Source organism: Lissotriton helveticus, chromosome 8 (genome assembly GCF_964261635.1).
Source record: "Lissotriton helveticus chromosome 8, aLisHel1.1, whole genome shotgun sequence".
Classification (NCBI taxonomy): domain Eukaryota; kingdom Metazoa; phylum Chordata; class Amphibia; order Caudata; family Salamandridae; genus Lissotriton; species Lissotriton helveticus.
This window is the reverse complement of record NC_136069.1, coordinates 1,398,917,611-1,398,989,699: the sequence shown is the minus strand read 5'-3', so window position 1 is coordinate 1,398,989,699 and position 72,089 is coordinate 1,398,917,611.

The window sequence follows — 72,089 nt, the reverse complement described above, 5'->3', positions numbered from 1 at the left end:
TATCGTCATCATGAATTAATCATTTAAAATGCTAGGGACAGATTTATGATAGGTGTATGCCTCTTTTGCGCCACTTACAAAACACTGCCCATGGGGAAATGACTTAAAATGTCCTTAAGACACATGAAAGTGTTTTTTTAAAGCCTTTGCAATTTTTTTGGGTCACTTTTAACATGGCTATGTGACTCAAACAGTCAAAATCTAAATTCACCATGCACAGGTGGGAGCATATTTACAAGGAATGTGCTCCATGGGGAAAGGTCTTATAATGTAATATGGGAAAAATGACATCAGAGACAGTGAAATGCCTTATAAAGAAGCATACACCATTATGTCCTTGTCATAAATTTACAAACCATTCTTTTTCCCTAAAAACGATTTTCAAATCAAAATTTGAAAACACTGCACATGTGGAAATGACTTAAAATGTCCTTAATTCAAAATTTGCTATTCCTTATTTTGCGATTGCACTGAAGGATTTGCAAATTTTGCGATTCCTTAAATGCAATGTATCAAACAAAAAATATGTAAAAAATGACATTAAGGATTTGGAAACTACCACCAACTTCTAGTTTGTGGTAATTTGCGAATTCTTTTCAAAAAGCTTTTTTTCCAAAAAACAAAAGGTGCCATATGACGCCAATACATGCCCTTAGGGCATGTATGTGCGCCATATGCCCCCAAATTTCTTTTTCAGGGGTGCAGCAGGGTGTTCTTGAGACACCCCTGCACCCTTGAAAAAATTCCTAATTTGCGATGAGCTAATTGCTAATCGCAAATTGCACCTTCATTCCTATGAGCCTCCTAGCCCATGGAAATGAATGGGTAATTTGCAATTAGCAATTTGCTCATTGCAAATTAGGAATGGTAAAGAATTGCTATTTATTCCTTAAAATTCGCTATTTAGGAAATGCAAAATAGTTTGATGATACATATGGCGGTTCATCTGTAACAAGATAAGAAGCTTAGGGATACATTTATGATGACTGGCGCAATAAAGTGGACATTACTTACTTCATTGGTAGGCCTTTACATGTATTATCTCCTCTGTATTCTTCATCAAGCGTAACTTTAATCTGCAATCCTGAGTAGGCCTCACCTTAAACAAACCTCTGGATAGGCCACACCTTATCGTCATCCTGGATTAATCATTTAAAATGCTAGGGACAGATTTATGATAGGTGTATGCCTCTTTTGCGCCACTGTGCGTCACTTTTATGATGCAGCGGCGGTGCAAAAGATTTGCTATGAGGCGACAAAATTACAAATTGATGCATTTAGGCAGATGTGTCATGGTGTAAAAAAAACGTGCCACATGAAACCGATGCAGCAGTGATGCAAAAGATGCACCATGTTGCAAGACAGGCCTCACTTGGGGCCATATGTATCAAGCTAATTAGCATTCGCAAAGATCAAAATTCTGCAAATTTCGGCCTTTGCGAATGCTAATTAGACAAATGGTATGTATCAAACAAGTTTGATGCAAAATAAGGAATAGCAATATTTGCTATTCCTTATTTTGCGATTGCACTGAAGGATCTGCAAATTTTGCGATTCCTTAAATGCAATGTATCAAACAAAAAATATGTAAAAAATGACATTAAGGATTTGGAAACTACCACCAACTTCTAGTTTGTGGTAATTTGCGAATTCTTTTCAAAAAGCTTTTTTTCCAAAAAACAAAAGGTGCCATATGACGCCAATACATGCCCTTAGGGCATGTATGTGCGCCATATGCCCCCAAATTTCTTTTTCAGGGGTGCAGCAGGGTGTTCTTGAGACACCCCTGCACCCTTGAAAAAATTCCTAATTTGCGATGAGCTAATTGCTAATCGCAAATTGCACCTTCATTCCTATGAGCCTCCTAGCCCATGGAAATGAATGGGTAATTTGCAATTAGCAATTTGCTCATTGCAAATTAGGAATGGTAAAGAATTGCTATTTATTCCTTAAAATTCGCTATTTAGGAAATGCAAAATAGTTTGATGATACATATGGCGGTTCATCTGTAACAAGATAAGAAGCTTAGGGATACATTTATGATGACTGGCGCAATAAAGTGCACATTACTTACTTCATTGGTAGGCATTTACATGTATTATCTCCTCTGTATTCTTCATCAAGTGTAACTTTAATCTGCAATCCTGAGTAGGCCTCACCTTAAACAAACCTCTGGAAAGGCCACACCTTATCATCATCCTGGATTAATCATTTAAAATGCTAGGGACAGATTTATGATAGGTGTATGCCTCTTTTGCGCCACTGTGCGTCACTTTTATGATGCAGCGGCGGTGCAAAAGATTTGCTATGAGGCGACAAAATTACAAATTGATGCATTTAGGCAGATGTGTCATGGTGTAAAAAAAACGTGCCACATGAAACCGATGCAGCAGTGATGCAAAAGATGCACCATGTTGCAAGACAGGCCTCACTTGGGGCCATATGTATCAAGCTAATTAGCATTCGCAAAGATCAAAATTCTGAAAATTTCGGCCTTTGCGAATGCTAATTAGACAAATGGTATGTATCAAACAAGTTTGATGCAAAATAAGGAATAGCAATATTTGCTATTCCTTATTTTGCGATTGCACTGAAGGATTTGCAAATTTTGCGATTCCTTAAATGCAATGTATCAAACAAAAAATATGTAAAAAATGACATTAAGGATTTGGAAACTACCACCAACTTCTAGTTTGTGGTAATTTGCGAATTCTTTTCAAAAAGCTTTTTTTCCAAAAAACAAAAGGTGCCATATGACGCCAATACATGCCCTTAGGGCATGTATGTGCGCCATATGCCCCCAAATTTCTTTTTCAGGGGTGCAGCAGGGTGTTCTTGAGACACCCCTGCACCCTTGAAAAAATTCCTAATTTGCGATGAGCTAATTGCTAATCACAAATTGCACCTTCATTCCTATGAGCCTCCTAGCCCATGGAAATGAATGGGTAATTTGCAATTACCAATTTGCTCATTGCAAATTAGGAATGGTAAAGAATTGCTATTTATTCCTTAAAATTCGCTATTTAGGAAATGCAAAATAGTTTGATGATACATATGGCGGTTCATCTGTAACAAGATAAGAAGCTTAGGGATAGATTTATGATGACTGGCGCATCACCAGGGATGTGCCAGTCATCCTGCGCCGCTGTTCCGCCACCCATGGTGTGCTGCATTTACAATGCGGCGCAGCATGGGGCAAAAATGGCACAGATGCGTGACGTATCTGTGCTGTAAAGGTGGCGCATTGCTGGAGTTGTATTGCAAGTGTGATGCAGCTCCAGCAAGGCTCAGAGGTGCCCCATCTCTACAATGTTGCGTCAAGACCTATGCCTGCTTAAAGCAGGCGCATGGTTTTGACGCAGCTTTCTCCTATCTGATTGTAAATGCGGCACACCATGGGTGGCAGAGCAGCGGTGCACGTTAACTGGTGCATGCCTGGGGATGTGCCATTTAACATAAATCTGCCCCTTTACATTTAAGTATGTGCAGGGGACACAGAGTCGGTGAGGCTTATCCAAGGTTAAGAAGAGATGAGTCCTGTTCACTGAAAAATTAGACATAGGCTTCACCTGCTCAGCATCGCTGGACATGGCTAAATAATAGCTGCAAAATGTTACTCTTGTTAAACAATTTTACTATTATAATCTCTGAGATTTGTCTCTTACTCTGCAACATCTCATTGTTGTTATCTTTCTTTAAAGATAAAGACAACATCAACATGAGCGATAATCTGCAATCAGTTGATTTTGACCTCATCATTGAACTTGTAATTGAAACATCAGTGGATGTTGATCCCTTGGATGATTTAAATCCTGAGGATGAAGAAGAACGTGATGAGGATGCAGATTTGTCCGAATTATATGACATAGGGTGGGAAGCTGACCTGCTTGAGCCTATGGAACTATAAACATTTATTTTAAAAATTTATAATAAAAAAAAAGTAAAAATGTAAACCGTTTAATTTAAAAATAAAGACACCTTCAAAAACAGGTTATGTGTAGTGTCTTCAATAAAATATTAAAATATGCTCATAAAATTAGATCAGATTCACATATAAGATAGCACAGGTAACATGATTATAAATTCCATTTCTTTTCTGCTATTTCTGTATTCTAAAATTGCCATGCACTAAAAAATCTTATATGTAAAAATGTAAAGTAGTGTTTTAAGTTTTTGATTACTGTTATTGATGTACTGTTGGGTAATAGTGGATAATAACATTTTTTAATATATTTTACCAGAGATTCAACTGCAGATCATTTCAACATTTCACCATGCCAACGAAAGAAAGACTGAGAAAGGCTGCAAAACGTCAAAGACAGCAGGTGATTGAAAAAAAGCAGCAGTCCTCTAACAAAAAGATTTGTCAAGTCAACAAGAAAGCACCGGGTAAGAGTACAAAAACATTCATAAGAAATATTTGCAGTAAAAAAAATATTACTACAGAAAATGTTTCAGTCCAGAAAAAGAAAAGCAATTCAAATGGAAAGGAAAGGCCAATCAAAAATGTTACTGCTAGAGCAAGAGATAACTCTGTGCATGATAGTAGAAGGAAACAACAGTTTAGGGACATTCGTAAACGAATGTTCCGCAACAGGATAATTGGCAATTTGTTAAAAAATATTAAGAAAGGTCAACAGAAAGTGGTTTTTTATAAGAGAAAAAAAAAAGTTGAGAAAGTTATTGATCAGGCATTTGAAATTAAACGTAAGTTATTTATTTTGATAATCAATAGAATTAGGAAGCTAAACAAGGCAATTTATGATTTCAAAAGAAATAGTAGATGGAAGAGAATAGTTAATCGTAGTAATTTTTGTGAAGTTTTTTCTGGAGAATGGATGCATAGTTCAAGCTGTGAGGCATTTTTTAATGAGGAGAGTTATTTCCAGGATAATGATTTGGTGCATGCAGTTGACACCAGTGGTCGTGCTTATGAAGTGAAAGATGGTTGTCCAGTTGAAAAAGAAAAACTTGTGACAACAGAGGCAGAAGAGGTGTTAGGTAATGAGGTTTTAGGAAGACGTGCTAAGGGTCCTGTGTACACCTGGAAGTGTAGTAGTATTTGCAGTGTGCGACAGGATTCCATCAATTTGCTTTGTGATTTTGTACGGTCATTTAATAAGAAAAGTTTGAAGCAGAAAATAAGGTTTTTGCAAGAATTAGATCCTTGCAGAGTGAGAGAAGTGACAGGTTTGCATGGTCATTCACTGGCTTGTCTTTCCAGGAGAGTATGCCAGAGTGTTTTTCATCATTTCAGGATGCTAGCAGTGCATCATAATAAAGTGAGGAAATTAGTTAGAATGTTGTATTATGCTAAGAGTCCAGCAATTATGCTTAAAAAATTATGTGCTGCTCTTTTGCATGGTTCTGAAATAGATGTGAAGAATATATGTGAAGAAATTGAGTTTTGTTACTTTGGAAGTAATGAGGAGAATGTTGAAATTGACCAAGAAGAAGCGGGTAATGTGGAAGATAGTGTACAGGTTTCCAGTACAGATAATTTCCAGAGGGAAATTGCCACGTTTCAGGTCAAATCAAGTGAGAGGCCCAATTTCACTTGTGTGTGTTGTCGACGCACTTATTATAAGAATCAGACTAAGTTAGTGGATTTATATGCAAAAAGTGAAAGGGAAAATAATAGTGAATGGAAGGATTTCGCAACATACTTGATGGTAGAAAATTGTTTTGATTTGGGATTGGATCAACGTGTGTGTACTTATTGTTGTTGCAAATTAAATCAAAACCAGATGCCTGCTAGAGCAGTTCATAATAATCTGGAATTGGTTGAGATTCCTTCTGAATTGAAGGATTTAAATACTTATGAATCTATTTTGATTCAAAGTATCCATCCCTTTCAGGCTATTGTAAGAATGGAGCCAAAGACAGGGAAATTGCCTCCATCAGATTTACAGAGAGGATTAAAGGGAAGAGTTGTTTATTTGCCTCTAGATTTGAAGAAAAACATTAACACAATTGGAGTAGAAAAAGTGGACGAGGAACCTCTGGTTATCTTAGTTAATGGGGTTCCGACAAAGAATAAGAAAATATGGCAAGATTTAGTAGATGTTAGGAAAGTTAAAAAGGCAACATTGTATTTGAAAAAAAATAATAAATACTATAAGAATGTATATGTTGCAGAAGAGGAAGTAAGTGAGGAAGAGGATAGCGATTTGTGTGCTGGTCAAATTGAGAAAGTAGAAACTTCTAGTAGTGAAGAAATATATGAACATTATAGTGTTCATCCTTTGCATTCCAAGGAAGTCATGGGGAATGCTATTGAGTTTTTTCAAATGAAACAAGCCAAAGGGAGTCCCATTAGTGTTTGGGAGGAAAGTTTGGAAGCTCGGTGTTTCCCACAGCTTTTTCCAACAGGTCAGGGAGGAAGATATGATGAGCGACCTCATCAAATTCCTGCTTCTGAATACCGGACTTTGCGATTGTATGCAGGAGATGCTAGGTTTCGACAATGCATTCCTTATTTGTTTCATCTCCTGTTTGAAAGCGATCTGTCTGGACTGTCATATGCAGTGAACCACATCTTGAAAAGTGGTATACACATGCAAAACATCTCGGCAAGTGACTTTATGGATAAAGTCAATGTCCAAGACAGTATTTTGGATTCTCACCTGATTAATCTCATGGCGTGTCAGCGTGGTACTAATGAGTACTGGTACCGTCGTCATGGTGATTTAAAATGTATGCTGAGGAACTTAGGTACTCCCACATGGTTCCTCACTCTGAGCTGTGCCGAGTATGGCTGGGAAGACTTACTTGAATTTCTACGAGAGGCAAATGCTAACATAGAAAACATTGAATTCAAGACACCCGGAGAACTGTGCTCTTTGGATCCAGTCAATGTATGTAGGTACTTCAATCATAGATTTGAAGCTATGATGTCTTTCATCATGAATAAGAAGAATCCACCTCTTGGAGAGGTGTTGGATTTCTTCTGGAGAAAGGAGTACCAAGCAAGAGGTGCTCCTCATATACATATGTTGCTGTGGATCAAGGATGCACCTAAATTTGGAACGGATCCAGAAGACTCAGTGATGAGTTTTATACAACAGTATTCTACGTGTGCTGTTCCAAACGCAAAGGAGAAGAAAAGCCTAAGAGAAAAAGTTCTGCGTTTCCAAAGCCATCGATGTGGAAAGTACTGTCGTCGTAAATTCCGAAACAAGGACAAGTTCTACACCAAATGTCGTTTCGGTTTTCCACGACCGGTGATTTCTAAAGGAAGAGTAAACAGTTTGATGTCTTCGCTGAGACATAATGTGATGAAGAAATCACCTAAAAACACATACAATTTGAAGAGGAACGAAGAGTCCAAGTACATCAACGACTACAACCCGGTGATTTTGTCCATGTGGAATGCTAACATGGATATACAGTTTGTGGCTGATAACTGTATGGCTGTGGCTCGGTATGTGACGTCTTACATCACCAAAAAAGAGAAGACAGAATTGAAGGATATGTGGGAGGACATTTCCCATGAAAAGAGCCTCAGCAAGAAGTTGTACAGTTTCAGTCTGAAGATGTTGTCGCATCGAGAAATCGGAGCGTACGAATGTTCTGACCGGTTGTCTTCAGCAAGTCTCTATGCCAAGTCCAGGAGTATCATTTGGGCGAGTCTTGGTCTTGCTGCAACGCGTAATCGAGTTCTCAAACCTGTGCGGGAAATTGAGTATTTGGCGGAAAAGGAGCCAAACAGTACCGACATTTTGAAGACCAACATGTTGGATACATATTATCCAAATCGAAGCAGTCACCTTGAGAATGTTTGTCTGTATGAGGTTCTGCAAAATTACATATTCAAGAGGAACATCAAAGAAGATACTGAGAAAGGAGTGTATGCTGTAATAGGAAGTGAGGGATGTCTGGTCAAGCAAAGAAAATGCCACTTGGTAAACCATCGAAAATTGAGTGGCGAATCTCCTGAAAAAAAGGAGTTTTTCTATTTAGCACTTTTGCAACTTTTCAAGCCTTGGCGTGCAGAAGAGGAACTGCTTGGAGATTTTCTCTGTTACGAAGACTCTTTCAATGCCGCCAAGGAGACCATAGAATGTCCTGCTTTTCCCAAATATGTAGAAATGTTGAATGCGGAAATTGAGCAGGAAGCAATGATTGCAGCCGAGATTGCCAGAGACAGTTCTCAGGACAGTCAGAGTTCTGCTTCATTGAGTCAGGATCCACTAGGAGGACCTGTTATTGAAAATGAAGCTGCCACTGCTATGAATGAAGTGGAAAGAGCCATGGCACATGCTCAGGAGGATGCGGTTAACTTAGAAGAGTTGGAAAGACAACTCAACGTTGAGCAGAGGAAAATATATGACGAAGTTACCATGCAAATTGATCATGGATTAAGTCATGACAAGAAAGAGTGCTCATGTACGTCGTTGAAGCCTGTCCGACTGTACGTGAGTGGAGAAGCGGGAACTGGAAAAAGTTTCCTCATTAAAGCAATTTCATGCTATTTGCAGGAAAGGACAGAGTCATCGCTGTCTTGTGTTGTCACCGCTCCAACTGGACTGGCAGCACATAACATTAAAGGGATTACTTTACATTGTTTACTGATGCTGCCAGTGGAGCATGACAACAAATTACAATATCACAAGCTATCTGGATATGCTTGTTTTGAAGTTTCAAGAATCTTGAGGAAAATGAAACTTCTTATCATTGACGAAGTAAGCATGGTTTCCAATGTCATGCTTGCCTTTGTGCATTTGAGAATGCAAGAAGTTCTCAAAACAGAGTATGATGTGTTATTTGGTGGCAAACACATCATTGTTTTCGGAGATCTTCTGCAGCTGACACCAGTGAAAGGGCAACCTGTGTTCAAAATGCTCACGCATGAAGATACCAGGAAGTGCCTAGGCAGCATTGGCAACGTCAATATATGGTTAAACTTCAATTATGCTGAACTGCATGAAAATATGCGTCAGGCGAATGATGAAGTTTACAAGACTATTCTACAAGATGTTAGAATTGGAAAAGTGACCGAGCATGGGAAAGAAGCTTTACATGCACGATTACTGTCAAATTTATATCCAGAACAAGATGTTGTGCCTGAGAATATTTTTCAGAAAATTACTGGGAAGAAATCTGGAATATGTTTGATGCCAACTCTTGCAGAATGTGCCAAATTCAACAACAAAATGTTGCATTTAGAAAAGCAAGAGATTGTGAAACTGGAAGCTATTGACAGAGTAGAGCATATGGGATCAACAATTATTTTGTCTGAGAATCTGAAAACAAAATTGGATTCATTAGAGAAGAGTATATCTAAAACTGCAGGTTTTGAAAAGACTCTGAATGTGTGCTTGAACTGCCGTATAATTTTAAGAAGGAATTTACATGTTGAAAGAGGTCTGGTAAATGGATCAATGGGTAATGTTGTTGATTTTGTAAAATACAGAAATAGAGATGGAATTGAATTTTTAAAAATTAAATTTGATGGCATTGAGGAAGTACAGCTAATTGGTCGTTGCTCTGCTAGATTTTTGCTTGTAAAAGACTTATATGTTCGCCGTAAGCAGTTTCCTGTTTGCTTGGCATATGCGGTGACAATCCATAAATCGCAAGGTTTAAGTGTAGACAGTGCATTGGTGAATATTGGCAGTTCTGTGTTCAAGGAGGGTATGGCATATGTGGCATTGTCACGAGTTAGAACTTTATCGGGATTGTACTTGATTGAGTGTGATGTCACAAGCATTTGTGCGGATCTAAATTGTGTTAAGGAATACAATAGGTTAAGAAGAGAGTATGCGCCACATTTGCCTCAATATCCTTTGTTTGAGAAACGTGTGGTAGGCCGGAAACGAAGAAATGTAACCAATACTGGGGAGGTTGTAGCAAAAAGACGAAAAGTCGATGAACCTGAAATTATAAGCAGAAACAAAAAGAATTCTGTTGAAGATGTTGTTGGTTTTCAATTTGAAAACAGTTCTGGTGTCAACTGCTATGCTAATGTAGTGGTTAATGTTTTGTTTTCTCTAGAAAATGTAAAAGAAGAGATTGTGGTCAATTCTGATCAAAGATTTTGCAGTTTGTTAAATTCTGTGTTAGAGAAATGTAGCACTGATAGAACAAACATAGAAAGTGTGTCTGAAATTCGAAATCTGTTAGACAGATGTTCAGGCCAAACACAATTCTCTCAAAATATTCAGCAAGATTCTCAGGAGTTTTTAATGTATATGCTTGATGTATTGCATGCTGAAGGTGTAGATGTAGATCAGCTGTTTGGGCTTTCTTATCAATGGCAGCATGACTGCGAGAACTGTATGGTATCAAGTACTACTAGTGTAGACTCAGAAAGATTTATATATAAGCTAGTAAAAGCAGCTGATCACAACATGGAGTGTAGCCAATGTAAATCTGAAATGATGTCCACATTATTTATACGAACATATGGCCAGTATGTCATTTTAATGTTCCAGCGATGTAGGCCTGATGGAACAAAATTGACAACTTTAATAAAAAATTTTGTGGCTTCGCAGTTGTCAATATCAGGAAGGACTTTTGTAACTGCAGCAATTATATATCATGACGGTCCTTCAATAACATCAGGACATTACACAGCTTATTTAAAGTCTAGAAATGGCTGGTCATTCTGCAATGATTCTGTTTTAATTTTCAAAAAAAAATTGCCGTATGACCTTAAAAATTCTTACCTGGTGTTTTTAAAACCAAAATTTTAGGGAAAGAATCTCGGGATGTGCTCTGTGGAATTTCAAGAAGTTCTAATGGCTCCTACACGATTTGGCCTTGAGGATAAGTGTAGTTCAGGGACATAACTTCTAACCATAAGACTGGACGTCATGGAGAAATAAGTGCACTTTGAATGAGTTCAGAAAAACTATTTCTTTTTATAAGCTAATTGAAGCAGCCAATCAAAACATAGAGTAGAGGGAATGTAAGTCTGCAATGCTGTCTACTGTTTTACATTGCTTTGTGATTAAAAGTGATGTAGAGAATTAAATAATTGTAGTAGTCATAGAGGTAGTGTAAGTCTGCTTCATAGTAAGCAGTATCAGTGTCATAGGAAATGTAGAACATGACTGAGCAAGAAGGGGAAGATATTACTATTCCAGGATTGTGAAAATGATCTTCAACATTTTAATTCTGAAAGTTGCAGAAATGCCAAATGACGGGATTGGCTTACAAGAAATCCAAGAGTTATAAATGGCTCTGACAAGATTTGGCTTTGTGGAAACTTGTGGTAGAGAGCAAGAAGTCATTTATTGCATGTAACATGTTTTTAAAAACGATGGAGGTTTTCTTTCAGAAAGTGGCGGGCTGAAAGTAATAACAGCACAACAGAGTGTAAGCTGTTCATAGGACATCCTTTGACGTCATGGAAAGTAAGTTAACTTTAAGGAGTTCTGAATTCTGATTTGTTATGTTGTATGGGTTTTTTAAACACAATCCCGCTGTTATATGATGAATACCTTCAAGTCACTGTTTTTAGTGAATTTTGATACATTCTGAGAACAGCAAAAATAAACCATTTAACATGTATAATTAATTCTGTACTGTTTGCATTTATGATGTATATGTAGAACTGTGTAGGAGGCATGGAGAAGGTGAGGCTTCTGTAAGTGTCAAAGTTGTTGCATGCAGTGCTGCACTTCTGCGTACTCTTTCATATGCTGGACTACATCTGCACAATGAGATACCTAAGCAAAGGAAACACAAGTGATGTGATTGTGAAATGAGCAAAAGAAATTGCACGTATTTCATTTACATCACCTGTGTTTCCTATCATTACGAATCACATTGTGCAGATCAAGTTTAGGTCTGTCCAGGGAAACATAGGAGGTTTGGACTTTGTTCAAGAGTGCAGTGGACATGACTCACTTCATTGGTAGACCTTCACATGTATTATGTCCTCTATTTTCTTCAACAACTCGAAATTTCATCTGCAACCCTGAGTAGGCCTCACCTCAAACAAACCTTTGGATAGGACACATCTTATTGGCATCCAGAAGCAATCATTTAAAATTTTAGTGTCTTGCGACACTTTTCTGAGACAACAGCAATGCAAAAGATGCACCATGTTTTAAGATAGGCCTCACTTCATCTGCATCAAGATACTGTTAGTTTAAAATGTATATCTTTAGGACTGTGTAGGGGGGCTGGAGAAGCAGAAGCTTCTGTAAGTGTCAAAGTTGTTGAAAAATTGTTTGTCCTTCAATCTTTTCCCTTGTCTTTTGTAATTTTTAAATACATGTTTTAATATTTTTCAAATGTTTGTTCTCTCTTTCACAGATTGAAAGTATAAAAACAAAAAGTGAGTAATTTAACGACAATTATAAGGTAAATGTTTTGTACTCTTTTCGTTACATTTCTATCACATTTAACTTCTATTAGTTCCACTGCTTCATTTCTTTAACCCTCAGTTTCCTGCCTTTGCTACTTCCCTCATTCCTTTCTCTATTACCTACTTACTCAACTCCTTCCACTCTTTTTCTCAGTCCCTCTCTTCTCATAGTTCCTCACTCTTGTTCACTCACTCCGTCTCTATTACTCTTAGTATCTTTGACTGATCACTCTATCACTATTTGTTCATAATGCTTTCTCTGTGTAGTTGAAGCACACTAAGGGGCATATTATGAACACAGCCAATAAAATTATTGCTGTTTTTATTGGCAGAAAACTGGTGCAAAAGTGGTTTTAGCTGCAGTTTTCTGCCGCAAAAGCGGCTTTAGCGACACATTTCTGCCAATAAAAGCTGCAAAACTTTTATTGCCTATGTTGATGATATGGCTCTATGTTACTTACATTTCTTTGCTGTTTCAATTAATCTTTTTCTGTTATTTTTTGTTTTCTGTTTTCTATTTTTTCTCTCTGTTATTCCCCATGTTTTAATCTTATTTTGAACATTCACTCACATTCTCCAAGAAACTCTTCTTTGTTAATGTTATACTCTCTTTTTTTTTCTTTCACTTCCTTATCTATTTTGTTTTTCACAATTATACCCTCTTCCGTCTTTTCTTCGGTAAATAGATCTATTAAACAGTATCTCCTCTTTACTCCCTATAGCTGTCTTTCTTTTAACATCACTCTCTGTTTACTTTCCTTATACTTACTCTTTTTGTTGTTTTTTTTGGTTAGCTCCCGGTCCGCGTACCGGGAAGCTAACCGGGAAGCGAACCAAAAAAAATAGAGCTTGCCAGAGTGCTAAACATTCTAGCAATTTTTTTTGAAAGGGGAGGTAGTTCTGAAAAGAACTTTTTTTTAAAAATATTTTTGTTGTTTTATATATTTTTTTTATTTTTTGAACATTTTTTGTTTTTTTGTATTTTTTGAATGATTTTATATTTTTTTGGGTTTTTTTGGGGGGGGAAACAACAAAAAACAGGCATTGAAAAGGGCTCAACAGGAGCAAAAAAAAAATTACTGGGGGCGGTTAGGGCAATTATGATGTTCATAAGCCAGGTTGATAGCATTTATACTCATATTGCCACATGCTATCAACGCACCACAGTGCATACAAATTCTCTTATATGTTTGGCACAGTTTCCCGTGCCTCTGCTGGTGTCAATGAAATTGACGATCTTGATCTGGCCACAGGAGTTGATGTAGGATTTTCCTCCAAATCCCGTATTTCCGCCCGGCTGTAATTAAGTGGATGCTTCCTGGTCATGTGCCTGTGCATAGTATAGTTCCCATAACTATACTTCTTATCCGTCCCCCTTGATAATTTATCTTTGCAGATGAGGCAGGTGACATACCTCGCATTCACTTTTTTTTGGCCAGGAGGGATTGAATAAAACTGCCAGATGAAACTGGGTTTCTTATGGGAAACCCGGGGCAACTCTTCTAAGAACTGTGGTTCTTCTCCCTCCTCTTCCTCCATTTCTTCCTCTTCCTCCTCTGTGTTGGTCATGACCTGGGGAGGTGGTCCTCTCTTCCCATGAGGAGGTGGAGGTGGTGGTGGGGGTGCACCAGCTGAAGCAACTACTGAAGCCATTTCTGAAGTATTGAAGTACTAATAAAGGTCTTCCTCTCACAATGATGAAAGTCAGAGTGAGGAAAGAAGGAGGGGTTTTCATCATTTGAGAAAAACAATAGTTCTCAACCAATGAAAAGTGTTATTTTTAGGTCACCTGACCTAGCCTTACATGATTATGAAACCAAAAGTGAAATGAACCAATGAAAAGTTTTATTAACAAGTCACATGACCTCTCACGCTCATGTTACGCGCTGCGGAACATGCCCCGGTTAGCTTCCGGGTCGCTGCGCTTCGCGCCTCGGTCCGCGCCCCGGAGCACTTCCGGGTGCGCTAACGCGGTACGTCACAAGACGCATTACGCGGCAACGCGATACGTCGCGCTTTCACGACGCGCCGCGGATCGCTTCCGGGGAGCTGCGTTTCGCGCCTCGGTCCGCGCCCCGGGGCACTTCCGGGTGCGCTAACGCGGTACGTCATAAGACGCATTACGCGGCAACGCGATACGTCGCGCTTTCGTGACGCGTCACGATGTTGATTTCTTAACGGTTCGCGGACCGGGTCGCGGCATCAATTTGAGCTAACGGAAAGCTTTCCGGTTCGCGGACCGGGAGCGAAACAAAAAAAATATTTAAAAAAAATTATTAATAAACATATAAAATATATTTTTGGATTTAAAGAAGAATACATTTTACAACTATAGATATTAGCTTTTAAAAAACCAATGAAATTCACTGAAAAAATCATAGGTTATAGACCATATATAGTTAGGAATTAGCATTTACAAAACCTTGAAAATTCACTGAAAAAACCATAGGTTATACACCATATATAGTTAGGAATTAGCATTTAAAAAACCTTAGTTTACTCACACAAAACCATTGAAATTCCATATATAGTTAGTTGTACTAACTATATATCGCGCACCCGCAATCCACTGCTGATCATGTCACATATTACATCATTCATGACATGGTCAGTGACATCACTGATGACATCACTGATGACATCTCAAATGACATCACTGATGACATCTCAAATGACATCACTGATGACATCACTGATGACAACATCCAGTGACTGTATTTTTCTGTAAAGTTAAAATATGTCTTACATATTTAAGAATGAGTGGATGTATAAATGTCTGGATGAAGGATTTAGTAGGTGCATGACTGACTGTATGAGTGAGTGATTAAATGTGTCTCACTGAGTGCATGGGTTAGTGACTAAACTGTCTCAATTTGTGCATCATTATGTCTGTTGTTCTATAAACTGCTGCATGTGTTGATCATTAGCTATATGATTAACTATATGGGTTATTGATTGGTTGCCCAAGTATTTGTATGGGAGACTGAGAGTGTGTATGGGTGGCTGGGAGGTGTATGACTCTGTGCATAGATGTGTGAGCAGTTGATTCACTAGATGTATGGGTTCAAAAGTGCATGTGGAAATAGCTGTATGGGCGGTTGACTGTGTGCATGAGTGTATTGGTGAGTGAATGGATATCTCAGTGCTACATGTCAAAGTAAGTACATATGTAAAACACAGTACATGTGAGAGTTGACATATATAAATAACTGTGCAATAGAGCCAGTGAATGTGTGAGTGGCTGTATGGATCATTGTGAACTTGTATCAGGGATTGTATAAGAGAGTAAATATGTGTTAGTATATGTTTGAATAAGTAAGGTGTGTATAACTGTATAGTTGAGGAAATGGAGGTGTGATTGATTCTTTGCATGACTGACTAGGTGTGTGAGTAACTCCATGGATGAGTGACAGTCTGTGAGTGTCTGTTTACACTGAGTGTATCTAAGGTTATATTAGAGTCTGAAGAGCTTCATCGTATTATCACATGAATGATGTCATCAGTGATGTCATCAGTGATGTCATTTGAGATGTCATCAGTGATGTCATCAGTGATGTCACTGACCATGTCATGAATGATGTAATATGTGACATGATCAGCAGTGGATTGCGGGTGCGCGATATATAGTTAGTACAACTAACTATATATGGAATTTCAATGGTTTTGTGTGAGTAAAATAAGGTTTTTTAAATGCTAATTCCTAACTATATATGGTGTATAACCTATGGTTTTTTCAGTGAATATATATATATATAGATATCTATATATCTATATATATATATATATATATCAAAAAGGTATCCTATGTGGATTCTACCTTGCTGTGTCATGTAGGCCAAGGATGACGAAAGAGATGGCCCTTATACATAGTTATCATGGGGAGAATGGTAATCCTGCTATGATTCTGAGAATCTTCATGCGTAATTAATGAGATTTATTTTTTGGGGAAAACCACACGTCATTTTATGCAACGCTTAACTAGGTAAAAGGTCAATACCAACACCCGGTATGTAGTGTAATGGTACAGTAAATGCAGGTGAAAGGTTGAGAGAATATTCAGGCCTATATTGGGGTGCCCTATGAAACATAACAGTATCACTTGTGAGTGAAATTTAGCTACGGTTTCTTACTGAATAGAATGCCTAGCATGTGATTATCAATCAAGACATTTTCAATATCCATGTGTAGTGCATATGCTGGATGAACATTGTGTGGCATACAGTTAAGAAGAAATGGTTTGATGGTGAAGAATTGTGGAAGTTTGCCTGTTTTCTGCAGACACACTTTAGGCAATAGGAATGATTTAACATCAGGGTGTTTTTTTATTTTACTTGCAAGCACATTGTGACAGAATGAAGATGAAGTGGCAAAAGGATCAGTGAGATGTCTAGGATCAGAAAGTGGGCATAGGGCTTCCATGAGAGAGTTGCACATTAGACAACATGGAGTTGGCAAGATCTGAAAGAGACACAGAAGAGGGTAGGTGAACTGACATATTTGGCACGTGAGCTATATGGAGATGTTGTTTTTCAGAAACTGGTTGGGAAGAATAATAAGTTAATTGAGAGGCGTATCTGGGACACATTGGTATCGGTGCAGGCAGAAAGAAAGCAAGTGTATGCTTGATGCAAAGGTAGAATTATCAAGCTGACTGCTAATCAAGTGTGCTAGTGAGGAATTGTAAAAATTTCCTGCGAGTAGGAGATTTTGTTGGGGCAGATGGTATAGATAGACTAGGTGTGGGATGATGCTGGTTTGCAGGAAATATGTTAGAGTTACAGTTAAGTAAGTTTAATTTAAAAAGCATTGTAAACATGAATCAAAAATGAGTACATACTAAGTAGAGACCAATATATTTATAACCTTATAAGGATGACTTGCTTGTGTATCTTTAAATTCAGATAGGTAAAAAGAGAAACAGGTAGGAGTGCTTAGACTACTACTCTGTCAAAATAAATGACAAAGGTTCGTTTAGACCTGCACAGAACAGATCCTGATGAAATGTTCAGTTAGGTCACTGGGGTAAATCAAATTTGGGGATAAGGTTGAAAGTGACGTATGAGGTTCAATAGTTGATAGTGGTCCTCTGGATGATATTATGGCAGGATCGATAGGTGAGGAAAGTTGCTGTTGGGAATTGTAACAGTTTACCACTCTGTGAATGTCTGCACTACAGATGAAGAACAAAGCACCTGGATAATGAAAACACCAGCAAAAGCCTGAAGAACCAGTGGTTTCAGAGCGGCAGAAAGAGGAACTTGAAGGAAAGGTCTGTAAGTTGGGAATTTTGTTATAATCACAAATATGTTCTTTCTTGTACATATCCATTATGGATCTCTTTCAAAGCCGTGAAGTTGTACTATTAAGTAAATCAACAAACCCAACAACCCAAAATGTAAGCTTGGGCCTATGTGTAAAACGTGCTCTTGGTTCATGAGAACATTCACTCCCTGATTATTGCTAACTGCAGTAGCCAGACATGAGGCAAGCACGTGTAGACTCCTCTTTGGAAAGATACATGACAATCATTCCTATTCATTTATATTCTGGCCAGCAAGAGAACTGCAGAACCGGCATCAAATTGTAACTTAGGCAGAAGTGGCAGAAACAATAGAAGCAATAGAAGCAACAATGACTGCAGAGGTGAAATTTCAAGCAAAAGTTGCAATCCGTTGGAAAAAAAATGGGGGGCTCTTTGTTTTTGTTCTGGATGCCTCTTCATCATCAACACTAGTAGCAGAAAAGAAGGCTTATGAGAAAAATGTAGACTCACTTTGTTAGAAATGGGTAGCGTGGTGCAGAGCGGGCGGGCCAAACTCCAGAGAAGATGTGTAAAGCATCAGCGCAGCAAACACAGGCGACACACAAGGCACACCACAAAAAGAGACCACACCAGTTTAGGCGAAAAACAGCATATGTATTATGCACAACACAGCAAGAGGTAATCGCAGGGGTGAACACGTGCCAACTGGCACCCGGTAGTCATGTAAAGAAGGGGACTATTTACAGGGCAGGGCGAATCGGGCCGCTGACAGAACCATCACAATTACAATGGGTAAATGGAAGGGTGAAGACTAAAGGTAAAGTCTATCATTAAATATATAACAGCCAGGACCTTCTGGCTAGATCATGACCTGGGCGAACTTGTTAAAAGTATTAGGCCTGAACATAAGGCATCCTCCTTAGCATGGAGCATAAACAAGGGGCCCAGAATAACACGTCAGGTCAGCATATAAACACATGGTCCGCAAGCCTGGAAGAAAAACATTAGGCATATAACAGCAGGCATGAAATCTCTAGTACATTGTGCATAACTATATTGGCATAAATCACGTGGTCGTAAACATGAAGTACCATAACATCAGTATTCTGCATCAATCACCTTTGCCGTAGGCCTGGAAGGAAAACCAGCATGGCATAACATTAGGCAAGATCACCAGTATAAATGCACTATGCACAACCACATTGACATAAGGTATGACACATGCGGCCTTTCGTTAGGCATAAGAACACCTTAATGTAAGCGTCCAGGGGAGAACACTAGGCATCAACCTTCAGGGATATAAGCATTAAGCATGAATGATATTTGGGTCTAAGGGCATCCGGCCTAACCTAAAACATCCTATTAGGCCTCACATTGACATAATCAACATCAATAGGGTACACATTAGGGGCATACACACATTTGCATAAATCCTAAGGCTCCTCCCTAGGTATAACAGCACTAGCCTTGCGGCGTAAAAGCCATATCATTAGGCATAGAACCATGACGCATCTCAGCATGCGTGAACCCCGTTAGATTAGGCACAGAACACCTTGTGCAGTGCATCAGTATAAGGCCCTGGGGCCCAGGATCAGCAATGGGAACATTCGGGAAAGCAGTAGGCCTAATTTCAATGGCATAATGCTTAGGGCATCACCAGCATGTCCTGCCCCTGGTCACAGATCAGACTAGGCGCCACTGCGCTGGGAGAGCCCCTCTTCTGGGACTCTCAAGTCACCAGTGCTGTAGCCCAAAGAGTACTGGCCCGTTGGAGCCCCCCCTCTGGGCCTCGGCAGGTACAAAACTGTCCAAGGCGTTGCAGCTGCCCCCTGCTAAGTGGGGCAGCTGGGAAAGCCCACACAGCCACGCCGGTCCTCTAAGAAGAATCCCCGGGGGCGGGCACCGGTAACATGCTCCGTTGCCCCCTCCCTGCCACCGGTTCCCCCAATGTCCCACTCACCGGGCTCTCGGGGCTGCAGGCGTCTCGGCAGCAGGCTTTAGTCCTCTCTTGCTGCTGGTGCAGCAACACGTGGACGGGGTGGGCTCCCGCCAGGCCCAGGCTCTCCTCAGTGGCACACGTGGGGCTCTTACTGACCTTTGGGAGCCCCGCCTGCCATCCGCCGTGCCCCTCCTGTGACCCAGGACATCGTTATAGATGTTGCGAGGCTCCACACTTCCCGCTTCCGCCTCCGCGGGGCGGGACTTCCTGGAGTTGCTCCCGCCAGCACCAATCGCAACGTGGCTCCCGTGACGTCACAGGGAAGCCCGCGCGGCGCTTCCGGGCTAGCGGCGGTGATCCCCGGCTGTGTCTCAATTCCTCAATGAGGGGTAGGCTCCCTCCAAAGCTAAAACACGCATGCGGGGTGGGCACCCTCTCACTTTAAAGCATAAGGCGGGGTAGGCACCCGCTCCTGGTGCGCTCGGTGGCATGGGCCGTTCTTTTTACGGGGGGGGGGGGCAATACCGGGTAGGCTCCCGTGTTTAAATAAAGCGCCTGTATGGGGTAACCTCCATGAAGTCATCATAAAAACCACGGGGTGGGCTCCCGCTGGTTTGAAGGCAACAAAAGGCGGCAATGTGCGGGGTAGGCTCTTGCTATATCTTTAAATACACAGCTCTCCCTGGCCACACACTCCTCACCTCCTTTGAATCATGAAGAATAGCACTGAACAGGCGCTAGGCAGCCCCCACCAAGCGCTGGATAGCAGGCAGTGGAGGTACAGGCAATCCAAACATAGCACTTCTCTTCTCTTCCCCTGGCACTCCACATGTAGTGCTCACGAGGCGCAAGGTCACACCAGCAGCCTCAGGGACCAAAGGTAGCGCTCCTCACCTCCTGGGAGTACAGTCCAGCCCAATATAGCGCTCTTCTTATTCAGGGGCCAGGTAGCAGAGCAGCTGGCACTACTGGGAAAGGTCAGCAGTCAGTGGGCACTCATCAGAGCAGGGCTGTAGGTCCTAGGAACCATCTTCCTCTGTAATGTGGCACTCCTCCTGATACAGCAGCCTTGACTCCGGCAGTGGGGCTCTCACTAGCCCTGTGGACAGCAGAGGGGTTATAGTTGGGCAAGGAGCCAGCACACAGGCCCATGTGGCTGTACCTCCTGGCAGCAGGTCCCCTCACGTTCATGTCCACGCTCTGACTGAGTACATGGTGGCACAGCCCTCCTATTTATATGCCCCTTGCCCCACCTATCAGACAGTGCCAGAAGCTTCTAGAAGCGTCTGGGGAAACCGGTCCTGACTGGCTCAGGGGGAGGTTTAGAGCACTCTGGGTGCCAGATTTCCCTCCAAAAGCTGGGGTTGCTGGGAAACAACAACTAGACTGCTAACCCACCTCAGTCAGGCGGCACAACACTCAGCCATGGCACCCATTTTAATCGTAGCATTTTACCAAGGTGCATTCTTACAATGGGGGAATTACAGGTGCATACACCATTGCGTCACAATTAACATTTGTATTTCACATTCATTACCATGACGTGGATTCCCACAAAAGCCAAAACAAATTCAGGGGAAAAAGGGCCAAGTCCAACACACTTGATATAAGAAATACACACTAATGTAAGCTGAGGAAAAATTTAGTAACTTAGATGTCATAATTTGAAGACACACTTGTAGAAGTTATAAGAGGAATGAAGAGTACAGGAGATGAAGGGTACAATATGGAGCATTCCTAATAAAAATCACTATTTGCAGCCCATGATTAATACTGTTCAGCTCTGAAGCTGAGAGAGTAAAGGATGTAACATTTAATAGGCAGGATCAGAAAAGGAATTAAAGAAAGAAAACAACCAAGAGATGGGGCAAAGCCATCTTATAACAATACATCTTTTTGTTGTTATAAGATGGGCTTTTTGCTTTGCTGTCTGCATGTGTGTGTGTGTGTGTGAAGGTCTACAGAGGGCATGGGCAGTGGGGTAATGGAATTCTTCTTTATGTAGTGATGTCACTTCTGGTGATGTCACAGGGTTCAAAGGCTACACCTCACATCTCAGCTCCCTCAAGAAAATTTGGAAGTTGGCTCCTCTGATTAAATGGGAGACGAATTAAAGGATACCTGAAATGCATCCACCACAGATATTCCTAAGAAATCGATGTAGTAACGTTTTGGCATAGCTGCACGCTTCAGACAAACAAGGACATATTTGCACAGGAGACGTAAAACAGTTCAGGGGTGATGGAATTCCAAAACGAACAAATCAAAGGGCTGGGTAGTTGTAAAGTTTATTACTTACGCCACTTTGAAAAGGCAGTAGTGCTGTAACTGGCAATTTGCCAGGTGTCCATGAACAGTAACAGTACAATAAATGAAGAAAAAAAGTATTGCAACTCAATGGTAGTTCTATATTTGACTCTTACGCTTTTTCTCATTCCCTGACTCTTTACTTACGTTTTCACAGGTTACAACAGATCCAGTTCATTGGCTCTCTTAAAAAAATCCAAATTGTGACAGGCATTCCACCATATGTATACCATCAGAGTTCATACTTTTCTGGTGGTATGTTAAAGGTCCTTGACCAGACCCATACTTTAATAAAAGGAACACTAAATTCCTAAGTCCCTCCCTCAACGTGTCTCCTCCCATGCGCCATAACATCCCAAAGTTTTATTTCCAGAGACAGACACACGTGATCACCCCATGAGAGATGATAGTACCTCTACCTTTTTGATCTTTCACCTTTACTGTTCACTTAATGTACTGATTTGACATTCACTCATGCACCAAAGGCCAGCTGGCCAAAGTGCCCTATAAAATCCTGAACTTAAATGAGAAGGAGAAATGGGGCATATGCCTTCAATTTAGCTTCTAGGGTGGGGCACTATTAGTGCCAGGGACGAGAAGAAGCAAAAACGAGCTGAAAGTAGCATGCAACAATAAGAACCCAATTAGTCCATAGAGAATAAAAGAAATTGTTTGAGAAATCTGTCTACCAGGCCATGACCCAAATTTTATTTGCCTGACTTCTCACCTAATTTTGCCTGGGATGATCGTCTAAATAGAGGGAGGTGGGAAGTCATGCCTCTGACATGTGCCTCGTTCGCTTTTATTTGTTAAATGCATTGTTATCCTGCATGTTCACTATGTTACAGTAAAAAACACGAGCTGTACATTTAAATTATTTAAAAAAAGCATCTGAACAGAGGCAAAATATACATTTTTTAATTTTGAAAGACCTCTAGTCTGTGGACATTTGATTTAGCTAAACTAGGATGTTCGTATGCCTACCTCTTTTGTTCAGATTAAATAAACGTAAACTGGGCCAATGTCTGCGAACAGGTGTAGTCTGCCGACTTTCAAAAATGAGCATGTTGTCGTCAACCACTGACCCCAATATGACAGGAAGTGGGTTTTGTTCACATTATTTCTGCTCAGCGAAATTTCCAGATATTAAATGGTCCACACTTAATTAAATATAGATTTTCAGAACGCAAACTTAAAATTGTGTCGCACTTCATCATACACGGATATCACTATTTGGCTTACTCTGCATTTTCTATAAAATGTGTGCTCGTGACCCTTCGCCAAGTGAAGAGTTTCCTATTATCTAGTCCAAAAGAAAGACCGATAAATCATGCAAAAAATGCAAGCGGCAGATACACAATAACTTGGCCTAAAATGTTCCTGCAATATGAATTTCATTTTTTTGCAGGCTGCCAGTAACTGATTTAAATAAACATTTCAATGAAGATCATTCATTCTCGTGAGATGGATTGCAATATTTGTATTCGATCCTCATTTTCTCAAACTGAATTTGCAAAAGAACTGAACACTAAACGAAAATAGGCTTTGGTGCCAACAAACCTGCAAATGTTTTATTAATATTCACCCATGGTGCAGGAGTATCGTGATTATGCTCATTTGCCTTTACTATGAGACCCCATAAATGGATTCTAGTTGGAAAACCTTAATATATTGATGCATTTCTTGAACAAAAATATGATATTAAAGGGCTATAAGGAGGAGGGGATATAGGAGTATTTGGCGATGGACGGTGGACTCTCTTCTGCCTTACACCATAAATAAAGAAAATAAGTACCTGATTAAAAGAGACAATATTAAGTATGAGGCAGAGAGAATAGACCAGGACAGAAGCAGCCACATGGAGAGGAACAGACCAACGCAAAGTCCTTGGAACAAGACTGAGGAGCAATTTTCATGTTGAGAGCACATTAGAAAGACTGAGATACTTGACCACTGAGTATTAGACATGCAACCACGTGAGAGTAGCATCGAGCAAAGCAACACATTTTCACAGGAGAGTTATTTTCACAGACCTGGATAAAGAATAAAGTAGACATTTGCAAAACACGAAAAATAGTTTTAAATATAATGACCAGTAATATTGTGTATTTGCATATACTGATGTGCTGTGTATTGTGACTGAGAGTAGCAGAGATTAGAAATTCCCCTTTCTCAACAAGCTTCCATCACAGCTAATTTTCATGCTAAGGTGCCTCCATATAATCAGCAATGGACGGAAGCACAATCCACAAAAAGTGCTCTTCAATTTTCTGATTAGGTGTCTCCTTCCCATTGTTGTGAATGAGTTGGTATGTACTCTATGGAGCCGTTTGTCCTACCATCTGGCTGCAGCCCTTTCGCAAAACTATTTAATGACAGCCGAGCACACATGTTTTTGCTTCCTGCTTGTGTCATCCTATACACATCACATTTTTTAGACACTCTTTTCAGTTTCCAAAACTAGTCCGAATTGTATTGCTCATCTACGTGGAAAAGTGTATTACAAATAGCCCAACACACTGTGATGTACAAATGCGGACCCTGCCATGCCGACAAATTTTAGGCCGATTTCCCTGCTCCCGATGTTTTCCAAAGCTTTGGAAAAACATGTAAACGCCCAGTTATCTACATTTGTGGAATCCGATAACTTTCTGCACACTTCACAATCCGGCTTTAAAGCAAGATTCTCAACTGAGACTACACTGCTAGGCGTCACGGAGATGCTACGCCAGCGTCTGGACGCAGGTGATACAGTGGCCCTTATACTACTAGATCTAAGCGCCACGTTTGATCCCGTCTCTCATACCGTATTAATAAAGTCTTTACAGGCATTGGGCATCTCTGGACCGGTGCTTGGCTGGCTGTCTTCTTTTTTATCGGAGCGAACATTCGAGGTCTTTTCCACTTGGGCCACCTCAAAGTCTTACACATCCCTGTATGGGGTACCACAGGGCTCAATCTTGAGCCCACTCTTCTTTAACTTCTATGTGCAATCCCTGGCAGTGATTGCTGAAGAAGCAGGGTTGGCGCTTTTTTCATACGCCAATGACACTCAAATCATCTTTTCTTTATTGGCTGACAAGAGACTAGGTCCTTCTATTCTGCAATTGGGCTTGCGCAATATTGCATCGTGGATGCAATTGAATTTGCTCAAGCTCAATGGGGAAAAGACAGAAGTGCTTATTTTTGGTAAAAATTCTGAACATTGAGGCCCTAAACATTGGCCAGCTGAAATGGGGCCCTTACCTACGCCTTCCTCTCAGGTCCGCAATCTAGGCTTTATTATTGACAACAAATTGTCAATGAAACAACAGGCAGTACAAACTGCCGCCACCTGTTTTACCATACTAAAATGGTTAAAGAAAATCATTTGGATGCTCCCTGCCGATACCCAAAGTACGGTAGTGCAGGCATTCGTAACATCTCGCCTGGACTTGGTAATGTACTTTTTCTGGGTTCAAACAGGGATGTCCTGCCTAAGCTTCAGGTGGTCCAGAATTCTGCAGCCAGATTGCTGTATTGACTTCCTAGAATGTCCAGTACGGCTAATGTCCTGAAAATGGGACAAACAAATGTGAGATTCCTTTTTGCGCCATAATAATTTTGATGATAGTCAATTTAAACAATATATAAAATTGAGGTATACGAACTATGGGAGAAATCATTTTAATCAAATCTAGTCAACCCTGTCTGGAAAGAAAGAAGGGGACCAAGAAGAAAGTAAAGATTTCATTTGAAGCAGAAGGTCTCTAAGATTCAGGGAGGCAATGGAATTAGAGAACAACATTTATAGTTACTTAATTATAGTAGGAATCCATCTGAAGCCAGAGGTAGAGAATAAATGTTTGGTACATAATTTGTCTAAAGGAAGGACTTCAGTTTTATCACAAATAATTGTATAGCTTGAGTCCTGGGAGAAGGTGGACATTTCTTGAGACAAAGGCTGGTAAATTTGTTTCAAGTGCAGAAATAAAAAGATAATATCTTGAACATAAGCTTTTGTCGTTAATTGAGTGTCATAATGAATTCCAGAAATTAATGGGTTTTGTTTGATCTTACCGAGAAATGGATTGAGGGCAAAAATGAATAATAATGGGGATAAGGGACAGCCTTGTTTTATGCCTCTATGAAGAGAAAATTAATATGGAGATATACTGTTAACCAATACCGAAACCATCAGAGAGTTGTAGAGAATTGAGATTAAAGAAAGAAGTGTTGGGCTAAAACCATGCCATTGCAAAGCTTTAAGCATGAAGGGACAATTAAGTCTATCAATAGCCTATTCTGCATCAATAGCAATACCTGCAAAAGGATAGTCTAAGTTTGGAGCTTTACTTAAAATATCAAAGAATATTCTTGAACTATCTGAGCCTATGCGATCTTTGATGAAACCTACTTACTCTTGTCCAATTAAATGGGTCAAGGAAACTGTAATACCTAGAGCTAAGAGTTTATGAATATACTTGTAATCAACATTAACCAATGAAATGTGTCTATAATTCTTTTAATAAAATGGGATATTTACCCGGTTTAGGAATAAAACTGATTGTTGCTTTTAAGAAGCCACCTTTGGAAGAATGAGAAGCAGAAAATGCTGAGAAAAGAGTAAGCAATAATGGTACTAAAAGTGAGAAACAATTAGAGTAAAACTACAGAAAATCCTACAGGACTGGGTATTTTACCTTTTTTAATGAAGATAGAGCTGTATTCATTTAGAAAAGGGAAATGTACTGATCTAAAGTAGAGAAATCCAAGGTAGGGTTAGGGTGTTTGAGAATTGAAGAGAAGAAAGAGTCAATGTCAGTTACATCTGGGTTAATATCAGTAGTGGAAAGTGATTTATAAAATTGTACAAACTCTTCAAAGTTTCAAACTCTACCTACACCAGTCTCAGTTTCACGGAGCCTCTACTCAGATTTAAATTGGACAAATTGGGTTTCTGGGTTCACAACGCCGCTCTTGTGTTGCTCCTGCTATTCTTTGTGCACCTAACCCCACTTTTACAGGGCAATAATACTGACTGCGAATCTGAGTGCACAGAACCTGCCTCCTTATGTGGCTATGTAGCCCTTCTTACATGTGTGCATATAGCCCGAGCTAACCAGTAAGCACAATCCTTCTGTGATCAGTCTGCACAAAACTCCCTTCTCCTCAGCATACACCTAGTCATATTTAACCTGCATGCATGGAGCTCCCCACTGACGTCGTTGAACCTAGTGATTTTTAGGTCTTGCGCCTAGCGTTGCAGTGCGCAGTGAGAGACCTCATGTGGGTTTTTTTAAAACGGACCTAGAAATCCTTTGGCCCACGCTATTGGCCTTTGCGTGAGTCTTTTTTATCAAAGACAGCACGCAATTGGCCAAAGGCGGGAGCATTGCTCCACCCATGGCCTATTGGTGTCGGTTACCCGCACCGCTGCCATGTGGTTTCAATTATCGTGCCCAGACACGGGCGTGATAATTGAAACCACTTGTCTCGCTGTGGCACGCGCACGCGTACCACTTGCCGGCTTGTTTTTTCGGATCCATTTCAAAGGGAAGCAACTAAATGAAAGAAGGAAAGAGAGGTGGGCTGCGCGTTTGTATTACTGCAACCAACTTCTTACACTTATTACATCTACTTTGTATCTTTTGCTTGATGGTATTTTTTGAATGTATTGAGACTTTAAAAAAATATATTTTTATTTGTGACAACCATACAAAATGCAATGACGTGTCGAAATTTGCACACACAGAGCACATTAAGGCAGTTAAAGCTGCATGTTTAGTGGGTGCACATTCAGAGGTTCAGCATATTATATCTTGGAACATTTAAGCGTGGCCACACACACTCCTTGACTCAATACATCCACATCGTACCGGTTGGGGATACTGGATACACACTCCAGATATTTCCAATCTGGGGCGCAGTATATACAACATCGCTCACTGACCCCCAGCAGCTTCACAAGCCGCCCCCACCCACACCATGAGCTTCACAGGAGTTGATGGCATCCATTCCAAAGCAACTCCACTCATCACCACAGCGTCATGTCCAGTGCTGTTGGTCTCCGTATTCTCTGTCCGAATCCGTTATGCCTGATAGGGTCTCCAGATGTCTTTCAGACAGCTTCATATTGGCATTAGGTCATGGTATGTATTGGATTGAGTGTTACAATATGTCCTGTCCAGATGCCATTCCTGTATCATCAGCAGTAGTCCCTACGTCCATTGCAGTGCTTTTTTATGCTTCTCCAGCAACAGTTCCAATGCCACCAGACGTGGTACAGTCTTCAGGATGCCCCTGTTGTAGCCGAGCAGCGCCAGTAGGGGAGAAGGCTCAATAGGTTCACCCGTTATCTCACTCAGCTCTCCAAATATAGCATCCTAATAGAGCCATATGTGGCATGGTGCGGCCTGGGAATGAGCTAAGCCTGCCCTTTCTCAGCATTTAAGGCAGCACAATGTGTCCCTTAACCCATAGTGTAATGGCGGCTGGAGTGTAATACACTCTGTTAAGATATTTAAAAAATGTATCAGCCGGTGCCGGCTGTTCAGGAATATCGTTTTGACAACAGAAGAGCAATAAGTCCATTGCTTATCATTGATAAGTATACCGAACTCTTTTTGCCATTCCAGCCTATCTTTAGTGTCTCCTGGCATCCCTGTGTCTTGGGAGCTTGTGTACAGTTTCACATTGAGGCTTTGGTGAGTTGCAGTCTGCAGCAGATAAGTCAGGGCCGGCAACTATAGAGGTTCCTTCAAACCTTCCCCTAATAACCTAAGCATCATGTGATCGCCCTAAAATACTAAAACAAAGCTATCAAAGTGTGTGTCCTCCTGCACATGCACCCATTCCAAGCTGTGTAGCACTCCATCCCGAAAGGAGTCACCCATGATTCTCAAATAAAACCCTTGTAGTACTCCCACCGCCCTCCTGTCATACCCCAAGGGGAACTACATACAACATTCCATCTGAAGCTCAGCCAGCCTCTTAGCGCAGCGCCTTTTATCAGAAGGGTAGGCACTTCATTCTCGCGCAGGGAGCTCCTCCTGTAATTCTTCCAACAAGCTTTGCCAGTCTGCTGCTATGGGGATCTTGTGCAGCCCTTGAGCCTCTTACTGCCTTAGCGCTACCGATTCGGCCCTACCCCACTTAAGTGTCGCTGAATGCCAGTGTTCCAACCCGAGTAGCGTGGTGGCCTTCCAGTGCATGGCAATCAATCAATGAACCATCAGCATTGCCATGTCTATGAAGCGATTTGTGGTGCTCCCAAGACTCCACTCGCCATGGTACAGAGGTCGACATGACCTGTAATGACAGCCAGCCCCTCCAAGACCTAATGCACCAATATAGGAGGGCAGTTCCATTACATATGTGCCATATCTTTATCTGGTTGGATGTATTGAAATGTGGCATTGTGGGAAACTTTGCACAGGTGAAGAAGTGCTCTTGACACTCATCCCTAATGCGTCAAGTCTCAGCCTAAATACCTTTCCCAGCTCCTGCGGATCACCAATAAGGGGTCCTGTATGGTGTGTGATAGCTGACTCGGCGTTTCATCATACGGAAGTTGGGGAAATGAGTACTGTAGCACTTTTATTATAATACATTAATGCTGAATGGTTTTAGTGTTGCATAAAAAGGGCACGATCCTTTAGAAAAAATATATTTTTTATTACATAAGGTGCGTGAAAGCAAATTGGGCACCCTTTTTCTTAGTAAGTTCTTGTTACTTGTAACATGTTTATAAGAGTGTCACAGCGCAATGATATGGCGCCGATGACTTCAGCAAAGCATTACTGAAAGGGGAAACATCCTTCACAACGCAACTTTTACCACGCAGTGCCTTTACGACGCAACTTTTACAACGCAAACCATTACAACGCATTGCGCTGGGGGGCGCTCTAGGATAGGGAATAAGTTTAATTTACTGTCCAACACCTTCCCTAGTGTCCACGGGGACTGGAGTTGGAATAGTAAGTTAAACTATTCACTATCCAGCGCCCCAAAGCACTATGCGTCGTAATGGTATTCGTTGTAAATACCGCGTTGTAAAGGCATGCGATATAAAAGTATGCGTTGTAACGTCATACATCCTACTGAAAGTATGAGCTATTGCAGTTCCATTAATATTAGCAACGCCAATAGCTCAAACTTTCACTAATGCGAGACCTATTGCATTGCAAATGCTTGTTTATATATGAGCATAAAGGCAATCCCAATCCCTCTCTTGCCTGAATTTACTGACTGATCCTGCACCTACGTGCGCCCATTTACCACAAGTGTCCTCACACCTGTTAATGTAGCCATCTACGTTAGTGGGCACTCTGCTACATCTCACCACTTCACAACATGGACGCTATCAGACAGTATTTATAACACACAATACCCGGCATATATTCCAAACATACACACACGCATGCAGGCACACAAACACACACCCACACATCCAATCAGAAGAATATCCCTAACACAAGCACAGCCAGACACACCATCCTAAAACTGAATTCCAGATGCATATTCTTGAAGCCTGCAGACACCGAAGGTCTAGTAGAGACACATTTCTAAGAATCCCAGCAAGAAACAAACACGCATTTGTTAAACTTCAGTAGAGATATATTGCTAAAACAAGTAAGACCAAACAAACATTGCCAAAACAAACTGTGGACACGCAAAAGCGACATACTTCTTATGCGCACACAGAGCCAGATACATATCCTGAACGCCCCTTCAAACACACATTATCTACACTCAAAAAATAGCAATTATTTCTCCCATGAGAACCCAATCGAACACACAAACAAGGTCACATACACCCTATTTCTTGTTCTCCCTCTCAGTCTCTCTCTCTCTCTCTCTCTCTCACACACACACACAAACAAAAACATATGCACATCACATTTTTTCTGTATCACCCTTCAGGTTTGCCCATTATATGCATGAATAGCTCATTTATTGCATGTGTTTTTCTTTTCCTTTTAGCAAATTGTAGTCATAAGTTTGCAACAGAATAAAACGAACTATAAGGTCCAGAATGCATTACTAAAACCTGGACTGGACCTGCTATTCACACGCACAAATGCAAACACACATATACAAAAACACACGGATTCAGAAACATGTCTAGTGTATAGCCAAACATTTTTACTAACACGTGTGTCAGACACATAAACACATACGCGCACACCTACAAACGTGTTTCTCACACTGAGTCAATCAAGTTACCTGCGCTCACTGCCGGATACATTACTCTCACACATAGTAATTAATTAAACACAGAGAAATATACACACCCCTGCAAACATTCCTAACACACACTTAGGCACATATTTACACAAACAGCAACAAACACCATACTAAGGCATTGGTCCGCCTATTTCCCCTTGAGGGGGTTGGGGCTGGGGTATAATAAATACATTCTATATAGAAATGCAAGTCGATTGACATCAGTTAAATAGAACTGAAACTAAACATGTTCTAGTTCCTTCAGGAAATGACTTGTTAGCAACAACATGAGAATTTTTAATTCTCCTTTCTATGATCAGAAGAACATCACCCCAGTTCACAAGGTCACAAATTAGGAAGTCACTTTTGACAATGGAGCAGTAAAATGAGTTCTGATATAGAAATGTTTTTTACTTTCACTGTGCCTGCCTTTGGAATGTTATGTATTATGTCCTGACACAGTCTGGATTCACTGGCTGAATCAGAGAGGGGTTTTCATGAGAACATGTGATTTGCTCCTGAAAATTGGCTCGTATTTTCCTAGCCTGGCCTGTGTTTTTATGTCAATGTCAGTAAAAAACTCAGCAAAGAAAAGAAATCACTTATACATTTTTTTGGGGATGTCTGAATTATTCCTAAGCTATTTTTAATGAAGCTGAGGGATAATTGCCATGTTACAAAAGAATACTAAGGATTTACGCAAATACCTTTTCACTTGCCAGCTCTTGGTCCACAAGGAATATGAATAATTCAATAAATAGTTGACATTTGTTTCTGATAGAGGTGACAAACAATACCTATGGTAGGTACCCATCCCCCAATTTCCGATCTTCCCTTAACCAAGACAAAAAGGACCTACTAATTAACAGCTTGTCGCTCCCCATATACCCTCTGTTCCTGCGAAGATAGCCATATAGGACAAGACTTTGTCACTAGAGTGCTGGGTGCTGGCTGGCACAGGTCATGGCTGCCAGAAAGAGCACCTCTAAGGCAGCATGAGGTGTTGACTTTGGGGGCACTGTACCAGGCGCTACACTAGCAGTTAATGGACAACACAAGGTCCTGGAGCTAGTGCATACATGGCATATGGAACTGGTATGTATTTACAGCACAAGGAATACAGATATTCCCTGGCAGGAATTATTTATGGCTGACAACCTGGCCTGAAAATAGTGGGAACCGAAGGGAATTTATTCACTCTGGGAACATCGTTTCACATCTTTGGCATGAGATGAATGCAGCTAGTGGTCTATAAATATGGTAACTGTTTCATTATTATTATTATTATTATTATTATCATCATCATCATCATTCATCATCATCATCATCATCATCATTATTATTATTATTAGTAGTAGTAGTAGTTGTAGTAGTAGTATGGCATTAAAAAAAGTTAAATACAATAATGTTCCTTAGGAGGGAGGGCTTTCAAAAAGAAATTGTTTACAGTGAAAGAAGTTCCTGTAATAGTTGCTATAAATCTCTTCTGGAAGGAAATAAAGTGCGACTCTGACTGGGTGGCGCATCTATAAATGCAAGGGCTCTTGTGTACAATACAAAAAACAAGAAAATGGGATTTAGACTTGTCTGTGGGCTTTGTGTCCAGTAGACTAGTTTACTTGTTCACAGTGGGTATGTGTCCTAGTGTGTACACAACAAAAAAGACCTTAATGCACATTGTGAACTTGCGAGTGTGTACTAGCCCTGTCCTGATTTCACTTGGACCCAGATTTACAAAGGTTTTGCACAAGGTTTTCATTACTTTTTGAGTGCAACCCAGGCGCGAATTCTTTATGGGGATTTAATAACCAACACAAATTGGTATTTCCATTGGTTTGTATGATAAAAGTAACAAAAAGCACTGCGAAGGGGGCAGTCCACGTGTGGGACATGAGCGTTCCTGTGCCACCACCTATAGTTTTAAATGCAAAACCCAATCTGTTAGACCTGTCAGCCCTTTGGGTGGTTCCTCCTTATTTTTCTTTCCTTTTTTGCCTTCCATTTTCTTTTTGTTCACTACATTTTTGGTGTTGACCTTAGGTCTCTGGGCTCTCCATTGTTACTAATTAACAATGAAGCGCAGGTGCTCCTCTAAAATGGAGGAAGAGTAGGTGTTCCTTCACAAAATGGTGGCCTGCCAACTGTCCAGATTACCTCACATCCTGAGGCCATAGGGTTGTCATGAAGGGTTCCAGAACCTTCTGGTCCACTCTAGACACTCTGGGCCCAGGCTATATAAGATGGAATGTTGTGCGGCCATTTTGGGGGAGTGTGTGGTGAGGAGATCATAGTTGAAGGAAGAGGTCAGCTGGAGTCCAGGCTGTGAAGTGAGGAGGTTGACACACAGTGAGGGGTTGACTGCCTTCAGAGGCTGCTACTTTCCTTTGTGATCCTAGCCCCAAGCCATTGACCTGACCCCGCCAGGACTCTGTCGAGGGAGATAACGAGACTGCCAAAACCCCCAGTGGAGGACCGGGTTGAGGACTGAGAGAACTTGTCCAGTCCGGTGAGGGTGAGTGGGGCGGAACTCTGGTAATACAGACCCCTGCATTAGACACCACCCTGCGCCCATTTTAAATTGCCTCCCGGCTGCCCTATTGAGTCCCTCCAAGACCTGCAGCGGTAGCGGAGTACTCACCAAATTACTGCCGCTGGCTTCCGGAAACCCTGTGGTGGGAGGGGTGCTGCACTCGAACGTTGGCGACGGCAGCGTCTTCTTGCCCGGTCCTGAGTTAGGGTGACGGAAAACGGGAAGGATTGCAGGCCTGGCTGGATGTCCGGTTCTCCGCTGAGGAGAACCCATGGGCCGGCCTTGATAGAAAGTGTGCCACCTCGGGGAGAAGGTTGCCAGGCAGCGGAAGCCTGAAGGAAGACCCGCCTTAATCAGAAGAGCGCCGAGGAGTGAGGCGGAGTTGTAAGCGGCTGATGGAGGAGTTTCCCTTTGTGTGGGCGTGAGGGGGGAGGATTGCGGCGACAGCGGAGGAAGTCGAACCAGGAGCTCAACCTGTCTCGAGGGAGGATCAGAGCACAGCGGGACTGCCTACATCGATCAGGGCAGTCACTGGTCCAACCCCTTCAATTACCGGCAGTTGCTGGAACAGAAGTAAGCTGGGGCTTGGGCTGGATGGAGACGTGCCTCGCGGAGGTCTCTGCTGGGGCTAAGTGAATAGTCGAAGTCCAGCCGATGAAAGAAGTATGAGTGGTGGGCCGGGGAGACAGGAATAAGAGGAACCTCTCTACCTATAAGATCTGCAAATGGAGAGTTAGCTGCTGCTCCTTCTATGACTGTCTGGGAACGAGGTCATTACAGAATTACCAAGTGAAGGCATATTATTCACAAAGATTTAGGTGCTCACTACCTGGGACAACGCATGATTTTTAAATATCTCTGAATACAGTGGGTGCTCAGACTTTACACAGAGAATGCTTATGAGACTAACAAAAGTACTTGCTTCTTCCATTTTAGATATTACTCGGCTTGTAATGAATGCATTCTATCGCTTGAGAACGTGTGAATGTGATTTTCTTTGAACAGTCACTAGACCTTACACTAAGCATCTAGATTTAAATGAGTCAGTATCTGAAATGGTTTCTTGCATCTATCCTGTTGATTAGTATTACAGCTAGCTAAGATTCACTAGTAATACATGATTGAATGCCATGCCATGTGTTTATAGGGATAGGGACTTTAAATGTAAAATGATGAACTGTAAAAGCTGATGCAACTGAAGTAAAATTTAAAGGAAAGATAAAGCTTCTCTACTTTTATAATGACGGTGTGGTGTCATTTTTAAGTGGTGGTATGCTGGGTTACTGTGCTGAGTGCGACGCAAGTGCAACACAAAAGTCCTGGAGTTAGGCCTTTCCACTTTGGGCCAGGCTACCCTAGTTGGACCGGCGACCCCGGGTCCAACACAATCCACTAACAATAGTAGACAGGGTTTTAACCAAAAATGAAAGCCACTTGAAAGTAGGCGTTAAAAGGAGAAATGCTTTCATTTTTCCTTTCTTTTCCAACTTTACATGTGTGCTGCACTGAACAGCACATATGCAAAGAAGGAAAAGTTGCAAAGTAATTCTAAGCATAATATTTTGTAATGGAAGGATAAAACCTATGCTAGACTCACTCAGACACCTATGAACCATGGCGCAAAGGTTTGTGTGGGGTGTTCAGCAGCACAATTCAGCGTTGGCATTCGGGAGAGAGAGGAGGATAGTGCCATATCTCCAAGTGTATGTCTCAATCCCTCTCTCCCTCTGACGGAACACAGCAACATTGGGTACTGTGCCGCATTGCATGAGTTTTGTAAATCTGGGCCTTGGTCTGTATGTGCATGTGTACTGTCCAGCCTTGAGCACACTGGGTGTCTGAGTGTGTGCAGAGATTGGAGATGTAGAAAAAGAGGGAGAGATACGAGGAGAGATATTTATGTGTGTCTACATGTTTCTTAACAATCATAAAATGTTCACAGATAGTTCTTTCAATTAAATTCATACCTTACAAATTACATTTACTTGCAAGTAATGCTGAATGATCATGCTATGAACTTAAGTGAGGTGTAATATTGTGCTATTGCCCTTGAAAATTGTAAACTGTTTTATACGTTATATTATTGATATGGTGAAAATGCACAGTACATACATGTCATTTTTTTAATGGATGAATTGCAATGGTTTTTATTAACTATGCAAATAAACTTACTTACTTACTTACTTACCTTGAACATTTTGATACATTTCTAACAAGTCCTTTATCAAGTAATTTCGAGGCACATGAAGTCTACATCAGTAGGACCGAACCTCTTGTGGTTTGCACTCTGGAACAGCAGCACTATCTCCCTTTGTGCAGTGTGTAAAAACTATAGAGTGAGCCAGGCCCACATGCTGAAGCTCTGCAGCATGGCAAAGAAATACTATTTTCATCATAAAAACAGGGGCATCAAGCCAGCGCTGGAATTGGAAAAAATGTGTTCCGTGAACCCATAAATTGGGTATCAAGGTGTGGCAGATGAAAGGGGATGGAGTCACAAGGGGTGGAGCTTGAAAAGTAGTCTGAAGTTATGCATTTTTTTTTAAATCTGCTGCGAAGAAATTGGCAATGGGGACAAATGTGACAATACATCAGTTCTAGCTTACTTAATTGGTCAGAAAAGGCTGCTTTTTAAATTGTGTTACAGGGTCCGGACACCTGCTGCAGAGATCTTTGTGCACCCAGCAATTTTGAGGGAATTATATTAGCAGTAAGATAATTCTGTGGTTAATGTAGTTCTGTGAGAGTTCTGTATTTTATCCAGTCACAGTTTTGACTCATAAAGTAGCATAGGCGGTTAATGTGCCTGATGCAAAGCAAATTGTGTAACCTGCAGATCACAGATTGTATTTTATGTAAATAGGTAACTGGGCTACTACGTTTGATACAGAGATCATTTTGTTACTTCCAGTTCATAAGTTGCAATCCTTCTAATATAGCACAGTGATCTATTTACTGGCATCAAGGAACTGCATGGAAACCCTAAGTCATGGGTTTAGAGCCTTATTGTTATTTTTTGTTAATCAGAAGTTATTTTAAGATTGTAGAGAAGGGTTCATTTGGGGGTAATAAAGTCTTGATAGTACAGAAAACTCCATTCATCATGTTATCTTTCATATCCAGACTATGGACCTAACTACGATGGCGTTCGGTCTGCCGCCATCGCAGCAGAAATGAGGCAGGCCGACAAGGAGTTGGTGGTCCCGCCTGCCATAATATGATATGACCGCTGTGTAGGCGGTCCAAAACTGCCTTTTTCTACTGTGGCCTGTGTTGCGGCCAAGGAAAAGGGCTGCAGCACAAGCCGTAGTAGAAAATGGCAGTTTCTGCATATCCATGCACCGTTTGCCAGGCACCATGTGGTGCTTGGCACACAGTGCATGGATGTGTGGATTGGCACTACAAGTGCCCCTCAGTCCACTTAGTAGTGGCCCAAGGAGATGGGGTCCCTTCTTGGGGCCCCCAAATTCCCTTTCCAACAGCCTTTTCATGGTGGTGGGACAGCCATGAAAAGGCTATCGGAAATGGACACTCACTGTAATCCAGAAGGCAGTGCCTTCCAGGCACTGCCTCCATTCAGGATCACGTTTCCGACTGCCGCCCCATTGGGATCAGTAGATCCTGTCGGAGGTGGCGGTCAGGCTCCCGACAGTCAAGGGTCCTACTGCCTACATTGTAATGCAGCTGCCGGCCCGAAGGGCTGTTTGTCGGTAGGACCGCTACCGCCGGCCTGTGGGTGGCAGTCCCACTGGCATCGTAATGATGCACGATGTGTTTCTCCAACAACCTACTCTTAATATATAATTTCTACAAGTCTGGATGATGTGCGATTCTTACACCTTATAACCTTTATAGTCTTATGTAACATTTCTTGTATATTGGTGACTGTGTGTGATGTAAAGCCCTCTTACATCCTAAACTGGGATGAGTAATGCTATAAAATAATTAAATAAAAAAAATAGCTGCCATTTAAATAATTATTTTTATAAACACACTGATACATCTTTCTTTCTTACAGTAATAGCACATCTCTGACCAAGGGTGGATAAACAAAGTAAAGAATCTGCCTCCAATAGTTTCTCTTTAGTACCTGTGAAGATGATAACAAACTGTTTGCCTTTGTTTTCTTCCATTGCATTAATGTCTGGGTGTTAGACTCGACATGGCTTCCCATAAGGATGATATTTCAACAAAAGAAGGGCTGGTGGCCCTTTAAATTAGACTTATATTTTGTGCCAAACTGGAAGTTAAAATAAGGAAGCCCTACTCCACCTGCAGGTTGCGGCTAGAGCCAATGGAAAGCAGACAATGTAAGGGCACTGCTGAAATGTGTCCTGTGTCGGATAATTACACTAGCACAAATTAAACTTCTTTCCCTGCGTCGAGCGAATGCTTGAACCAGGATGCCCTGTGTTCCCCCTCATTTCTACCATTGACTCAAGCATCAATCCAGGAGTCGTAAGGTGAATTCTACAGGTCACCTCTGTGACCACTGCTAACTCCTAAAGTATGTCCATGGGCTTGTGATAGGTTATTCACATGCTTACATTTGACTCTTCTTTCAAATTACGTAGCAGAACTTAAGGTTCCAGACTTCATTTTTTGAGTTGACAATAGTATGAAGCAGGGTCTTATTGGTAAGGCGGGCACTCGGGCAATGGGCGATGGGCCGGTATCTGAGTTGCAGCTGTGGGCCACTTTTTTGGCCAACGTGGTGGCCGATTTATGTCTGTGCTGTTCAGATACCGCCAGTGGCCCAGTAGGAGCCTGAGTAACCTTTCCGGAACCAGATGGGTCCCTATTACCTCCCTTTTACCACTGGGCGTAGGTGTTGTTCCCAGTCTCTCGCTGGGCTCGCCCATTAATGTATGCAGATTGAGCAGGGTCAGGAGTCCTGAGCAGAAGTGGCCTCACTTATATTCAGGTGTGATTCACCATTGTGAAGTAATCCGTGTACAAAGAGTCCGGGCAGCATTTGCATTTTTTTTATCTGACAGAAGATAAGAAAGCCTCCATCAGACAACCCCCCTCCTTTTTATAATACTTAACATGGCACTACAGAAGTCGCCCTGGAAACCGGCCTCCAGAAGGATGTGGAAGTCCCTGGACACATTCCTAGACTCTTCTGAGCCCCCATGAAAACGAGTGAGACTGGTGAGACTTAGCCTGGCACCTCAAGTGAAGCTCCAACCTATCAAGAAACGTAAAAGGACCCTACTGATCACATCCAATGTGTCCCTCGAGGACCTGCAGTGATGGCATCAGGTGTAACAACAGCCCCACTGTATGTGAGACGCAATTTATAAGCAATGTAACTCTCAGGTGCCCGTCCCCTATCTCTTCTTTCACCCCTTGCTTTCCTGCTCCTTCCTATTCTTCTTTCTTTCTTCTTCACTGTTATGACATGAAGGGCTTGCTAAGAACCATATGGTCTAAAACCGAGGGGACTAATCGATGCAAACCCTGTAACAGAAGAGCTAATGTGTTCCTGTATAAAAAATTAATAAAACATGTTGAAATATAAATATAAAACACAGAAGCAGTGTTTAGCAAAAAGACACAATCCGAAATGTGGGCCACCTTTTTTTAGGGTGCCCCAGGCCCATTTTTGATCCAAATCCGAAATGTGTTAAAAAAGCAATTAATTTTGTCAAACTGTTGCAAGATTAGCTTACAAGCGACACGTTTCTGCCTAATCACGACTCGTGTAAATAAATTTGGCAAACAAAATTAACTTTGACAAAGCTGTCGAAAATTAGCAGTAGCAAAGTATGCACCTATTCTAAAGAACATTTGAAAAGGTGGCGAAAAACATCCCTCCAAACGATTACTTCGCTCTCTTGAAGATTAAGTCTTCTTACTCAAGGGGGTGGGGGGTTTTGAAAAAAGCTGAGAGAGCATACCTCGCTGGAGAAGGTTGTGAAATCCGAAATCCTTTTTGATGGTGATGAATGATGACCCAGGGCTAAAAACTACACGTTGATACAAAATACAACCATACAAAAACTGGGCATGGAAAGAACGCAGTTCCACACAATCATACTGTTGACTTCAAGGTCACGGTGACCTGCACTTCTTAAAGTTTATGCCAAAAACTCCTTGAGTTAATCATCGTCTGCTTAGCAGCTCCTGGCTACAGAAAGTAGAGGATTGGCCCAGGCTAGGCGAACACATGACAGATCATTGTGACTCAAGATTCATTCACTTGCGGTCAGGGTAACCCAGCTTTGAATGGCGACCTCGATTACTCCATAGAGTACGAAAACAAAGGTGGGCGAGTTTGGCTAATTTATTCTGTAAGCTTCTGGGGCTGAGCATAATGCTTATAATAACTGTCTAATAGAAAATATTAAGCTGATAGTCGAATCCACTGTGCACTAAATATTTCAATCACTTTAGCGAAAACAAATGCAACTATTGTTAGTCATAAAACTATTTTCTGGCAGTGTGTGCTCTACACGATTGCTTTTGTCAAAAAATTCTCCACCGACCAATATAAAGCAGAGCTGCATTTGAAAGTCATAGGAAACACATGGCAGACATGGATTGGCGAAGTGAGAACCCCTCCCTCCATCTGCTCCCCCCTCCCACTGAGGAAAAGAAGGAAACATTGTTGTCCTTGGAATACACCCATTTTATTGGTGCACCTTTTTAAAAAAGTCTTTTCAATTACTGATTGTGTTAAGAAAACTACTATGGGTTGCAGGACCTATGTTCGTTTTTGATTAGCTTTTTGCTGCTATTGTTCTGCTGGAAATGGCATAATTAAACGCATAACCGCTGTCTAACCGCTGTCTAAATTGAAGATTTATAAGGGTACAGTGTAGTTGATTCATTGACGAATTTCAATGTATTATTCTAAATTGCACACCCTGTTTCAAGAATCTGGAGAAGGTCCATTTTGGAAATGTAAAATGGATTTACGAAGGCGCAGAAAGTGTCAATGTGGCTGATTTTCCACCATCATACATGTAGTGTTAAAGTTCAGTGGTAAAGGGAGAATGTTGTGCTAATGGCACGCAAAATGCATAGTACGGATTTAACTCCTCAGTTCGTGGGTGTTCACAAACATGTTAGATGGCATTTCCACCTTAGAACCACTTGTGAAGTTATTCCCACGTAAAGATGGAGAAACTAGGCAGCATCAGATAAAGTGAGCCCAAAAAGATTTGGTTTAATGCAGGTCGTTGCCAGAGTTTTGGGCTGACTCGGGTCATAAATAGTGGAAGGGACATAACTGAGATAGTTTACCACTTTAGACAGTAGGACACGGTTGGTTGTTACTGGAACTTTAAAGGAATGCCCTGCCTTTGATTGGAAAAGTAGCAGAATTTGCTGCACTTCTAAAGCAAAGAACTTCTAAAGCAAAGAACACAACATAACACAATAATATAATCTGGAGAAACACAACAGGGCACAACATTGCACAACATTCAAACACAATTCAACCACAGTACACACAACACAATGCAATAGTGCAGCACAAATTCACTATAGATAAAACCAACATGGCACAACCCTTACAGAACAAAATGCAAAGTAACACATTTGCACAGACGTTCTAGCCACACATCACTACATTAACATTGTTGTTTTTATAATAGTGGTGAAAGGTGATTGCACCAACAACAGCCTTAGTTACCCTCAAGGTGAGAGTATGTAATAGTGTCAGTCAATAACATTTGTGATCTAGCCTCATGTTTCCAGCCTGGGCTTGGGATGTTGGGGATAGTATTTCTTCCAGAGGATAGTTTTCATGTAGAAAAAAAGAAAAAGTCAAAATTGAATCACTCATACATACTTTCCACTTAGTTGATAGATTCAGTGATCCTGACCTGCCTTGGAACTGAGCAGAGGGCTGGGAAGCTCGTGAACCAAGGAGAAGAAGGGATGACTAAGCAAAACACCATGGTGGCAGCCATTATGAATGAACAGATCACATGAGAAATTATAATATGAACAAAAATAACTGATGGGAGAACCTGTGTCAAAGACATAATCATGATCCAGAATGATAAATGTTGAAACTAGGGGAGATAATATCTGGGCCACATATAGAGGACAGCGCTGTTGAATTGTGGGGAATGAAGTGAAAGTCATTGGAAAATGATAGTTGGCAGACTAACTGGGATAATTGTCCTTAGAATGCTGTTGAGTGGCCTGGCTGGAATGCTCTATACCTTGTCAATGTTCAGGCCATAAGGTCCATTTGCTGTTTGATCATAGACTGTGACTAAAAAATATATGTTGTTCGAATGGGGACTATTTCCAGGAATGGTGGAATTGAGTACTTCCCCCATGATAAGAACTGTAATGGTTAGAATAATACTGGTCGTGCTTGCATGCCTCCCCTTCAAGACTGAAGTTATGCTACAAATAATGAGCGAGTGCCCGCTACCCTGACATGGGCTCCAAAATCAGGACAAAACCGTTATTGGATTTTGAAGTAATTCCCCTTACATAATAGTGCATCTCTTAGTGTTTCTGAATACATGAGACATTATAGCACGCAGCAAAAGTTTTGTTAAAAAGACACTGTGGACACAGAAAATGTGAAACCGTAGAATCTGCAAACAGGATATTACCAGAGATGCATCTATTTATCTCCTACATAAAATCAAATGTAAATTGAAAAATATTCCTAGTGGTATGGCAGCAGACCTACAGAATACATATGCTTCTGATGTTGTTGATCAGAGATTCTTTTCCTGAACTGATGTCACTTGAGGTCCACACTTGGAAGCATGATCATATTGGTGCACTGTAATAAGATAAAATGCGGGAAATCAGGGGCTTGTTTAAAGACCATTAGAACATTGGAATGTGGAGCACTCCATTGCAGACAATGGAGTGCTCGTGCTTCTACGGCTCGGTAAAGGTCTGCAGAGCAACATTCCAATGTTGTATACAACAAAGGCCTTTCGGAGCTCGAGGGGATTTCAATCACGTCGGGCTCCAAGAGGCATTTGTTTAATTTGTTAGAAAATTCTACCCTCTAGTGGCAGAATGTTCTAATAGCCTTATAGCCCTTCATAGCTGGGCTATACCGGCTATTAAAGTCCCGCTCCCTTGTTAAAGGCCCTCGCCTTAGTCTCGGACCTTTAACACTGAAGCGGGCCTTTAATAGCCGGTATAGCCCGCTAGGGAGGGCTATAAGGCTATATTACAAGTCAAACATAATAGAGTGCGTATTCCGTGGCACTATTATAAAAAATACTAATAGACAAGCTTTGAGGTCTATTATGAAGAAAGCTTCCGGCCTGTTCTCTTCCTGGATCACTAGTGAAAACACAATAACTCAAATAAGCCTTGATTTATGACTATCTTAAATAAAATCAATAAATGGCGAACCAGTAAAATACCTATAGACTTCAAGCCCTCTATCTAAGTATACTGTTGCACAATTTGAATGTGTTGCTTAACACCGTTATCAATAGGTTGCTCCCAAAACACTTTGATAGGATGACTATGCAGGAATATTTAAGCAGGGGCCAAAGATTCAGTGGATGTGTAGTGAGCGATCCACAAACTTGCGAGAGCATACTCGTATTATTCATCAGTACAGAAAGTATATACGGGGTTGATTTCATATTTATGTCTAGTATTGCCATTATGGATAACTTGGTACAGCATGGCACAGTGAGAGATTACGGTTAAATTCACTGTTAATCCATTAATCTGGACATGTGTGTGGGGTAGTGCACTGGCACATGTTCCATTATGTAGACTTAGAGCAAAGGTTGTGTAAGATAATGGGTTTACAAATTATCTTGTGGAGTAAGTGGCCCAGTATCTGAGGAAATCGGAGCTCAATTCAGAGTCCTTGACTGGGAGGATATGAAAGTGTTAATTAGGTGAATGCTAAGTTAGTAACAACTGGAGAGAGAAAATGAGACGCCCTTGAGAAGAAAGCCCCTTTGGCAGTGATGGTACGATTTATTCTACGAGCATCAGTGTTAGAAACCTCAGTGGTATAAGTTACAAGTAAAATCTGGATAAGGAATTGGACAAAGATGGAAAAGTATTGGAACAGCTGTGAACGATGGAAGAGTCATATGCAGTGATTTCAACACTACAAAGTAGTGACTTATGGTTTTCTTCAAGAAAATTGGTAAAATGAGTCTTCTATGAGTACCATAAAGCTGTACAACATCCTCTAGCATATATTAGATAGATTAGTTGATTACTATGAGCAATATATAGAGACGAAGTCTTTGCACTCAAAAGGGATCGAAGTATTTTCAAAGGCATGGTAGTGATGGCTTACCAACTAAAATGTACTAAATCTTGAGGTAGACACTGGCCCATTCAATAGGGAAGTTCAGGATTATTCAATTCCAATACTACAAGTGCCACTATCATTTTCTTGTTTTATAATTCAGAATACGAATGAAAATAAGTAACACTATAATACATTTATAGGTAAGAAGCAATGCAGAATGCATCTGTAAGCAAAACTAACCCAAATCCGCAGTTGGGCTTAAAAATGCAAAACATTTAGGGCCTCAATATGATGTCTTTCGGAAAGGCTCCGAATGGCATTCAGTTTGACTGAACCCGTGTCGGAAGCCATGTTTCCGACCGACCCAGAAACATTCTCATACGACTAAGTTCGATACAAGGTAGTCGGACGGTCATTCCAAATCGGTTCCGATCGGCATTCAGAGAGTCCGAGTCGGTCGGAGCTGAATCATAGAGCTCTACGGGGCACGTTTCCGACCGACTGATTAGAATGTTGGATTCTGACAGTCCATCTGACTAGGTCTGTCCGACATGGATTGACTGTTGGAAACCGACTTTGGGGACCCATAGCAGGTCCCCCTTCACCCGAAGGACTACAGTTGGGACCCGTGGGGGTACCCATGGGTCCCCTCTTTCCAACTATGCACAGTGTGGCAGGCACCATGGGGTGCCCGCCACAAGGTGTAAGGTTTTCTGCAATCCCCCCTTTTTAGGTCTCGCCTGTTGATGCGCATGCGCATCGAGCTTGCGAGACTATGGGGGCTTAAACAGTCTTTAACCAACTTGCAAGGAATCGTGGCGATTCCTTGCAGTGCCCGTGAAATTCAAGCTCAATGCGCATTGAGCTTAAAAGTGCGTGCACATGCCCCCAGCCGCCTGCCTTGCATGTATTTTCCCTCAGGCGCACTCCTCCCACACCCCCGCTCCGCCCCCTCCCCTGCCTGCCGTGTCGCATTTCTTCAGTTCCTTTAGCCGCACTCCAGGCCCCTGCTGCTTTCACACCCTCTCCCCGCTCCGCCCCCTTCCCTGCCCGCCGTGTCGCATTTCTCCTACCCCCTCCCCTTCTCTGCCTTCCCTCCGTCTTCCCTCCCACAGGCAACAACAGGCTAGTTCACGACGCGCGTCCACATCACAGCCATCAGTCTCCCTCCCGCGGGCAGCTTGGCCTCAGGTATTCACCCCAGCGCGACTTCTCCTCCCCCCTAATTACATGCCTGCTGTTTACTTCTTTCACGGCCACTCTCTCGCACATCAAAGGCTGCTCACACACACCATATGCCTGCTCCCCTCCCCCACCCCCCACGCCTCGCAACAGACTTCATTGGAATGCGCTCCATGCATTCTCCCCTCCCTTTCAGCCTCTTTCCCAGCTCCAAGCCGGACCCTCCTTTCTCACCTCCTCTTTCTTTATTTACAGGGAGAACTTGTATTTTTCCCCGAGGCAACCAGTTCTGACACTGCCCGTCCCAGCACACACCAACTTAGAGCTTGACTTGTACTGACGCTGTCACCCCAGCAGACATGCAATCTGCATCAAGCATCCATATGCATCAAACATCCACAAGCAACAGACATCCACAAACATCAGACATCCGCAAGCATCACAAGCAGCAGACATCCACACGCGTCAGGCATCCACAAGCGTCAGGCATCCACAAGCGTCAGACATCCACAAGCATCACAAGCAGCAGACATCCACAAGCATCAGACATCCACAAGCATCACAAGCATCAGACATCCACAAGCATCAGACATCCACAAGCATCAGACATCCACAAGCAACAGACATCCACAAGCATCAGACATCCACAAGCAACAGACATCCACAAGCATCAGACATCCACAAGCAACAGACATCCATAAACATCAGACATCCACAAGCATCACAAGCAGCAGACATCCACAAGCGTCAGGCATCCACAAGCGTCAGGCATCCACAAGCGTCAGACATCCACAAGCATCACAAGCAGCAGACATCCACAAGCAACAGACATCCACAAGCAACAGACATCCACAAGCATCAGACATCCACAAGCATCAGACATGCTAAGCATCAGACATCCACAAGCATCAGACATCCACAAGCATCAGACATCCACAAGCATCAGACATCCACAAGCATCAGACATCCACAAGCATCACAAGCAGCAGACATCCACAAGCATCAGACATCCACAAGCATCAGACATCCACAAGCAACAGACATCCACAAGCATCAGACATCCACAAGCATCACAAGCATCAGACATCCACAAGCATCAGACATCCACAAGCATCAGACATCCACAAGGATCACAAGCAGCAGACATCCACAAGCGTCAGACATCCACAAGCATCAGACATGCTTAGCATCAGACATCCACAAGCATCAGACATCCACAAGCATCAGACATCCACAAGCATCAGACATCCACAAGCAACAGACATCCACAAGCAACAGACATCCACAAGCAACAGACATCCACAAGCAACAGACATCCACAAGCAACAGACATCCACAAGCAACAGACATCCACAAGCATCAGACATCCACAAGCATCACAAGCAGCAGACATCCACAAGCATCAGACATCCACAAGCATCACAAGCAGCAGACATCCACAAGCATCAGACATCCACAAGCATCAGACATCCACAAGCATCACAAGCAGCAGACATCCACAAGCATCAGACATCCACAAGCATCACAAGCAGCAGACATCCACAAGCATCAGACATCCACAAGCATCACAAGCAGCAGACATCCACAAGCATCAGACATCCACAAGCATCACAAGCATCAGACATCCACAAGCATCAGACATCCACAAGCATCACAAGCATCAGACATCCACAAGCATCAGACATCCACAAGCATCAGACATCCACAAGGATCACAAGCAGCAGACATCAACAAGCGTCAGACATCCACAAGCATCAGACATGCTTAGCATCAGACATCCACAAGCATCAGACATCCACAAGCATCAGACATCCACAAGCATCAGACATCCACAAGCATCAGACATCCACAAGCATCAGGCATCCACAAGCATCAAAAGCAGCAGACATCCACAAGCATCAGACATCCACAAGCATCACAAGCAGCAGACATCCACAAGCAACAGACATCCACAAGCATCAGACATCCACAAGCAACAGACATCCACAAGCATCAGACATCCACAAGCAACAGACATCCACAAACATCAGACATCCACAAGCATCACAAGCAGCAGACATCCACAAGCGTCAGGCATCCACAAGCAGCAGGCATCCACAAGCGTCAGACATCCACAAGCATCACAAGCAGCAGACATCCACAAGCAACAGACATCCACAAGCAACAGACATCCACAAGCATAAGACATCCACAAGCATCAGACATGCTTAGCATCAGACATCCACAAGCATCAGACATCCACAAGCATCAGACATCCACAAGCATCAGACATCCACAAGCATCACAAGCAGCAGACATCCACAAGCATCAGACATCCACAAGCATCACAAGCAGCAGACATCCACAAGCATCAGACATCCACAAGCATCAGACATCCACAAGCATCAGACCTCCACAAGCAACAGATATCCACAAGCAACAGACATCCACAAGCATCACACATCCACAAGCATCACAAGCATCAGACATCCACAAGCATCAGACATCCACAAGCATCAGACATCCACAAGCATCACAAGCAGCAGACATCCACAAGCATCAGACATCCACAAGCATCACAAGCAGCAGACATCCACAAGCATCAGACATCCACAAGCATCAGACATCCACAAGCAACAGACATCCACAAGCATCAGACATCCACAAGCATCACAAGCATCAGACATCCACAAGCATCAGACATCCACAAGCATCAGACATCCACAAGGATCACAAGCAGCAGACATCCACAAGCGTCAGACATCCACAAGCATCAGACATGCTTAGCATCAGACATCCACAAGCATCAGACATCCACAAGCATCAGACATCCACAAGCAACAGACATCCACAAGCAACAGACATCCACAAGCAACAGACATCCACAAGCAACAGACATCCACAAGCAACAGACATCCACAAGCAACAGACATCCACAAGCAACAGACATCCACAAGCAACAGACATCCACAAGCATCAGACATCCACAAGCATCACAAGCAGCAGACATCCACAAGCATCAGACATCCACAAGCAACACAAGCAGCAGACATCCACAAGCATCAGACATCCACAAGCATCAGACACCCACAAGCATCACAAGCAGCAGACATCCACAAGCATCAGGCATCCACAAGCATCAGGCATCCACTAGCATCAGACATCCACAAGCGTCAGGCATCCACAAGCGTCAGGCATCCACAAGCGTCAGGCATCCACAAGCGTCAGGCATCCACAAGCGTCAGACATCCACAAGCATCACAAGCAGCAGACATCCACAAGCAACAGACATCCACAAGCAACAGACATCCACAAGCAACAGACATCCACAAGCAACAGACATCCACAAGCAACAGACATCCACAAGCATCAGACATCCACAAGCATCACAAGCAGCAGACATCCACAAGCATCAGACATCCACAAGCATCACAAGCAGCAGACATCCACAAGCATCAGACATCCACAAGCAACAGACATCCACAAGCATCAGACATCCACAAGCATCACACGCATCAGACATCCACAAGCATCAGACATCCACAAGCATCACAAGCATCAGACATCCACAAGCATCAGACATCCACAAGCATCAGATATCCACAAGGATCACAAGCAGCAGACATCCACAAGCGTCAGACATCCACAAGCATCAGACATCCACAAGCATCAGACATCCACAAGCATCAGACATCCACAAGCAACAGACATCCACAAGCAACAGACATCCACAAGCAACAGACATCCACAAGCATCAGACATCCACAAGCATCACAAGCAGCAGACATCCACAAGCATCAGACATCCACAAGCAACAGACATCCACAAGCATCAGACATCCACAAGCAACAGACATCCACAAACATCAGACATCCACAAGCATCACAAGCAGCAGACATCCACAAGCGTCAGGCATCCACAAGCAGCAGGCATCCACAAGCGTCAGACATCCACAAGCATCACAAGCAGCAGACATCCACAAGCAACAGACATCCACAAGCAACAGACATCCACAAGCATAAGACATCCACAAGCATCAGACATGCTTAGCATCAGACATCCACAAGCATCAGACATCCACAAGCATCAGACATCCACAAGCATCAGACATCCACAAGCATCACAAGCAGCAGACATCCACAAGCATCAGACATCCACAAGCATCACAAGCAGCAGACATCCACAAGCATCAGACATCCACAAGCATCAGACATCCACAAGCATCAGACATCCACAAGCAACAGATATCCACAAGCAACAGACATCCACAAGCATCACACATCCACAAGCATCACAAGCATCAGACATCCACAAGCATCAGACATCCACAAGCATCACAAGCAGCAGACATCCACAAGCATCAGACATCCACAAGCATCACAAGCAGCAGACATCCACAAGCATCAGACATCCACAAGCATCAGACATCCACAAGCAACAGACATCCACAAGCATCAGACATCCACAAGCATCACAAGCATCAGACATCCACAAGCATCAGACATCCACAAGCATCAGACATCCACAAGGATCACAAGCAGCAGACATCCACAAGCGTCAGACATCCACAAGCATCAGACATGCTTAGCATCAGACATCCACAAGCATCAGACATCCACAAGCATCAGACATCCACAAGCATAAGACATCCACAAGCAACAGACATCCACAAGCAACAGACATCCACAAGCAACAGACATCCACAAGCAACAGACATCCACAAGCAACAGACATCCACAAGCAACAGACATCCACAAGCAACAGACATCCACAAGCATCAGACATCCACAAGCATCACAAGCAGCAGACATCCACAAGCATCAGACATCCACAAGCAACACAAGCAGCAGACATCCACAAGCATCAGACATCCACAAGCATCAGACATCCACAAGCATCACAAGCAGCAGACATCCACAAGCATCAGGCATCCACAAGCATCAGGCATCCACAAGCATCAGACATCCACAAGCGTCAGGCATCCACAAGCGTCAGGCATCCACAAGCGTCAGGCATCCACAAGCGTCAGGCATCCACAAGCGTCAGACATCCACAAGCATCACAAGCAGCAGACATCCACAAGCAACAGACATCCACAAGCAACAGACATCCACAAGCAACAGACATCCACAAGCAACAGACATCCACAAGCAACAGACATCCACAAGCAACAGACATCCACAAGCATCAGACATCCACAAGCATCACAAGCAGCAGACATCCACAGGCATCAGACATCCACAAGCATCACAAGCAGCAGACATCCACAAGCATCAGACATCCACAAGCAACAGACATCCACAAGCATCAGACATCCACAAGCAACAGACATCCACAAACATCAGACATCCACAAGCATCACAAGCAGCAGACATCCACAAGCGTCAGGCATACACAAGCAGCAGGCATCCACAAGCGTCAGACATCCACAAGCATCACAAGCAGCAGACATCCACAAGCAACAGACATCCACAAGCAACAGACATCCACAAGCAACAGACATCCACAAGCAACAGACATCCACAAGCAACAGACATCCACAAGCAACAGACATCCACAAGCAACAGACATCCACAAGCATCAGACATCCACAAGCATCAGACATCCATAAGCATCAGACATCCACAAGCATCAGACATCCACAAGCAACAGACATCCACAAGCATCAGACATCCACAAGCATCAGACATCCACAAGCATCAGACATCCACAAGCATCAGACATCCACAAGCATCAGACATCCACAAGCATCAGACATCCACAAGCATCAGACATTCACAAGCAACAGACATCCACAAGCAACAGACATCCACAAGCATCACACATCCACAAGCATCACAAGCATCAGACATCCACAAGCATCAGACATCCACAAGCATCAGACATCCACAAGCATCACAAGCATCAGACATCCACAAGCATCAGACATCCACAAGCATTACAAGCATCAGACATCCACAAGCATCAGACATCCACAAGCATCAGACATCCACAAGCATCAGACATCCAAAAGCATCAGACATCCACAAGCATCACAAGCATCAGGCATCCACAAGCATCAGGCATCCACAAGCGTCAGGCATCCACAAGCGTCAGACATCCACAAGCATCACAAGCAGCAGACATCCACAAGCAACAGACATCCACAAGCAACAGACATCCACAAGCAACAGACATCCACAAGCAACAGACATCCACAAGCATCAGACATCCACAAGCATCAGACATCCACAAGCATCAGACATCCACAAGCATCAGACATCCACAAGCATCAGACATCCACAAGCATCAGACATCCACAAGCATCAGACATCCACAAGCATCAGGCATCCACAAGCATCAGGCATCCACAAGCATCAGACATCCACAAGCAACAGCCATCCACAAGCATCAGACATCCACAAGCAACAGACATCCACAAGCAACAGACATCCACAAGCAACAGACATCCACAAGCATCAGACATCCACAAGCATCAGACATGCAGCAAACACACTCACTGACGCTCACACACCCTCACACACCGTCACACACCCTCAGCTTCACACACCCTCACTCACCCTCACACACACACACACACACACACAAATACAGCATCCAAAGGAAGAATAGAAATAAACCATCCTAATCCACACTCTAACTCCAACATAGAAATCCAGAGTCCTAATCCACCCTAATAAACTAACAGCCGAATTCACCCTCCAAATACACCCTCAAGATACGCAACAGAAATACATCCTAGAAAACAAAATCCAAAGGAAAAATACGCCATCCTAATCCACCAGCCAAATAAACAATCAAATTAAACTAAACAAAACACAATATAAGTAAAGACTCAAAAAATAGCCTCCTATTCCACCCTATTAAAAAAAATGATTGTGCATTTAACAAATTGATAAATTTTATGCCATTTTCTGAGACATAAACAAATTTTAGGACGAAATTAAAAACAAAGGGGGTCAACGGAGTCGTGCATCAGATACGTTACACACAAAATCTACTTCCCAAATGTGAGCTACAGCATGCAAGGATGTTTATCAGGCTTCAGGTCACAAAACAAAAATGATTCGGACAATATAACACCAACAAAACAACGAAAAAATATCTGGCAGGAAGCGAGGACGAGGATGTACAAACACAAATGTGAAACAGCCTACTTTTTATTGGGGGAATAAATAAGCATTATTCACCTGGGGAATGGGACGGATTAAACACAATTGTCAAGAGTTACACAAAAAGCCATACGCATATAACACGAGCATTTATTCACACGAAATTACATCAAATATACAAAAAAAAAATTTGCTACTCTACAGTAATGTGGACATAAGTCAGAATTCTGATAGCAACATGGAGAAAGCATATATAAGAAGACAATATTGCTTTCAAAATACATCGTAACACAAAGCGGAGACATTGCATTGATTATTAACGAAGAGGAAGTATCACAAACCACAGCACGAAATTTACATACACATCAAAATAAAAAGCTATACAAACATACATTTAATAATAACTGAAATAACAGAACGTAGAGTTGAAACAATATTAAATATTCACGCAGATATACAACATACTACACAATTACACAAAAAAAACACTGCTCTAATTATTAACACAACTACTAACCAAAAGCAAACATTTTAAAAATTAGATCTGAACAATAGGATACAATGCATTACATACATAAAGAGCCGACAATTCAAAATAAACATCCTTTGTTGCAAAACAAAGACACTACTATGCCAATAAAACTAATAGGAAACAACAAATCGAATAATTCATAACACTATACACACACAAAACAAACAACAAAAACAACTTACCTGTCGAACGATGCACGGAACAGACAACGAAGCCAACACTCCTTACACGGGACCCGCTTTCAACAATATGGGGATTTCCAATTAGACGCGAGTAAATTGTTACGCAACGTGAGAGTATTTTGAAATCTCATTGGCTGACACGGACGTCAATCCAAATAGTACGGGATTCCAAAAAAAAACTAGAACGCAATAACTTAAATACATATTTGGAGAAACACACACCCTCACACAATCTTACTCTCAACATCACGCACTCATTCCCTCATACTCCCTCACTCACCCTCACACAACTTCCCACACCCTAACACTCACATACCGTCACACCACTCTAATAACTCTCACACTAACTACACCACACACCTCACCCTCACACAATTTTACCCTCATCCCCTCACCCTCAAGAACACTCAGTCACCCTCACAACCCCTAACTCTCCTACTCACCCACTCACACACCCTCACACTCCCTAATTAACCTTCACAGAACCTCACACTCACACCGTAACACAGCCACACACACACACTCCCTCACTCACCAGCAAAAACACCTCACCCTCGCCCACCCTCACTCACCCTCACCCTCACCCTCACACCCTCACCCTCACACCCTCATCCCCTCACCCTCACACACCATCACCCCCTCACTTACCCTCACCCCTCACAACACTCACACCCTCACACCTCACATGCCCTCAACCGCACACACCCTCACACACCCTCACCCTCACACCCCTTCACTCACCCTTACACCCTCGCCCTCACCCACCCTCAACACCCTCACCCTCACAACACCCTCACCCTCACTCACCCTCACCCTCACCCTCGCTCACCCTCAACGCCTCACCGTCACTCACCCTCACCCTCACTCACCCTCAACCCCTCACCCTCACTCACCCTCAACTCCTCACCCTCACTCACCCTCACCCTCACTCACCCTCAACACCTCATCCTCAACCCCTCACCCTCACTCACACTCACCCTCACCCTCACTCACTCACCCTCACCCTCACTCACCATCAACCGCTCACCCTCACTCACCTTCACCCTCACTCACCCTTACCCTCACTCACCCTCAACACCTCACCCTCACTCACCCTCAACTCCTCACCCTCAACCCCTCACTCACCCTCACTCTCACTCACCCTCACTCACCCTCAACACCTCACCCTCACCCTCACTCACCCTCACCCTCACTCACCCTCACCCTCACTCACCCTCACCCTCACCCTCAACTCCTCACCCTCACCCTCACTCACCCTCACCCTCACTCACCCTCAACACCTCACCGTCCCTCACCCTCACTCACCCTCAACACCTCACCCTCACTCACCCTCAACCCCACAGCCTCACTCACCCTCACCCTCACTCACCCTCAACTCCTCATCCTCAACCCCGCACCCTCACTCACCTTCACCCTCACTCACCCTCACCCTTACTCACCCTCAATAATCCCTCACCCTCAGCCATACTCACCCTCAACACCTCACCCTCACTCACCTTCACCCTCACTCACCCTCACCCTCACTCACCCTCAACACCTCACCCTCACTCACCCTCAACACCTCACCCTCACCCTCATCACCCTCACCCTCACTCACCCTCAACTCCTCACCCTCACTCACCCTCACCCTCATCCTCACCCTCACTCACCCTCACCCTCACTCACCCTCACCCTCACTCACCCTCACCCTCACTCACCCTCAACACCTCACCCTCACTCACCCTCACCCTCACCCTCACTCACCCTCACTCACCCTCAACACCTCACCCTCACCCTCACTCACCCTCAACACCTCACCCTCAACCCCTCACTCTCACTCACTCTCACTCACCCTCACTCACCCTCAACTCCTCACCCTCAACTCCTCACTCACCATCAAACTCACTCACCCTCACTCACCCTCAAACCCTCACTCACCCTCACCCTCACTCACCCTCACCCTCAATAACCCTCAATCCCTCACCCTCACCCTCACTCACCCTCACCATCACTCACCCTCAACGCCTCACCCTCACCCTCACTCACCCTCACCCTCACCCTCACTCACCCTCAACACCTCACCCTCACTCACCCTCAACCCCTCACCCTCACCCTCACTCACCCTCACCCTCACTCACCCTCAACGCCTCACACTCAACACCTCACCCCCACCCTCACTCACCCTCACACTCAACCTCAACTCCTCACCCTCACTCACCCTCAACACCTCACCCTCACTCACCCTCAACACCTCACCCTCAACACCTCACCCTCACCCTCACTCACCCTCACAACACATATTGTGTTACAATAGGTGTCACATTTGCGGAAGATAAAACTATTGGCATTGTAAAAAACAAAGCTATTAATTACGCTATTTTCAAAACAAGCACATACATAAAAAATGTGTCCTTTACAATACCAATAGCTCAAACTTTCCTAATGCGAGACCTATTGCATTGCTGTGCATCTCTCCCCTGCTGCACTCTCCTGCTCTCTAGAGATGTGGCATAACGACCAGAGCTGCCATATAAGTCACGTAAATACAAAACATGTTGCATTCCAAATGCTATAGGTGTCACATTCGCGAAAGTTATAACTATTGGCATTGTAAATGACAAAGCCATCAATTTAGCAATTTTAACAACCAACAAATAAATAATATATGTCATTTATTAGACCAATAACTACAACTTTTCTAATGCGAGACCTATTGCATTCCAACCCAAATCATCCACGCAACCCCACTCATCCACGCAACCCCACTCATCCACGCAACGCCACTCACACACGCAACGCCACTCACACACGCAACGCCACTCACACACGCAACGCCACTCACACACGCAACGCCACTCACACACGCAACGCCACTCACACACGCCACTCATCCACGCAACACCACTCATCCACGCAACGCCACTCATCCACGCAGCGCCACTCATCCACGCAACGCCACTCATCCACGCAACACCACTCATCCACGCAACGCCACTCATCCATTTGCAAAACGAAAAAGGTCAAACTCTTCTATTGCGAGACCTATTGCATTTTCAATGCTTGTTTCAATGGGAGCCTGTGTTGTCAGTCGGAACACAGGCACCCATTGCAATCAATGGGAGTCCGACCGAACGGTGTTCGGAACCATCGTAATCAGTCGATCAGACTCCCCAAACCTGAGTCGGTCGGGTACCATTTTGACAAGGATTCCGTTGGAATGGTTTCTGACCAATATTGTAAGGAGGCCCTAACTGTCCACAGTATGAAATATATAAAACATCTTTAGAATAATTCCAGTTCATCAAAAGCTCATTTTGTCGATGAAGGAACAATGTGCATCAATAATAACCCTGGACGTAGTGGGTGTAGCGAGGCTACGTGGAGGTCCACGGAGTTGCAAACAAACTCAGTGGAACTCCGCTCCGCTATGCCACCCGCCTCTACTCCCCCCATATTCAGAAGTAATTCTACATTCCTTAAAAGCAAATTAAAAACCACTTACCTGTACAGCAGCATCTCTGGGCTGCCCTCCTCCTCTTCCTCGCCATCTGGGTAATCCTTGAATGGAACTCTTAGAATGAGATTAAGAGATAACTTTTAATAATTCAACAATTAACAAGCACTTCCAATCGACCCTTTAAAAGAGATTTGACTTATTAGAAATATCACTGACTAAATGAGGTTAGTGAAAATGAATATGTCCGCCTTAACAATCTCATTTCTAAAATGCCAGCTCTGTGCACCTTGCCAGGATTGACAATTAGGCTTCACACCCAAACAGATGCCTGTAGCTGCTGGCTGCCAGTCCATATTAGAACCCCTATCCCAATAGGTGAATAGTGTTATAAAATGATTGTCCCGTTATCAAAATTGTACAGATGAGCCAGCATGTCACTAATTAACAAAATTTGCAGTGAGGAAGCAAATGGACTGGCTAGTGTTATTAGACATAGTTGGCCCGATTCAAAAGGGTTGGTGTATGAGATTGTATCACTTACTACTGGCTTCCAAAAACTCAAGTGCAGATCCCTGTGAGGATGTCAGTAATTGGGAAGGGGACAGAGAATTTTCAAGGATACGGTCTCCCAAAAGAAAATCAACTGCACAACACAAAGTGTATCAAGCAACCTATAGGATATCATTTGTGTTGTGTAGTTACTCCTGGCATACCCATGAAATTCAGAAGTAAGCCATAAGTACTATTGACTTACTCATGGAATTTACTTCAAATGAATCTCAAAATAAAATTTTGTGAATCAAGACTAGAATACATTGAAACATCCCTCAGAGAGCAGCCTCTCAGTGCGAGAATCTATTCTTGAACAAGGACGCCTCCAATTAGTACCAATAACATTTATTGTAGAATGTGCATGCATTACACTCAGAAAACATAATTTTCAATGGCTTATTTTACCAACAAATTAAAGCAATAGTGATGCAGGCATCCTTTAACTAATGTATATGTTGACAAGTTTTAGAATGGTATTATAAACCATGAAAGATATTCTACTACTTTCAAAACACTGACTTGACTGCATTACAGCCACAATAATCTGAAAGTATAGTGAGGTTCTGCTGAGGTTCTCAAAGAATTTGATCAATGGCTCAATTCCAAAAGGCTGATATGCATGTTACTTTAGAATAAGACAGGAATAGTATACGTTTTGCAAATCTATGCATTACAGCAATCGGTGAATCTACTGACATGAAAATAAATTATAAACAACCTACCACTGAGGCAATTCCTGAGGTCCAGCCTAATTGTACCAAGTAGAAGGACTATTTTTGCAAAACCAAGTCGCTGGCAACTAAACAATTAGAAGGGATTGTCCTCAAAGGATCATACTACTGAATATTTACACCAACAATATTGTGGCATACTAATAACAAGCATAGAATATTGAAGGACAAAATAGCAAAAGGCACGTGCATATAGGGAAGCATAGATTTACTATCCCTAACTCCATATCAACATGCCTGGAAAGATATGCCAAGCCAGGTCTTCCCTGAATTGGAACACAAGCAACCCATGGCCAGTTTTGCCCTAGGTATGGGCTAATCAGCCGGCTACAGCTTGATTCCAGTGAAGGGCATGCACAGGCGTGGGTCCCCTGCAGACTGTGACACTGGAACCAAGCTGGACCCGGCTGATGAGCCTCTAACTTGAAAGAAACCATCCCGGGTTGCTTGTTTTCCAGTTCAGCGAGGACCTGGTTTGGCAATTTGGGCTGGACTGTTTCAACGGGAGCAAGGTCAAGACTGATTTGTATACAGCTTGGTCCAAACTGAGGTGACATGGTGTGCAAAATAACTAGGGATTAGGATACGGTCCACTGGTAGTGGCTGAGATTAAGTAAAGCATTCAATCCATCACTTTTTTGTATACTTTACTGTGTGTTTTACTAAATTGGATGGGTATGCCTACACATGGGTCCTGTGCACACTGTGTCACGGGAACCAAGCTGTATTTGGCTGATGCGCCCATAACTAGGGCAAACCGGTCCTGGGTTGCTTGTGTTCCAGTTCAAGGAGGACCCTGCTTGGCAGTTGGGGCTGGACTATTCCGAATGGTGCAGGGTCAAGACTGATTTGCTTATTGCTGGGTCCAAACTGAGGTGACATTGTGTGCTATGTAACAATGGGTTGAGATGCGGTCAGAGTAATTACCAGTTGCTGAGATTAATTCAAGCATTCCATCTATCCCTTTTTTGTAAACAGAACATTTCCTGCCACATTATGCTCATGATGTGTGTGTATTTCAAAGACCCCCAGGGGTCAAAGTCTTTTTTGTTGGAATTTATTAAGAAGTACAATGTTGTTTCCAAAATGAATTTTTACTGTACGATTCAGTATTATTCCAGCTCTGTGCATTGCTAGTGCTTAATATGGAGCATTTACATTTTGTAAAACTAAACTGACAGGTGGGCTACATTGGATACCTTGGCACCATGTTCAATCACTCAGAGGAAAGACTCTGTGACCTAAACATTATGAAACTCTAAAAGTACAGGTTTTTTGCCCTTATCACTGACTGGCCAAGTGGAAGTGGCCAAAATGGCTACAACCTCACTATTTATATGTGCTTCTGGGATGGCTGTGTACATACTCCAAGAACTACATATCTAAAGTGTTGGAGAGGTTGTTTCCCTGACTATTCTAGGTGAGGATCCTAAGAAGCGTAAAGGGGAAAATCCTGAAAATTACTGTTATGTGGAGGGGCAGTGTGGCATCCAGATGTGTCACCCAAACTCCAGTACTGCATGGACTTCTGGATGAAAATAGGAAATAGTTTTGATAAAATTCTATTATGCACGGACAAAGACCACAAGAAGAATTGATTTAAGCATCAATGTCCCTCCCACATATCAGATCAATTTCATTAGGAATCTGTGGTAGTAGGTGAAGGCTAAATGCAAAGATGCTACATAACTTAGAATCAAAATGAGTATCCAGAAGCTCAAAATGGTGTGTGTGATGTTGAGAAAAGTTGTTCCAACATGTGGAAAACCACTCAAAAGGAATTATATATCCCTGCCTGAAGATATTTATTTTAAGAGGACAGTTACCCATACCCACTTCTAATTATTCTCGGTACAATCAGGAATATTTAGGTGAGTAGCCTTCTTCTTTGGGGGTGCTTCAGGGTGGGGGTTTATTTCTTTTTTTAATATTTTTTGTGTGAACATGGTGCCATTACACCAAGTATATACTTTTTGTGTGTGTGTGTATAGGATAGATCAGCAGAGATGTAGAGACTCCTCCAGAACCTCCTGCTAATGCATCTAACGCAGGCAACCCCTTGTTTTGATCATTTAAAGTCCTGTTTAGGGATGATTAAAAGAAGTGAACTCAGAGAAGTCTGTAAAATTCAAGCTCTCAGTCAGTCAACATGTTACAACTCTCACACAAGCCCAACAAGGCCAGGGGCATTGGTCAGGACTGGTCACTAATGTACTGCCACCTCATCTTGAATCCTTATACTAAAGGGTAGTAGGGAGAGAAAAGAAAAAATATTAATATTCATACCACATCTCAGAGTTGCAATTTCACGCACAAGAAAAGGACACTTTATTTGTACCTGTGTACAATGCAAAACTTAGAAACGAAAATGAATTTCTATAAATGAATTCGATAACTCAGATTAAAATATTTCTTCTCTATGCTTGCCACTCCACGGGGAGAAGGGAAATCGGGTCTAATGGAATTCAAGAAGAAATCTTTCATACTACCAATAAACCATAAACTGTCTGATACATTTGAAGTAGTAGTTACTCAGGATATCAACACCATTACATTTAATGAAAAGAATAAAAGAAACCTGTGGTTAGAAATGGGGCTCTTTAGTTGGCAATGGTTTGCACCATTGTCCAAGTGCACTCGATGCAGCGTGCAGAGATTTTTCCAGCCGCAGCCAGACGATGTGTCAGAAACAGGTGCAAATGCATTGCGCTTCTCTTAGTTGCATTTCTTTTCCCGCTCCCAACAGCAGGAACAACCTCCAAAAGCCCAGAACAGCAGCAGGCACCCCTGAGCCGGTCATAACACCCAGCAAGGAAGTTCAGGGGAGCTGGGGGTAAAGTCTTTGTGTTTCTGAGACTTCAGGACAGGAGGCATGCTCTCCTTCAAGCCCTTGGTGATCTTCCTCAATCAGGGGACACATCACATAGTAAAGTCCTTGTCCTTTCCTTGGCAAAAACAGACACTGCAGGCCAAACTCCGACAGCACACAGCAAAGGGGCAGTATGTTTCCTTCAGTTTCTCCAGCTCTTCTCCTTGGCAAAGGTTCCTCGTAAACTCCAGAAGTAATCTAAAGTTCAGGGGTCTGGGCATCACCACTTTTTATAGCAAACATTTCTTTGTTCTCTGGTAGCAGAGATGCTCTTTGCCTAGCTAAAACCAGGTCTGACCTCTCTGGTGCAGCTGCCCAGCAGGGGGTGAAAACAGCAGTGTCCAAGGCAGGCCAGGCCTATTCATGTGTGAATGAATTCTCCTTCCTCTACTCTGAATGCAGCCCAGGTCTATTCAGCCCAGCCCTGACTCATTCAGGGAAGGCAGGACACACATCAACCCCCGCAGTTGCTGTCTGAGAGAATACACATCCCCAGCCCCTGTCACTCCAAAGCCAGACAGTCAATCCACAAACCAGCAGAGGCACACAGGATGCCTAAGGAAGAAAATTCCCACTTTCTAAAAGTGGTATTTTCAAACACACAATATAAAAATCATCTTTACTAAAAGATACATTTTTATATTCTGAGTTCAGGCCTACTAAACTCCATCTTTCCATCTTGTCCCAATTGGAAGTTATATTTATAAGATGTTATACATAAACTCCCATTCTTTCATTGGGGACAATTAATCAATCAATCAATCATAGCATTAGTAAAGCGCACTACATACCCGTGAGGGTCTCAAGGCGCTGAGGGGGAGAAGTGTGGCTCAATGGTTAGAGCGGCAGACCCTGATGCAGAGGTCTAGCCCTGGACCAGGGTTAAATTCCCCACCTCGGCGGATCTTGAGCCCAAAAATTCCACGGACCTGATAATTCTCGCCTTGGTGCCTATTCCAATCATGGAGTCCCACTCTGCAACTCTGTGCAATAGCTTGCTTAATCTCCACAACGGCCCCCACGATGCCTGGCCTCCACCTTGGGGGTGCTCAGGAGTGGACAACTCACAGGGCAAGCCAGGATGGGTTCCACAGCGGTATTCGTACAGGTGCCTTGAGACCCTTGCGGGTGAGTAGTGCGCTATACAAGTATCAATTTACATTTACATTTACAACGCTGCTACTGTTCGAAGAGCCAGGTCTTGAGGAGTCTTCTGAAAGTTAGGAGGTCTTCGGTCTGCCGCAGGCGGTTGGGGAGGGTGCTCCGTGTCTTGGTGGTGAGGTGGGAGAATGATCGGCCACCAGCGGTCACTCTTCAGATGTGGGGGATGGTGGCGAGGGCACGGTCTGCAGAGTGGAGCTGGCGGGATGGGGTGTAGAGGATGAGTCGGCTGTTGAGGTACGCTGGTCCGGTGTCGTGGAGTGCCTTGTGTGCGTGGGTGAGGAACTTGAAGGTTATCCTCTTGTTGATGGGAAGCCAATGCAGGTCTCTCAGGTGGGGTGTGATGTGGCTGCGGTGCGGGATGTCGAGGATCAGGCGTGCGGGGGATTCTGGATGCATTGGAGCCGTTTCAGGAGTTTGGCCGGGGCTCCTGCCTAGAGTGCCTTTCAGTAGTCCAGTCCACTGCTGACGAGGGCCTGGGTGACCGCCCTTCTAATTGTGGTGGGGATCCATTTGAAGATCCTGCGAAGCAGGCGGAGGGTGTTGAAGCAGGAGGAGGAGACGGCATTGACTTGCTTTGTCATGGAGAGTGTGGAGTCGAGGATGACCCCCAGGTTTCGTGCGTGGTCGGTGGGAGTAGGGGGTGCTCCTAGTGCCATCGGCCACCAGGAGTCGTCCCAGGCTGAGGGGGTGGAACCGAGGATGAGGACCTCCATCTTGTCTGAGTTCAGCTTCAAACGGCTGTTCCTCATCCAGTCGGCGATGGCCTTCATTCCTTCGTGGAGGTTGGTTTTGGCGGTGTGGGGGTCCTTGGTGAGCAAGAGGATCAGCTAGTGACGTGTGCGAGCGGTGCCATGCATACGTTGAACAACATTGGGCTGACGGATGATCCTTGGGGCACGCTGCAGATGATCTCGGTGGCTTTGGAGCGGAAGGGGGGGAGGCGGAAGTTCTGGGTTCTCCCGGTGAGGAAGGAGGTGGTCCAGTCCAGGGCCTTTTCGTGGATTCCGGCGTCGTGTAGGCGTGTTTTTAGCGTGCGGTGGCAGACGGTATCGAAAGCGGCTGACAGGACCAAGGGGATGAGGGCTGTGGTTTCTCCATTGTCGAGCAGGATCCTGATGTCGTCCGTAGGGGTGATGAGGGCAGTTTCGGTGCTGTGGTTGCTACGGAATCCGGATTGGGACGGGTCCAGGATGCTGTTCTCTTCGAGGAAGCTGGGCAGTTGTTTGTTGACGGCCTTTTCGATTACCTTCGCCAGGAACGGGAGCAGGGAGATGGGTTTGAAGTTCTTTAGGTCCTTGGGATCCGCCTTGGGTTTCTTGAGTAAGGCGTTGATCTCTGCGTGTTTCCAGCTCTCCGAGAAGGTCGCTGTCTCGAAGGAGATGTTGATTGTTTTCCAGGGAGGGGGTGCGATAGTGCTGCTGGCTTTGTTGAAGATGTGGTGTGGGAAGGGGTCTTCTCGGGATCAAGAGTGGACGGTGTTCATGATCTTGATGGTGTCGTTGTCGTTGATTTTGGTCCATGCGAGCAGGCGGTTGGTGTGGGTGGTGGCCGTAGGGGCGGGGGTGCCGGTGGTTGCCGGGGTGATGACGGCGTCGAAGCTGTTGTGGATGTCTGCGATCTTGCGATAGATGAAGGTGGACAGCGAGTTGCACATGTCTTGAGATGGTAGGATGTCGTTGGTGTTGGAGCTGGGGTTAGAGACTTCCTTCACGATGCTGAAGAGTTCTTTGCTGTTGTGTGCGTTGTTGTCTATGCTGTCTCTGAAGGTGGTCCTTTTGGCGGATATGATAAGTTGGTGGTGTCGGCAGGTGGCGTTCCTGTGGGCTGTGTAGCTTTCTAGTGTTCTTTCGCGGGTCCAGTTTTTTTCCAGTTTTCGGCAGGTACGCTTGGAGGTCTGGAGGTCTTCGGTGAACCAGCTGGCTCTCTTGCTGGTCTGGGTGTTGGGGGTTTCTTGAGTGGGGCGAGGGTGTTGGTGCAGCCGTTGATCCACTGCCTGAGGTTGCAGGCGGCGGTGTCGGGGTCGGTGGGGTCTGCGGGTGGGCTCTGGGCAAGGGTGGTGGTTAGCTGGTCCTCGGTGATCTTGCCCCAGCTGCGGTGAGGTATCGGCTGGGTGCGCTGGTGGGTGGTGGGTTTCCGGAAGGTGAAGTGGATGCAGTGGTGTTCAGTCCAGTGGAGTTCGGTGGTGGGGACGGAGGAGATATGGGTGCTTGCTGAGAAGATGGGGTCAATCGTGTGGCCAGTGGAGTGAGTGGGTGTTGTGATGAGTTGTCTGAGTCCAAGGTTGCCAAGGTTGTCGATCAGGGGGGGAGGTGTTGGAGTCATTGTTGTTCTTAAGGTGGAAGTTCAGGTCTTTTAGGAGGATGTAGTCCGTGGAGGCGAAGGCGTGTGTGCTGATGAAGTCGGCGATGGTGTCGCTGAACTGAGGTCGGGGTCCGGGGGGTCTGTAGACGAGGGGGCCTCTGAGGGTGGTGTTGGGGTCGGTGTGGATCTTGAAGTGCAGGTGTTCGGCAGTGCTAAGGGTGTCATCGGCATCTGTCGAGATTTTGAGGGTGTTTCTGTGGACGATGGCAATTCCTCCACCTATTCCGTTGGTACGGTCCTTGCGGGTGATCTTGTAGTCTTCTGGGATGGCTATGGTGATGTCGGCGCGCCGAGGTGGGGGTCAGCCAGGTCTCCATCAGGAAGGCGACATCTGGGGCGTTGGTGTCAAGTAGGTCCCAGAGTTTGACGGCATGTTTGCGGGCAGAGCGGGTGTTGAGTAGCATGCATCTGAGGAAGTTTGGTTCTTCGGTGGGTGGGTTGGTGGGCCGGGTGCTGGTGAAGATGCAGCTCCGGCAGGAGAAGGGTACTTGTGTGTGCTTCGGGGTGGCCAGGCAGCATGTGCGTGACCGTCCAGCGCTGAGTGCTTGGAGGGTGCTGGAGTCGTAGCAGTGGCGTGCGTCGTGGTGAGTGCGGGGGCCAGGGGTCCTAGCGCTGGGCGCGGTCCAGGCACTGACGGGCGCCTTTCAATAGTGAAAAACAAAATACACTGTATTTCAATATCAAGACATGTCACACACCTCAGTACATGTCCTACCTTTAACATACACTGCACCCTGCTCATGGGGCTACCTTGGGCCTACTTTAAGGGTGTCCTACATGTAAGAAAAGGGAAAGTTAGGGCCTGGCATGTGGGTTCACTTGCCAGGTTGACATGGCAGTACCAAACTGCGCACGGACACTGCAATGGCAGATCTGAGGACCTTTTGCAAGGCTGCTTGTGTGGGTGGCACAATCAGTGCTGCAAGCCCACTAGCAGCATTTGAATTACAGGCCCTGTGCACACACAGTGCACTGTACTAGGGACTTACCAGTAAATCGAATATGCCAATCATGGAATCCCCAATCCATAAACACAATTTACAGTTAGAGCATATGCAATTTAGCACTGATCAGCAGTGGTAAAGTGCTCAAAGTCATACAACCAACAAAATCAGGGTCCAAAACAGGAGGCCTGAAAGCAAAAAGTCTGGGACTAAACCCACTGGAAAAGCCAGGTCTAACACCTATCAATACGAGATAAAGGAGCAATACATAAATTGGCCTCTAAAAATAATGTTCTAATAAAAGTAACAGTCAATGGTGGAGTGGTGTTGATTATGGACGCAACATTTTAACAGGACAAATTGAAACAATATCTCAACAAGGAAACAATGTAGTTGAAATTAGAACGTGATACCACCCATTTGAAAAAGATCCCTGATAAAGCAAAATACATAGAACTGATGCCCAAAAATGCCAAATTTATTGTACAAAAAAATCCTAGAGTTTGGCACATTTATCCATTGACAAGCATACATAGGAATTTGTTGGACCCTGCAATATGCCCCATAATATCAGCAGTTAGATACCGACCCACTGGCAAATGCACAGATCACTATTTTCAACCCACTGCCAAAGCTGTGCCATCTTATAATGACAGTATGGGAGACTTCACCAGGAACTGAAAGTCTGTACAAATACAAAATAAAGAGGAATGCATTTTGTGTAGCATGGATTATATTTGTTCCAGTCCCTTTTCCTTGGAAGAGTCCCTACAACTCAGGTGAGAACTCAGTACAGACACACACAGGCAGCATAAATATGTATCCCTGGTGATTATGGATATCAGATTTCACCGTCTTCTCACATAAAAGATTAATAAAACAAAAATAAAAATTTTACGAAAAGATTAATAAAGATGCAAACGTCCATCCGTTAGTGCTCACAAGGAAGCCGCTACTCACCTAAATATCCTGATTATAGAAATGAACTACCCATTGAGGAAGCGTGCCACAGGAAGTCTGTGAGGGTAAGTGACCTTTTTATACAAATATCTTAAGGCAGGGGCATGGATACGTAATTCTTTTTCGAGTGCTGTCCAAAAGTTTGGGACACCTTTTCTTAATAATTTAATTTCGGCTCCCTGATACTTATCTTAGAGCTAGAGAGTGCTATGACCACATATTACTTGACAGCTGGTCTGTTTTTGCTGTGCCAGTGCTCAGGAAGGTAGCAAAGAATACAAGGGGAACCTTTCCACTCCTTCAACATGAAACCAACAATCTGAAATTGTATGACCAACCTGGCAACGGGAGGGAAGTATATTTCAGCATCATCTTAAGTTTTTGAAGGTCGATGGCAGATTAGTTATAGTATGGAGTAACGGGAAATGGGACAGGTTGTCGTATAGGTTTTTTTTTAAACAAAATGTACACCCTTCTTGCCCTTACGTGTGCACAATCTTTGTGAACTGGGTGAATAATAATTTGGAAAGACATATTTGATTTTTTTTTATTTAAGGCTTATTTTCATCTATCACTAAGTATGTAAAAAAAGAAAATAAGAAACGTGATGGGACGCAAGGTCCCATGAATGGACTAATTAGAAGCAGCGAGCCAATACAAATATGAATCATTGCTAGTCAAGGAGCCAAGAGTAGAGTGCATGGACGTCATAAAGCATCTGCAACCTCTGACTTGCCTCTTGATATCCCTAGCACATCATTTGTGACCTCTGGCCTCAGAGGTGGCAAAATCAGTGCCAGGAAGACAGGTGTAACTGCAACAATTGATGGATGGAATGCTGAATGATTTAAACATTCTACCCCAGTTTGGACCCAGCCATATGCAAATCAGTCTTGACCCTGTACCTCATGGGAACAGTCCAGACCGAACTACCAAGCCATGTCCTCCCTGGACTGGAAACAAGCAACCTGGGACCTCTTGCGGGTTATGTCACCCTTCATCAGCCAGGTTAGCTTGAATCCAGTGGCACAGTGAACAAGGGACCCATGTCTGGGCATACCCTGTGGGAGTGAGCCTTTTCAGGGGCCCACTGGTGCAGGGGTTCGCCTTTCTTTGTCCTTAAGTCCTTAGACTAACAAAATAGAGATTAGCACAGAGTTGGCACGGAAGCTGTAATATCAAAGAAATAGAATTATTAACCTCTCATGAGGGAGACTACTTCAATACGGTACCCTCAGGCCACTGTAGGAGGTAGTCCAAGGAGTACAGAAACCATGGACCTTTTATGGCCAGTTTATAGCTGAGACTCAAAAAGAGGTGGTACAAGTATACAAAAGAATAGCTATTCACATATATGGACACCTGGAAACTACTTAGTCAACAGGGTGGGAGGAGTAACAAAAACCCTTACATCAGTTGGAATAGCCTGACAGTTACATACTAAGGCAGATGCATTCTGGCAGCTACAGGCCTGTCTGAGCATGCACAAGGGTCTGGCTCAGTGCTGAAAGAGTTAACTATAACTGATGACTCAAGCGAAATACAAGGGCAGGCAACAGTGAAGATGGGAGAAGCACATTGCAAGCACATGGCTAACTAAAATGGTTGCCATAACCAAAATGCCTTCAGCTCATGCTAACAGCGATTTCTGCTAGTTTCCACAACTCGTCCCACTTAGGGGGAAAAGTGTAACTGCAACAGATGATGGACGGAATGCTGAATGATTCAAACATTCTTCCCCAGTCAAGAAATCTGGGTTAAGTCCATCATTCTTTTGCCCACTACGCCACCCCAGTTTGGACCCAGCCATTTGCACATCAGTCTTGACCCTGTGCCTCTTGGGAACAGTCCAGATCAAACTGCCAAGCCAGGTCCTCCCTGGACTGGAAACAGGCATCCTGGGACTGGTTTCGGGATATGTCACCCTTCATCAGCAAGGCTAGCTTGAATCCAGTGACACAGTGAGCAAGGGACCCATGTCTGGGCATACTCGTTCCACTTAGGGTGAAAAGTGTAACTGCAACAAATGATGGACGGAATGCCGCATGATTCAAACATTCTCCTCCAGTCAAGAGATCTAAGTTTAATCCATAGTTCTTTTGCCCACTATGCCACCCCAGTTTGGATCCAGACATATCCAAATCAGTCTTGACCCTGTGCCTCATGGGAACAGTCCATATAGAACTGCCAAGCCAGGTCCTCCCCGGACCGAAAACAAGCATCCTCGGACTGGTTTCGGGGTATGTCACCCTTCATCCACTAGGCTAGCTTGAATCAAGTGGCACGATGAACAAGGGACCCACAGCTGGGCATACCCATCCCACTTAGAGCAAAAAGTGTAACTGCAACAAATGATGGACAGAATGCTGAATGATTCAAACATTCTCCCCAGTCAAGAGATCTGGGTTATATCCATTGTTCTTTTGCCCACTACGCCACCCCAGTTTGGACCCAGCCACATGCAAATCAGTCTTGACCCAGTGCCTGCAGTGCATGGACGTCATAAAGCAGCTGCAACCTCTGATTTGCCTCTTGCGACCCCTAGCACGACATTTGCGACCCCTGGCCTCAGAGGTGGCAAAAGCAGTGCCAGGAAGACAGGGGCACCTCCTCCTTATGGACATCGGTTATAACTCATATTTGCTTTTTTACATTTGTTTTATTACAATAATAATGAATAATAGTATAATATTCACAATTAGAGTAATAAATGGTGCAGAGGCTGAATATTGAGTACAAATGCACAAATATCGAGTCATTAATATCGTGGGTCAGAAATATCGATAGCAAGAATATTGTGGTCAAGAATATTGACTTAAGGTAAGAAATATCGATTTTAAAAATATCGAAGTGTTTAATATTGTTTGCAAAAATATAGTTCTTAAAAATATTGTTTGTATTATTGTTATGTATTTTAGTATATATTTTATATGTATTGATGTATGTTTTTTTGTGTAAGAATTGTTTGTATTGTAGTGTAATTCCTATATTCCCAATAGGCTCTGCGCATTGGAATAATATAAACAGCAGTGTAGACGTAGGTCTGAGGTCGACTAGGTCTCTACTGACTATATTAGACTTAATTCGTTTTGCCAGCTAGCTCAGAGGTCACTAGAAACTTTCTCAAATGTCCAAGAAGGAGTTAACTTTCCTGATTAGACAAGAAGGTATTAGTTTCTGACAACCATAAAACATGACAACTTTGCTCCCTCAGAATAAGAGTGTATCTCTAGAGTCGTGTGAAAACAATAGACAGCTATTTTACTCAGTCAATCGTGCATACTTAGTTTCACCAGAGTGCAGAGAAAAGAGAGATGGGCGTTTTCAATAAAAGGTGTTATTTATTTAGCAGTCTTCTTTCTCATGCAAGAGAAATGAATTGCCACAATTGCAATACTTATAGTAAAGTAAAGTGCGTACAGTAAAAGGAGTATTATGACATAATACTGTAAAAGCATTGATATGGTTTCTTAGCCATATGATTCTTTAAAATGGATAAAATATATACATACATATATACATTGACTAACGAACTCAACTGGTGCTTCTAAATACGCCTACCCCGGTGTACCTGACCTAAGCCTAATACGTGGGAAGGAGTAAGTAAGTAGCAGTTTAAGTTAACTTAGTTCTTGCCAAGAATCTGAATCAAGAATTCTCTTTAAGGGTTTAGTCAGCTCCGTACCTGGGTAATAGAAAGCAGGAGATCTGGTATCTCTCTCTAAGGACTCGATATCCCAGCAACCCGCGAGGGCGGCTGAGAACACCGGAGCTGGATTTCTCGGCAGGAGAAAAGACAGCGTCTCTCTCAGTGCGTCAATAGGGAGGGGCGGCGTCCGTGGGCTCTCGCATCAGCTGGGCTCTCGGGCATGTAGATAGCCGCTCTGCTCCAAACCACTGTGTGTTTGCTTAAGGCAGCGTTGGTATATTTATACCTGAAAGGTTCCGGGTTTGACGTAAGGTTGGACATAAGACGTCAATAAAGATGTCACTAAGAACTGGCCGTTCTTACAGTGCTCGCAGGAGTTCTAGGACAAATCAAAACAGAAGCCATGGGGATTTCCCAGGTTGCTGGAGGTTTGTTTTATTTAAAGAACTCGTTGTACTTTCTAGGAGCCTGGGGAAGTAGCCTTGCTTAATTTGGACTGCATGGGCTACGACTAAATATGGATATGATTCTTATGCCTTTATAAGGATATTATTTATTATAACCACATCAGGGCATAAATCAGGAATATCGAATTAGGGAGCTATGGTCACTTCTGCTGCGCTGTCTAGCATTGTCTGGGCCCACTCTCCGTTTTTCAGTTGTGTCCTCAGTATCCTTGGCATGTTTAATTATTTTAATACTGGCTACCTTCTTTCTTGGAAATTATAACTTTTTACTTTGATGAGCAGGTTCCTTGTCTTTGGACTTGATGTGCTCTTCCCTGTGTTCTGACTGTCCTCTTCTTTCTGATTTCTTTGAGGAAGTCTGAAAAGATCGAGAGGGACGTGTATCAATATCTTGATATCTATCAGGTTTTTTCAGATCATCCCTATTTCTAAGGTTGTATCTTTTCTCAGAGGGCTCCCTCTGGGGAGACTTGTTTCCTCGGTCCGGAGATCTTTCTCTCCGTTGAGGAGACCTTCCTCTGGACTGGAATCATTTTTCTTTGGGAGTGGATTGTTTATTACCATCCCAACTCTTTTTTGGAGTATTTAGATTATTTTTAATAAAAGTTTTTTCAGGATTTTCAGTTAGTTGGGGTTTTACTGGTTTCCCACCCAAACTATCTCTTCCTAGTTCTTCATAGGATTTTTTCAATGATTCTGGCAAGTTCAAAAGGTTGTTCTGCTATATCTGTTTCTTTCAATTTCTGGCGGATCGCCACAGATGCTGCTTCTCCTTTTATGTTGGCTAATAATATAGCCGAGACCTGGTTGAAGTCTTTCAGTAATTTCATACCCAGAGTTAAAGCAGGTTCTGGACCGTATTCATTTTGAATCTGTCTTAGCACATCTGGTATTACCGCCATAGACGGAACACCATGTGTTTTTGTGTAAATGGAAGCAAAGACTGTGCCCCAGGTGTCACAGTCCTCCACATGTGGTGCGATCCCCATTAGAAGACAGATAGTCAGAATTCTGTGTTTCTCAGTAGGTGTAGTATCAGGAAATACTGCCTCTATTTGAGTGATTTTTTGTGCTAACCAGAATGGAATTTGTTCCCGTTTTGCGGGTGTTTTACCAAGACATGATTGTATGTTCTGTGGTGTAATTTTGTTTGTGTTCCCCTGATGAGGGGTCAGCTGTGGAATGTTAATTGCTGGTTGGACTGTTGAAGTCCGCATTACATATTGGACCAATTGCCTATGTATTTTGATTAGCAGTTTTAGCTGAGCTAAAAGTTCCTGGCCTGACATTTTATCAATGTCTGGATGTGGTGTGTAGCTGGCTAGAACCGGCCACGTTGCTCCTGGTCTACCTAGTGGACCGAGCCTGGTGATGTGATTTTTATGTTTTAGGGCGCCTTTAAACCAGAGCAGGTGCTCTTGGTAATTTAATGGGATTTCAACCTCCTCGAAAGGAGTGTATTCATCCGGAGGTTCCTTTTATTTTGTAATAGTGGAATTCTTTTGTTACAGCGTTTGCTGCTGGAAAGTGTATCCATGAATAGAATACCTCTGTCTGCCGATATTCATGGGCCTCTACCACAAATATGACGGTACCACCTCGTGATGTCAGTCCATTTTCTATAAGTTTAAGAGTTATAGTTCTTCTTATGTTGACCGGAATGAGTATAGCATTCGGGTCATTTTCTTGGAGACTTGTGTCATACGCTAAGAGCTGAGCCGCTATTCTAGCTCTCTCTGTTTCATAGTCACTTTCCACCATTTTACTGACAGAAAGGTTTTTGTTGCAGATCAAGTTTCAAGGAAACAAAGATTAGTTGCACAATATTTTGGAACACTGTATCCTTCAACGTTGACTAAACCAAAAACTATACATAGGAATCACTTCCTACTAAGTTCCGGCGGATTTTAACCTTTTACCCACTCCAGACGTCTTTTGGAGTATTTACGGGAAAAAAGGGGTTCTGTGTCAAAAAGCACGACTGAGTTACTCTAGTGTCTTGCGTTAGATTATCGCCTTACCAAACGTTGGGCGCCATGTAGTGTAGTTCCTATATTCCCAATAGGCTCTGCGCATTGGAATAATATAAACAGCAGTGTAGACGTAGGACTGAGGTCGACTAGGTCTCTACTGACTATATTAGAGTTAATTAGTTTTGCCAGCTAGCTCAGAGGTCACTAGA